The sequence below is a fragment of the Hakea prostrata genome, chromosome 5 (assembly GCF_041222555.1).
Source record: "Hakea prostrata isolate BN-2017 chromosome 5, UWA_Hpros_2, whole genome shotgun sequence".
Lineage (NCBI taxonomy): Eukaryota > Viridiplantae > Streptophyta > Magnoliopsida > Proteales > Proteaceae > Hakea > Hakea prostrata.
In genome coordinates, this window is record NC_142604.1 from 23,316,165 (window position 1) to 23,388,253 (window position 72,089).

The 72,089-nt window shown below is 39.3% G+C and overlaps 2 protein-coding genes across 3 annotated transcripts; both read left to right on the plus strand.

The window, feature by feature from the left end:
- The first annotated feature begins 8,730 nt into the window (after positions 1–8,730).
- On the plus strand, positions 8,731–33,374 carry LOC149015725 (DUF1666 family protein (DUF1666)). Of its 2 annotated transcripts, none has more exons than XM_089155074.1 (5): positions 8,731–9,156; positions 9,433–10,107; positions 11,077–11,481; positions 25,862–26,061; positions 32,570–33,374. In XM_089155074.1, exons 2-5 carry the CDS (start codon positions 9,657–9,659, stop codon positions 32,810–32,812), a joined length of 1,299 nt encoding a protein of 432 aa, XP_089011200.1. In that variant the 5' UTR covers positions 8,731–9,156; positions 9,433–9,656; the 3' UTR covers positions 32,813–33,374. The 2 variants fall into 2 exon arrangements, with proteins under 2 accessions (XP_089011200.1, XP_089011201.1); XM_089155075.1 differs by lacking the exon at positions 8,731–9,156 and adding an exon at positions 9,163–9,309.
- Positions 33,375–60,412: 27,038 nt separating this feature from the next.
- On the plus strand, positions 60,413–63,899 carry LOC149015726 (uncharacterized). Its single transcript, XM_089156242.1, is given in 2 exon segments — positions 60,413–63,327; positions 63,508–63,899. Coding segments are annotated over 2 exon segments (3,099 nt in total). The 5' UTR covers positions 60,413–60,569; the 3' UTR covers positions 63,849–63,899.
- Positions 63,900–72,089: the final 8,190 nt, after the last annotated feature.

Consider the following 72,089-nt stretch of genomic DNA (forward strand, 5'->3'; position numbering starts at 1 on the left):
GTTCATGCTCATCGACTGAAGTCATCTCACAGTCGATCTCTTCAGGAGTTACCATGTAGGCTTCATCCTCTATGTCAAAACGTCGACGAGGAACTTGCCCGCGCCCACTATGGCTCAAGTGCATGTCAGATTGCTCACCGTCTGAGGTAGCTATCACATCTGCACTCCCACTCCCACTAGGATCTTCTGGATGAACCCCAGGTTCATTATCCAGAATCTGAATCCCTGGAGTGACAAGACCACTATCTTGTATCTCAAAGAATTCCGATGATTCTTTGTTAACTCCTGAAAGAGATGGAAAATCATTCTCCAAGAATGTTGAATCCCTAGACTCAAGTTCCGTTCTCCTCTCACTCTCATCTAGTCCAATGAAGACATGGCCCTTTGAGGGTTCAGAATATCTACACAAAGATACACTTTCTTCCTCTGGGTCCAAGCTTTCCATATTGGTGAGAAGTAGAGTGAACATATGCTGCACATCCCCATGCGCTCAAGTAACTCAAATTTGGCTTCCTTCCGGTCCACAACTCATATGGTGTGGAAGGAACTGATTTGGTTGGAACTCTATTGAGGATATAGGCAGCAGTCAGCAAAGCATCTCCCCAATAAGAGATGGGTAGATTTGCCTGCGCCATCATGGATCTCACCATGTCTAGCAAGGTTTTATTCCTCCTCTCAGCAACCTCATTTTGTTGTGGAGTCCCTGGAATAGTAAGTTGTCTAGATATCCCCTTTTCATCACACAACCCTTTAAACATATCGGAGAGATACTCTCTACCTCTATCCATTCTAAGAGTTTTAATCTTCTTATCTAACTGATTCTCAACTAAGCTCATGAATTTCTTAAGGGCCTGTTTGGTTACGCGAATCCAGAGATTTGAAATCTCTGGATTCACAAATGGGAGATTTTTACCTGTTTGGTTGTGTGAATCTCTAGATTAATGAAATCTAGAGATTCACATTTTTACACTAAAAACGTGAATCTGTAGATTTATGGGTATGAGGTGAAATCTAGAGATTTCACCCACACTATCAAAGCGTTAAAGATTTGAACCATAATTCAATAAATATTTTTTTAGGATAAATCTAGAAATTTCAGTCCAAAAATTCAAACTAACCAAACAGTTAATTTTACAAACCATGATTCTAGAGATTTGAAGTCTATAGATTTGAAATCTCTAAATTTTTTAAATCTATAGACTCAAGTAACCAAACAGGCCCTAAAACATTCTAGAGCTTCTGACTTATGAGAAATTAGATAAATGTGACCATAACGTGTATAGTCATCTATGAATGTGATGAAATAAGCCTGTCCTTTTCTAGTATACACATTCATGGGTCCACACACATCTGAATGGATAAGTTCTAAAGGAAGAGAGGCTCTCAAAGCCTTTTTAAATGGTTTTCTAGTTGCTTTTCCTGCTAGACATGACTCAGAGGTTGGCAAATCAGATAGTGAACCTTGGCCTAAGAGACCTTCTCTTGCCAATCTGTTCATCCTATCTAAGCCAATATGTCCTAGTCTAGCATGCCATATATTAGAATCAATACACACAGTATTTTGGCAAACAAAAGCACTACTAGAATTAAATGAATAATCAATTCTATCCAATACAATGAAACCATTATGAAGAAAACCATAACCATAACTGTATCACCTAGATACAAAACCAAAGAATTGTTTTCTAATACAACTCTAAAAAACCATGTCTCATAAACCACTCTTGTTTCTATTCCCACCTCTGTTACTTAGACCATTAAGTTTGAGCTCTCTCCTTCTTGCGCTTGAAGCCTGCACCCTTACTAGTGCTTGCTTCAGCAGCAAGTACTTCAGTGTGAGGGACATCGGCCAACATCCGATCCTCCTCTAGCTCAAGGTGCTTGGCAGCTTGATCAAAAGTCTTGAGCTCATCAACATGAGTCAAAAAGATTTTCATATGCTCCCAAGACTTAGGCAATGACCTGATGACTGCAGAGACTTGCTTCTCATCAGTCTTTTGGCGGCCACATGCGCTCAACTCACTAATCATGTTAGACATGATGGTTATATGCTGCCTCATGGTGTGACCCTGGCGCATCTTATAACCGTCAAATGTGAGTCCGAGCTGGCGGCCTCTTGTCACGCCCTCCTAGCCGGTACCCTATCTGGCATACCCGAAAGTGTGATCCACAGCCCGAAGATCAGGTATCGAGTGATCAACCTCCCACATAAACAATAACATAATCATGAACAATCATAATAAAAGTGCGGAAGATAAACCATAGATCCAATAAAGAAAGAATGAATCATAAATGAATCAGAATAATAGATATAATCAGAGTGTCAAACAGATAAGTAAAGTGAGGCAAAAATCCCACTCTACAACCAGCGGAAAAGTAGCTCTAAAAGAATAAACCAGACAAAATCTAATCCCAGTAGCAAGTACATTGGGTAACTAAATTGTTCTCCACTTTATAGACAACATCCTTATAAGTGTAAATCTCATAAATGGCACAAGGACGCTTCCACTCAATGGTCGGACTAAGCATCGTACGGAGCATAACCACTCGCGGGATCTTCGATGTAATTGTGGTAACCGCAATCACCTTCCCCGAAGATATGCCTCTTCGCCTTGCGCTTCTTCATAGGGACCGTCATAGTACTCAAGACTGCAGGATAGTCTAACAAACATTGTACAATAAAGGAATGAGTTTCAAAGAAACTCGGTAAGGCGATTAAAAGTCCATAATAACATAAATGGCAGGATTCCGGAACAAACATAAATGCAATATGATATGAGACAAACAATGAATGAATGAATCTAACTCTATGTATGCTTTGGTCTCTATTGGCGGACATGCTTTAAGTCATAGCACCGTACTTCTTTAGGAAAGTCCACTCACATCCTCAACCATTTAAGATATCTTGGATTCTCTCACGGATCATTTCACCGGTCTTGAGCAGCCGATTGGTAATGGGTCCTTCATCCCTCAGGACAAACCATGGCAGGGGGTTAAGTCAACACACTCTCTCACAACCATTTGGTATAAGTACTGGCGCATGTCAGGGTAAAACCTAGCCAAATGCAAGTCTTCTACTTAGTTACATCAAGTCGGATCCAGATACGTCCATTCCTCGTCCCCGACGATCCTTTCCGGTATCCTTCACACTAGAGTCCTCATAGTCCCCGACTACGGACTCATCAACCCTATTGGTTATCCACATATGGTAAACGGGAAGCTCTCACGTCCTCTCACGGGTTGGTTACCGGTCTTAAGCGCCCGTGAGCCCAAGTCTAACCATATGCAATCCTACCAATAAATGGCCCCCACAATGTGATTCCTGTCCTCTCACGGGTTGGTTACCGGTCTTGAGCGCCCATGAATCCCCATTGCTACCACGGGTCGTTCGGTCTCAATACCCCTCCGATTAGGGTCTGACATAACAGGACATCCTAGCCAAACACTACTAGACAATCCTAGATATGTCATCCAACAGTTTAGGAAGGTGTCCAGAGGGCATCTCCGGAAACATCCCATAATATTCCCGTAGTAGTCCAAGGACAAAAGTGTCAAAAGGACACCTCTCCTTTCCAAACCATACTTAAGCATACACATGCATCAATTCATATCATCACATATATGGTAACTTCATATATGGAAAGAAATCAATAATTACAATCACTTGTATATAATTGGTAAGTAAATCACACATGAATCAATTTAATATGAATAAGTAATGCCACTGTAATCAAAGTTATGCAACAGTAGTATATCATTGTAAGAATCTAATTTAGGAAACATGTCAATGATATTCAAATATAGAAACTAGATTCATGCTATCTATGTAATTAAGGAAATAACCATCCTTACCTCTTATAACTCGCAAAGGAATCCTAAGAAGTCAAGTAAGATCTTGGCAAACTTGAGAAGAAGGTCCTAAACAAGTATATACAACATATTAGGAAAGATCCCTAACAGAAAAGATGTCAAAACATCCAACACAGACCAATTCTGGAGTTGCTGAACTCATTGGTCGAGTGGATTGGTCGACTGGTCCGGTCGACCAATCGATCGACCAATGCGAGACGATAGCCTAAAAAAAACAGAGTTTTAAGATATGAAATCCGAATTTGGTGGTTCAAAAGGGTACTAATCAAGGGGTAAACTACATCAGTAGTATTCTAACATATAGGGGACTTCAAAACACCAATCAAATCAAGACATCAAGATCCAAATTAGGAAACAAAAAGTTACCATAATTAGATCAACCATGGATCTTGATGAATTCAAAATAGAAATCAAAGACAAGAACAATAGGAGGATGGATCATTGCTTCAGGTAAAGGTATCATGAAAAACATACTTAGATCTTCAATGAAAAAGGCTTAGAAGCATAATCTAAATAAGGAAATAAAACCTACCATATATGTAACTACCATGCTTCATGAAGAACACATATGGTAGAAGAGAACAACTAGAAATTGATAGATTATGGATCATGGAAAGAAAACACAGTAATTAACTACTAACATGATCAATATAGAAGATCCAAAGGGATCAGAATTCAAATCAGAAGTTTAACAAGATTAGATCATGGTTTGATCATGATTCCTTCAAAAGCTTGCAATGATCATGGTTAAGATCATTGTTCTAGCCTCAAATCCTTAGGATGATCATGAGAACATGTTCAGAGATGTTTGCAACAGAGAATGCAGCATCTCTTCTACTGTCTCAACTCAAAAAGGAAAGAAAAACAAAGATGGAGGAGAAGAAGAGAGAGTAGACATACCTTTTGATGCAAAAGGAAGAGTTTCGACGAAGATCCGTCAAGAAAACACCAAGGATGCAAGGGAGATGACTTGCAGAGGTCTTTGGTTCGTTCCAAAGAGTTTGGAGGCAGCAAATACGAAGTGGACTCGAGATTGGACTTAAATAGAGCAAGAAAAACCTAATTGCCAAAGACAAGCACTCATTGGTCGAGTGGATTGGTCGATCGCCCGATCGACCAATCGGTCGACCAATCTTCGACAAAGAAGACCAAAACGAGGGAATTGAAGACCCAGATCAAATCCAATCCTAAAGGGGTTTTGCACACATGTCAAGTGACTTACCTAATAGGTAGAAATGCCTTCAAACCAAGATAGAGAGCACTCCAAGTCCATCAACTAATCCGATCTTCATCAAGATTCAGTTTCCATAAATAGAACTTCATCAACAACTTTCATGGATTCAAAGCCAGACACCAAGTCCTCCACTGGGATGGCCCAAAGCTGACTTCTTACTTTACTTCGGGTCATCGGACCTACAAATAACAAGGTTTCCGGGTCAAGGTTAGGGCTGGGTTTTACACCTCTTGTGGTGGAAGTCCCTTCGTACTGGAACTTCACAGCCTCCCACAAAGACTTTGCAGTCATATGCTTCTCTAACCGAAGCATCAGGTCATCCCTCATGAAGCTTAGGATACTAATCCTAGCTACCCAGTCTTTCCTCTTCCAGGCATTGTAAAGCTCAAGGTTCCTGCGATACTGTGCAGTGGTACCTTTCTCAGGTGGGGACGTGGTCTAGTTTACGGTTTCTAGCATGTTCTATTCTTCTAGGAGATACTGCACCTTTCGGTGCCAAAAGTCATAATACTTCTCATTCAGTTTATCTCCTTTCGCGAAGTTAGCAACAATGCTCTTAATAGCAGCCATTTATTCTAGAGATATTACATACAAGAATGAGTTCAATTAATCTAGCATAAAACACAACTCATGCAACAGCAAATCATACTAGCATAGTCAACCTACGAGATAAGCATTTAAACCAAAAGAGATGCTAACAAACATTCAATCAAATTCTCATGCAAACCCACATAGACTTATACACTAGTTTTATTCTGTGCAAGAAACATGATTGATAGACTCATAAATAAAAAAATAGTTTTATTAAATAAAACATGCAATCATGTTAATGCTATGAGGTGGTTCACACAGAACACTTCTACCTCATTAGCTCCCACTAGGCCCCATTAGGCCCTCAATGCTCAAACATCACATAGATTGTGAGCCATTGATGTCCAATAAATAGAAACACATTCAAAACTGGACAAAAAACTCAAGACGGATCCTGAGACGGATCAATGTCTGACAATCCGTCTGAGACTGATTCTGAGACGGCACATCGTCTGAGAGTCTGTCTGGCTTCTGTGATTAGATGGATTCTGAGACGGCTCACCGTCTCAGAATCCGTGTGGTACACGAACGTCATTTCCCCATTTAACGAAATTTTTTTCTTTCAAAAAACGGAAAATCACCTCTTTTTTTTCTTTCAAAAAATATCAAAAACACATGAAAAAAATCCAGCATTAAATCTTAAACAAAAATTATCATCATGGATTATCAATTCATGCAAATCTTCATTAGGGAAATTCACAAGGATCCTCCCACTCGGATCTGAACCCAAAACATAAGGGTTTCCAAAAACCCTATCAATTCTCCCATGGGTTTCGTATTAAACCCTTGATCCTCCCATTGGATCTATACAATGAAATTAAACAATGGGGAGGAACAAATAATCGTGTGAACCAATGGCTTTGATACCATTGTGGGTAAAACTCCATATATATCAATTCTATTTAATTGACGGGGGAAAGATTCCTTACCTAGATTCGCTTTCCCTTTTGTGAAGTATTCGCAACGGAAGTAAATCTGGATCCACGTTCTCATTCCACCACCAAATCTCTACCGGAATGATTCCACAATCACAAGGAAAGGGAAGTATTTTTACAACCCAAATGCTGTGTGGAAAGAAGATAGAAGAATGATCTAAGGCAAAGGAAGGAAACCTCCACTAGGTTTCCCTTCCTGCGTTTCTTGGAGAGAGGGAGAGAGAGATGGGAGCCGCTCCTTTTCTGGGAAAACTTACGTTATGTTAACTCACTCACTTATGCGGTGGTTACCAAAATATATAACCCTATTTTGTAACCGCCCTAATAGTGAGTTTTCAAATTTGCCCTTGGACATTTAATTTATTAATCATATTAATAAATTTCAACACCGATAATTACAGATTCGGGCGTGCCTGTTGACTGAGTCAGGTTTCTTCCTCAGCAAGCTATCTATAAACCCAGCCCGCTTAGATGCGAGTCGGTCCTTTTCTTCTCGACCTGAGTCGAGGGTTGAACCAAGGGCGGACCCGATTCAACAATGATTTTTCCCGTATCATCTCCAAAAATGAACTTCCATAAAAAAACTTATCTTGGAAGAAAGGCATCTTCAGATGGAACACTTAACTATCACCTAGTTATTACAAGAAGTGGGCAAGAATCTTGAAGAATTGACCATTAAAGATAAAGGCTCCATAAGATAAGATGCCTTTGAGAAAAAAAGGCACACACACAAAGATATGAAAAGTACTTACTTCATTTATTAAAAAAGAACTCTTTACATATAAGAATGATGCACAGGACAAGGAGGCAAAGCTAACATGGAAATCAATTGCCACAAAAGTTTCACTTAGCAAAGGAGTTGGCTCTTTGAGAACATCATAAAAGACAGAGAGGCAACGGGGGAGGAGCTGGACAAAGATACAAAGATTTATGCATTAGTGGAAAAGGCCACTAGAGCATGGTGGAGAGGCTAATCTCTTGTCATTGGCCAAACACATAGGTTGCTTACACCTCTTTCCCTTTAATTAGCTTTATATAATACAGAGTTTTTTACGTGTAGGTCCCCTTAGTGGATCACAAACTAATGTTGAGTCCCCTTAATGCAATATATTACATGTGGGTCCTAAGTAGACTAACACCGTTAGTCGCTGTTAAGTATCCTCAAATTTCAAACGTTGAGGGACCAAAATGCCCATCAAATTATTTAATACATTGTATTATTATATATATTAATCATATAATTAATGCTTAATGACTAATTATATCTTTTTAAAATCATATATTAATACAATGTATGAAATAACTTGAGGGGTATTTTGGCCCTTTTACTTTTGAAATTTGAATATATTTAACAGCGGTTAACGATGTTAGTCTACTTGGGACCCACACATAATATATTACATTACTTTTTTGGATTGATGTTCGTCCATACTAGTTTATATGCATTTCGTCTACATCGTAGAAAAGATGGCTTTAGATATATATAATTTAAATATACAATGAGGTTTTGTCATTGGTTCTAATAGATTTAAATTCTTAATCTCGTATTATGAGACATTGGTCTTTACCTATCAGAACAACAATTGAGCTGTTTGTTATTATGTATTTCTTACATTATTGTTGTAGATTGATTTACTTCTTGAGATTTTGACCTCTTAAAATTCATTTTTTTCTTCTTCTTTTAATATTTTTTTTTTGATAATTAAGCATAAATACAAATTAAAGATATATATATATATATATATATATATATATTTCTCTGTGTGGAAATGCATTTTTTACAAAAAGAGAAAGATATGGGTAAACATGAAAGCCGCGTTCTGCGTTGGAGCATGGATCATGAAGATGTTTTTGCTTTATGAGTTTATGAAGAGAGTCTTTTCGTCCAAAAGGGAGATGTACAAAGCGGGCCTAACGCTTGGCTAAAAGACAAAAAGTAAAAGCATCGAGGGCAATAAGGTCAATCGACGTACGGAAAGGGTGTTCTTGTAATTTACTAACGAGTCCGTCTTCTGTCTTCATTTCAATTTCCTATTTTCCTGTTTCAAGAGTGGTGTCTGACAATATTCCCTCTCGCTGCACACTGTACGCTTCTGTTTTCATTGGGTTTTGTGCGTTTATTTCCCACGAGAATCCAAAGCAAGAAAGAAAACACTGACAGAGAAAAGATTAAAAATTGAGATTAACAAAGCAAAAGCTATGATTTTCGAGGAAAAAATGAGACCTAATCAATGCTTCCTCCTTCTCATTTTGGTGACTTCGAATTTATTGTCGGTCACAGGTGCTCAGCACCATCCTTTCAATATGACTCTTCACATGGAAGCCCTGGATTTTGCGTTTCTAGAGTTGCTCATTGTTCTTGGGTTCTCTGTCTCAACCTGTAACTTCCAAATCTGTACCTTGACTAATTGCTGTTCATCAAAACAGAGATTTTTGTCGTAAATACAACTGAACCTGTTTCAGTCCCCCATGTTGTTCTAGGGTTTTACCCCTGTCCAGCGTTTTAGTGGAACTTGTCTTTCTGAGGTACGTAAGAAGTTCTCTTATTTTTGTCTAGGGCTCTGTTTCTGAAATGGGTTTTGATGGAAATATGGGATTAGCTTTCTGGTGTGTTGGTGCGAAAATGGACGGTTAAATGAGTATTTTTGTTGCAGAACTCCGAAGGAACTAGTGTTTAAAGTACATTTATTTGAATGTGTTATGTCATTTCTCAAATGCTAGATCTGCAGGATATCCTCTGCTTTCTTAGGGTAAGTTTTGGTTTGAAGGAGTTTCTTATCGAACTGTTCTGTCGCATTTCAGGGTTAAGAAGAGGCATTAAGCATAATTGCTGGAACAAGGAAGCTGTTCTGTTTATATAAAGAGGCCTTTGGTGCTGTGTTTTTCTTTTCCTGGTCGAAGCAGTGTTGTGACTTGTGATTCCAGGTGTGCTTCAGAAGGAAGTATCCTATATTTTAACTTAATTGAACACTTTATAGAACTAGGGAGGCGAAAAAACTGAATTATAGACATACCCTGAAGTGTAGATGGATATTTTCAAATTGAAAAAGTTCAGAAAAGCTCATAAACCTATACCAGAGAAAGACCTGGAGGATAAACCGGTGCCATCACCTGAAGAACTTGCTAGGAACGAAAATGGAAGTCATTTGACTAAATCAGATAAGTCTGATCCTGTGTCCGGAACAACTGAGGGTGAGGGTGATGATGATGACGACGATGACGACTTCATAACTAATGAGGTGAAGAGGCGGCTGAAAGAGCTGAGAAGAAACAGCTTCATGGTTTTGATACCTGAAGAATCATGCCCAGAAGAGGAGGAAGAGGAAGAAGAAGAAGAGACGACTTCAAGCGAGTGGAGGGATACAACAGTTGTGGAAAACTGTAACGCTTGGTGGGATATCAGCTCAATGTACGAAAAATACTGTGAGAGGATGGTTTTCTTTGATCGAATGAGTGCTCAACAGTTGCAGGAAGCAGGTGAAGGAGCTATGCTTCTTTCAACTCTGCACTTTTTGTTTTGTTTTATAATCCATTTTTATTTGTCTTTAGTCTGCTAGTAGAGGTTGTCATCCTTCAGAGTTCACACGACACATCGTAATTTTTCATCATTTGAAGTAAAATTCGATACCCAAAGCAAAAAGGTTGGGAAGGGGATCTGAATTTCTTTACACCTGAAGAACCCGCTGTGGCTATGGTTTCCCAATTGAAAAAGTAAAGTGTAGAACTGCTATTAAGATCTGAGCTTTTAGTCAGTTGCTCAAAAGGTTAACATGGCGATTGAGCCCAAACAAAAGCGCCTCTGATTGAACCCCTTTTTTTTTTGAATTGAACCCCTATACCAATTGGTAGGGTCACCACCGAAGGATCATAACCCCTCCTGACTCTGTGGTTTGGCAAATGACTCTGGATGGCCCTCCCAACAAACCCTTCAGCATTCACCTCAGACAATTGCATCTATTGTCTTCTTATTTTTCAAGGGGTGTGTCCACAACTTGATTAGTGTATGTACAAGAATTAGTCATTTATTTGTATGAAAATGTTTACTGGCTATAATACAATAACCAACCCAGCAGCCTAGGATTGTCATACTTTTAAGGCAGCAAGCCGAACTATTGCAGTGTAGAGGGTGAAACAAGCAAGGGAGCACTAGGCAATCTAGGAGTTTAGATATCAAGGTGTCACATAGCAACCACAGCATTGTAGTGAGTTAAAAAAAGGAAGGCAGTGCCAAGGCAGCAAGGCACCCTAGGCAAGAAAGGATTTTTGGAAGTTATGGTGACAGCTTTTAACTATATATATTTTTATGTTTTGGAGATTTTGTTTGCCCATCAAAGTTGTTCGTGGTGGCACCAGTCAAAGCTTCTCTGATTCCCTACTGTTTGACTACGTTATGATAATTAAGCTTCTGAAATTTTACCATAACATTTACATTTTATTATGTCACAGGATGTGCAATTCCTAACAATCCATCTCCAAGATCTGCATCTAAGAAGCTGGCTTCTACCCTTCGTAGCCTCTCTTTTAAGAAGCGGGAAGAGCCTCAAGATGAGATAGAACAGTTGCAGCAGAGGCAAGTCGACCCGTACCAGGAGCTTGAAACAGCATATGTAGCACATGTTTGTTTGACATGGGAGGCGCTTCATTGTCAGTACAATCAGCTAAGGCAGAAAATCCTGACCCAGCCTGAAAGTCCTACCTGTTACAGGCATGCTGCTCAGCAATTTCAGCAATTCCAGGTCTTATTACAAAGATTCAATGAAAATGAGCCCTTTGAGCAGGGTACCCGGGTGAATATTTATACAAGAACAAGAAATTCCATGCCCAAGCTGCTTCAGGCTCCAGCAATTCAAGGTAGATATTTGTTGTCACTTGCATCACTTCCATGTTAATACTTTGGTTACACTCCTTTGCCGTCATGTTCATCTAAGCATCTATAGAACGAAGTTCTTTGTTTTAATTTTTGCTAGAATATGAGAATTCTCAGAATTTTATCGTGTAATTGTATTGTAAAATTTTTATTTCTGTAATGGTGAGTGAAAAATTGAAGGAGCAGGAGAGGAGCCATGACTTGGTTGTAGAGTCTCAGAATGAATTGTGAGGACTCTGGTAAACTATTCCACTAAATATATAAGATGTATTACAAATATAATTTAACTAGGAAACAATGCAGAAACCAGATAGGAGTTGTACTTCCAAGCCTATTCAAGTTAGGACTCTCAGCTGCCTCCCAATTCCCATTGAGAATTAGTGCCAGGCAGGCAGTTGCATCTCTCTCTCTCTCTCCCTCCCCTCTCTCAAACCCTTCTCTGACTCTCAAAAGATTATTGAGTTAATTCACAGCAAAAGATTCCCTTCATGAATAAAATCTGATCCTAAGAGGCGTCATGTTTTCTTGGTGGCTATTAAATGGGGGTGTTAGTTTGTAGACCAGACTATTAAGACTGAACCGACCCGTTATAGCCTGAATCGACCCAAATCAAAGCTTAATGGGCGACTATGGGCTGCTGGTTCAAAAACCAAACAGTTTCGGGCTGGTTTGAGCCAACCTGTTTGTAACCCGTTAGCCCAAACCGAATGGACCAGGACTGAACATACTAAATTCTCAACTTGTTGTAAATCGTTATGCAACTTATATGAAAAAGAGATAAACAAAAGCTTTTATTCCTATGTCTGCCATAGGGTTTATCTACTAAAGCTTGTTATCCATTTTCATATTTGCTAACTAAACTAATTAAAAAAGTAAACATGATTAAAATAAGTGGGTAGCAAAACATGATTGCCTAGTTCCATCTTTGCATTTCATATGTGCTCTTGGTGTTTTTAGATGGCTACTTGGCAATTTAAGGCTAGCCCCAAGTAGATACACTCCTTGCACAAGTAGCCCAACCTTTAATTGAGTGAAATATGCTAGTACAACTTATATGCAAGATGGACTAGGGTTGTATTACCAACTTCTATTGATGCTAATTTTTTTTCTCATAAAAAGTCTTTGTTTAGACCTTAAGCCCAAGAGGTAAGATCAAAGACCCATACAACAAAAACAACAAGAACAACAAGCCTTGTCCCAACTAATGGGGTCGGCTACATAGATTCTTGCCTTCCAATCAGTTCTGTTTGAGGCCATGCTAGATACAAGGCCTAAGCTATACATATCCTTTCTCACCACTTCTCTTAAGGTTATCTTAGGTCTACACCTACCTATTCTAATTCCCTCAATCTGGATTATATCACTTCTCCGTACAGGGGCATTTATATGTCTCCATTGAACATGGTTGTGCCATCTCAAATGACTAATGACTTTCCTGAAGTTGAACACTTATGTGAGCAACTCCCAGACCAATTCTAATATGATCATTCGTAGTTTTGCCATTCATCCATGTTAGCATCCTCATTTTTGCTACACTGAGTTTATTTATATAATTTTTTTTTAATAATAGCCTAACACTCTGCATCGTATATCAAAGCTAGTTGAATGACGGTCCTATAAAATTTTCGTTTAAGCTTTAATGAAATACGTCGATCACACAAGACCTCGGACGCATCTCTCCACTTCATCCAGCCTATTTTAATTCTTTGGGAAACATCATCCTCTATATCACCTCCTTTATTTATGATGATTGAACCTAGGTACCTAAAAAAATCACTCTGAGAAATCTCTTTATTGTCAAGTTTCTCCACCTCATCGTCTACCCAATCATGACTAAAGTTACAAACTAGGTATTATGTCTTCGTTCTACTTAATTTAAAGCCTCTTGATTCCAAAGCTGCTCTCTGTGATTCTAACTTGGTATTAATTGCCACTTGAGTCTCATCTATCAACACAATATCATCAGCAAAAAGCATGCACCAAGGGACCTCGTCTTGAATGTCTTTGGTTAATTCATCAATTACAAGTGCAAATAAAGATGAGCTTAAAGTTGATTCTTGATGTAGTCCAATTGTAATTAGGAATTCATTACTTTGTCTCCCCATTGTTCTTGCACTTGTCATTGAATCATCATACATATCCTTAATTATGTCTACATATTTACTTGCAACACTTCTTTGCTCTAGTACTTGCCAAATTAACGCTCAAGGAATTCTATCATAAGCTTTCTCTAGGTCAATAAATACCATATGAAGGTCTTTCCTACACTCTCTATACCTTTCCATAAGATCAAAGATCCATATGAATTTTAATTTGAAATGAGTTATAACGGCTTAATAACAAGTTGGTAATGGTCTTAAAACCACCCAAAGCCAAACCGTTAGTCAACTTCGAACCCAAATAACACCAAACCGAAACCGAGCCTAAATCGTTATTTGGCAAATGGTCCGTATTTGAGCTTGGTGTTTCTTAGCCCAAATCTGTTAAGCCCAAGCCAAAACTGCCCCAAACCGAACCATTGACAACGATTATTATGAAGTACACATGTTTAAGTAATAGGTGTATGATAAAATGATTATTTATATTAGCTGTCCTTTTTTTTGGGTTTAAATTAGATTATTTTCATATGTACTTTGATTATTTCCGTTCAACTTTGCACCCATCAATACGTATTTGCGATACGATATGATATGAACCAAAACATCTATTAAAATCACCCGACCGATACATTATTGATACACGATATTTTAAACCTTGCCTATAATTGCATTTGACATCCAACAATAACAATCTATTTGTAGAACCTTTCACTTCAAGGCTATTTTGGAGAATCTTCTAGAGGAGTTGAGTTAAAAGTGTCTTCATAAGAAATATTGAATTTCAAGTTATCTAGCCATAGCATAAAGAATCTAGTGGAGATCCTCTCCACCTAGCTTGCTCCTCCACCCATATAGCCACACACACATGAGTGTGGGACCCACACTCATGTGAGTGTGGTTGTATGTGTGGAGGTGCAAGCTAGCTGGAGAAGATCTAAACTTAAAAGAATTAGGTCATTTTCATTTTGACGATTGAGTTATAATTTTAGTGAACAAAGGTTAGATGACAACATTGGGTATTGTTCTCGGGTTTGTGAAGTTACATCCGTTTTGATCTGTCATTTTGATATATTTTCGAGCAGAATCTAGAAATGACTATTTCTGTAAGTCTTATAAAAAAAAAGAAAAAAAGAAAAAAAAAGATTATTTCTATAAGAATGATAGATAAATGAGTTTTCTTTCTAACTCATTTAAGATTACTCAATTTCAATTTCATATAAAGAAGTTATGCTATTTTGACTGCATAGAGGTCATTTTGTCAAAATAGAATTTCAGCAAAGTATAATGTCTTAACTATATTACATGAGCATGAATTATGCTCGTCAGAAATAGTATAATGCACCATTGTGAATCAAATTAAACCCCTCTAATTGAACCATGAACATAGCGTTTCATTTTTTGAAATTATTCCTATACTTATGTAGCCTCTTTACATGAAGTATAAGCTTAAACAGTTAAAAATCTCATTCAATTTTTTAATTTTTTAATTTTTTTTTTATCATCATCCATCAATGTTTCCAACTCAAGATTTCTTCAATATTATCAATTGCAAATTAACATTTCAGTCATATAATCTTAACCAAGTTAAACACCAAGCTTGATATACTTGGAAATAAAGCTTCAGATTGCTTAATCCATTTTTCAAGCATTTGATTCCATCTTCGAACTTCAAAATCCTAAATTCTTTCATTCTTCTCTTCACTTTCCATTATTCTCTTGTTTTGCAAATTAGAGCTTTCAAAATGAACTCAAGTCTTATACTTAGCTTTTTAAGATTGCAGTGACAAAATTTATAATTTTTCACTTTCTTACTATTTTTCCAATTTTATTCCTATAGGATTCTTCCTCTATTATACTTCTAAACCAATGAGATTTTATGCAATTCTTACCAAACTCTTTTCCTTCCTCATTTACCCGTAGTTTTCATCATATATTATAATACAACCTTAAATCACTTGGGTTGAACCAAAAGTGAGCCAAAATCATGGCACTTTTGTAAATATATTGTTACTCACCCAACTCTCAATTATATTCTTATAAGATTCCTCCTCCATTTTCTCTTTTAACAAATAAATTTTAAGCAACCTTTACCTGAACTCGTTTTCGTATCGAATTGCTCCACAAGAATTGAAAGAGCAACTAAGAGTTGTTGGACAAAGGGTTTTTATTTGGTCTTATTTTTCACCATAGGGAGCTTCAGTTTTATTTGTAAAAAAGAAAGATGAGTCTATGAGATTGTGAATAGACTACAAAGAACTAAGTCAAGTCATTATAAAGAATAATTACCCAGTGCCTAGGATAATTTTCTTCTTTATCAGTTACAAGGGGCTAAAAATCTTTTTAAACATTGACTTAAGATTTGGGTATCATCAGTTGAGAGTGAAAGATGAAGATGTGCCAAAGACTGCCTTTAGAACTAGATATGAATATTATGAATTCTTGGTCATGCCATTTGGATTAATTAATGCTCGTGCATCATTTATGGATCTAATAAACAGAGTGGTTTATGATGTTCTTAAGCAATATGTAATAGTCTTCACAAATTGGAAATATGATAAGTAACTGTATATTTACAAAATTGCCATCATTTTGGTTCAATCCAAGTGATTTGAGACTTTATAGTTATATGTAATGAGAACTAAGAGCATGATGGTAATGAAAAGAGTTTGGTAAGGATTGCATGAGATTCCATTAGTCTAAAGGTGTGGTGGAGGAAAAATTTTATAGAGATAAAATTGAAAAGATTGTAAAGAAATGAAAAACATATCTTGTCATTTGCAATCTTGAAAGGTTAAGTATGAAACTTAAGCTCATTTTGAGAGCTTTAGTTTGTAAGAAAAGAGATGAATAGGAGGAGGAGAAGAGAAGAATGGAAGATTGAAGAGGGAACCTTGGGGGTTTGATGCTTTAAAAAAGGATTCGAGTGCTTAGAAGGTGGATTATGTGATTTGAAGCTTTATGTCCAAGTAAGTACATGAGCTTTTCTATTTAACTTGGTTAATATGTAGTTGATAGTTGTGAGGAATTTGTTAGTTTGGAATATAGATTGATGATGATGACATAACATAAAAGAGAGGTTAAATGGATTAAGCTTATAATTTGAGTAAGAATGACCTCATGCATGAGATTTTATATTTATGATTCAATTTGAGGGTTTTAATTTGATTCTTGATGGTCCATTTTATTATTTATGGGCAGTTTAGTTTGTACTCATATAATCTAATCAAGTTGATACTTTGTTGAAACTCCATTTTGGCAGAATGACCTTCATGTGTTCAAAATAGCATAATTTTTTATGTGATATCGAAATTGAGTAATTTAAAGGGAGTTAGAAAAAAGATTTGTTTATCTATCATTTATACAGAACTAGTCATTTTATGATTCTGCTAAAAAATAGGTCATAATGATGGTCCAAAATGAATGAAATGCATGAACCCGAGAGCAGAATTCAAAATAGTATTTTAACCAATATACACTAAAATTAGGATAACTTAATATTTAAGAATGCAAATCGCCTGATTCTTTTTGCTATGGTTAGGTAACTTAAAATTCTACATTTCTTATGTAGATACTTTTAACTTTGATCATCTGGAAGATAGTCCAAAATAGCCTTGAAGTGAGAGGTTCTGCAAAAACACTATTATTCTTGGAGGTTGAATGTAATTATAGGTGAGAAAGCATCGCTAATTGATGGTTATCACCTCAATTGGATTATTATAGTATAACCTATTTCATGAGTGATGGTAATTATAGCTTCATGTTCTATGGTATATAAATGATAATTTGAACAAAAAAAAAAAAGAGAAAGAATATAAATGGTTATGTATATGTTATGATGTGTTGACGATTGCCTATTGCTGTATGTGGATTGATTGTATGAACATTATTTGCAATGATATGGTATTCATAATTTATATAGCATTGATATGTGATTTTTATGAATGTTACTTGAGTTTGCAAAAGAAAGAAAGGAAAATAGTATTAAAGACTGGTGCTGACGAGCACAACAGCCAGTATATGACCTAGTACTTGACGAGTGCTTAAGAAGAGGGGCATTAAGGCTAATGGACTAAAAAAGTGGATGACTAATAATATGGAATGCCAAAATAAAAACTTGTAAGGTGTATCAGGTCTTGTGCCAATGGACTGAAGCTACTTTTGTGGTGAAGATTGAAGCCACTACGGTTGTCTAAAGACTCTAAACTGAATTAACTTCGGTGGTATAGATTGAAGCCACGTTGATGGTATAGACCAAAGGTATACCTAATGGAATGTCAAGGCTAAAGAATGAAATGTAATAAAAAATGGTTGAAATTAATGAAGATGATAATAAAGAGGAAAGACATGATACATTGAAAGATAAGTGACTGATTGTGGGCATATAGTCTATATATGATGCTATTATGATTATAAGTAAACATTCAAATGTTTAACTTTCTTTTATATATTAGTAGCATAATTAAAAATGCCATTTCGTACAGGGCATTCGTTCATTCCTATATTAATATGTTTTTTCAGATGGACTAAAATGGATAAAAGCAAGGGTATTGTCATTGTCGAGGAGACAAAGAAGTGAAGTTTTAGTTCGTCTTTTGATGCTTTCTTCTAGTGTTACTGATGAACTTTGATAGATAAATGCTAGGAAAGAAAGTCACAGAACAATTGTACGGGGAAGTAAATTTTTGAAAAGACAATAAGTTGAAAGGAAAATAAGGTATCTAAAGAACTGAAGGAAGTAGTGAAATTGAAGACACCCATCCCTTTAACATTGGTATGGGAACCATTAGCAAGTGTAACGATGGAGGATGTTGGGCAAAAAGAGGAGAAAAGACACTTGTGGACCTGGTCATATGATCAGATGCTCCTGAGTCAATGATCCAAGGGCGAGATGTGGACGAAAAGCAAGTTGTAGCATTACTTGTTGAATGAGGGTTGCGGTGGTGGATTGTGGTCGAGTGGCTTAGAAATGAGTGAAGCAAATATAATTTTCCTCAATCATCTTTACAGTCTTAGACTCAAGTTGAACTTTAGTGGTTATATAGGTGGGCTCAGAAGTGGTGTTTGCAGTGCATGGGGGCTTTCCATAAAGTTTCCAATAGAAGCGTTGGATATGTTCTGCATGACCACCATGATATAAGTCTTGGCTTGTCCTATACGATCAGAAGAGTTTTGAGGACCTGAACTTTTTCCAAGCATTATTTCCACGGTTTTGTCCTATAAAGTTGCCAAAGCTGAACTATCTTCAGTGTTATTAGGACTCTCTCTTACAATACAAAGAACTCTCAAAAGGTGTCAGCCAGAGTGGGACATGGTCACTGTCAATAATCAATGCTCTAACTACATCAAACTCCTTAAGACCTCCCGGGAAACTCATTATAGCTACTATTTCTCTTTGATTTTGCATGGTTTTTACATCAGAGGAGATAGGTGGGATAGAATTTAATTGCTCATACATCCTGATGTAAGATAGCCTCAGGAATTAGGGTGTTCAACAAGGTGTCAAGATCACTAGTTAGTTAGGACACTAAGAGGGGTATAAAAGATGGAAATTGCACAACGCACACACTATTAGCAAGATATCTATGACAAAATGTTAACCAACTATCAATAATATAAATGAAGTTTAAACATCATGAAGACTTAAAGGAAATAAAATTGAGATGCCAAGCGTGAAGGATCCACTCAAATGGGTAAGGGGATTAGGGGGCATTATATTCAAAATAACAAAAAGCTACAACAACAATTCATAAGGACTGATCTTTCATTTAATTAGTGAATAAATATAACATCCAATGCCAAGACTTATCCCAAAACTGACCAACAACTAGTAGGGCATCAATTAGGATTAGCAAAAGTTAAAGAAGTGTAGCCAGTAGTCCCACTAAAAATAAAGATCAACAAGGTGCGACCGTAATGGAGAAGAGGAAGAGAAAGACAACAAAGGTAATGATCGTGTTGGTAACCGAACAAAAATAAAATCTTATGCTAACCTAGCCAGTGTTGAGTATGGGGTTGGTCTACAGAGAACTAGAAGGTTAGATTACCAAGATTAGGGGTGTAAATGGATAGCTGAATTCCGCTTCTGAATTCGCAACCGCATGTGTTTAGGGTTATTCGAGTCCGTCTGATTACTAATAGGATGCGGATATGGTATGCCCCTTTCTTATTGGTTATTATCCGTCCGATAAAATTATCCGATTAAGATACTTATTTGAATTTGTTTTCTTATTTTTATAGACCTTTTACTTGAGATATGTGACTATTTTTCTAGATTCTCTACTAAAATAAATACCAAAGTTACTAATTTCTTAAATTTCAAACCTAACCTTCACGAATAAAATGATAAATATGTCAACAGGGTAGTCGAAAACTTGTATTCAAACTTGTATTCATACCCATTTATAAGAATCTATTTGAGAAAATAATTATCCGATTATCATCCAAATCCGACTGAATCCGTCTGAAAACCGATAGGATATTATCCAAATCCGTCCTAATATAATAGGATGCGGATATGGTATTACCACTTTGCGATCCGAATCTGATCCGTTTACACCCCCACCAAGATTGAATGTGAAACCAAGCAAAAACTATTTATAGTAAATCTGATTTTTAATTTTAATTTGAGGAAAACAAGAAAATTAAACTAGCAATTTTTACTAAGGCATCTTTTTTTTTGCTGAATCTGAAGTGGGGTAGGTAAAAAAGGGTGGGAAAAATTTTGAAAAAGTAAACTTTAACATAAAATCCCAAAGTGTGGCTTGCTTGGGTTATTGGGGTAGGAAAGTTGGCAAACAAGCTTTCTTAATTTAAGGAAGCTTGTTTGCTGACGTGGCATGTTAACTTTCCCACCACATCCATTTTCAAAGTCCCATTAAATAGGTGGGGTGTTGTGGAGAAGTGTGAAAAAAACAAAAGTGGGACCCACATTTGAAAATTTTTCACAATTTTTTAATTTTTAATTTTCTTGTTCCCCCATCCCATTACATATGGGTCTTACATGTTTATTTTTTCCACCCATTTTTTCCCACCCCACCTTTGCAAACAAATGGTGCCTAAAGCTTTAACTGTGAATGAGGAATACCTTTGGGTTTCGAATCCCCACTGCCTTCACTAACTGATTATAGTTTCACACCACAAAATAAAATAAAGTATGGTCTTTCCTAGATATGTCCCATCTTCGCAAGACTATCATCCTTTGCCAAAGCTTGGCACACTTAGATCACCTACCTTATAGAATATCATTGGTTGAACTCATACACAATTAGGGACACTAGTTGATGAAGAGAAATATATGTATCAAAGAGCATGCATCCTCATTGAAATTTGATGATTAAAATAATCCACATCAACTAGAAGGTATTAAACCATTCAAATTAATGAAAGACAGTGTTTCATCTACATCCCAAAGAATATGAAACTTAGCTATCGATAGTATTGGAGGTCTCATCATAGATTATATTCTCCATTACAGCAAGATATTCAAAGGTAAAACAACAAATAATAATGAACCGAAGCTGTGCAGGAACTGCCAATGATCATTGGACAGCAACTCTGTCAAAGGCTCCAATTACTGGCCGAATGCTTTGCTGAACTGCTGGGCAGAAAAGGGGACTGGTTCGTGGGCCATTTCCTTTTGCGATGAGAGACGATAGGGGATGATGGGTAGCAACTGTGTGGGTCATGGCTCTAACAAGGAGTGAAGCCATATCAATTCGGCAACTGTGTGGGTCATGGCTCTATATTCTGACTTAGTGCTAGCATGGTTGTCAAGGCAATGTTAGGCGATAGAGGGCAACAAAAATTAAGGTGACACCAAGCAAAGTGATAAGGCGTCACCTAGGCGGCAAGGCAACACCAAATCTCCTTGACCCAAAAATGGGCCATGGCGACAAGGCGCTAGATCGGGCAACAGTGGACTGCTTCTTACTCCTCACGTCACAAGATTCCCACCAAGAAATGTACAGTAACCTTTAGTAGATCGGCGATCCGTTGAAGATCCTGCCCAATTTGCATTGGAAAAGGCAACCAAATCCATAAGTACTCTCATTGCTGCATCCTAATGGGCATTCCTAGAATATTGCATAAACTGACTTAACACACCAACATAATAAGAAGTATTAGGACGAGTAATGGTAAGATAAATAAGCTTCCCAATAAGACTATTGTAACAATGGACATCATCACATGGGAATGTCAGTAGGCTTAGATGCAAGGATGCCCGTTTCTGTCAAAAGATCAAACGCATTTTCTTTGTGACAAACTAACTCCTCATTTACTGCGAACTACGTCGATTCCCAGGAAATACTGTAAATTACCCGAGTCTTTGGTCTGGAAGTACTTCTGTAAGATTGACTGTATTGATAGCCCCAATATCAAAAGAATAATGTCATCAATGTAAATTGCCATAATGACAATGCCACCATCCTATTGTCCAACAAAAATAGAGCGATCAAAATAACATTGGACAAATCCTAAAAAAAGATTCACGGGAGGCAAAGTACTTGTTGAATCTCGGATTTCTCAAACCAAGTCCATGGAGATCTATGCTGCGGTGGGCGTCCAGATTGGCCAATCCTAGATGGCTTTATAAACCCTACAAATATGAGTATTGTCCTCCCCCTAAGCAACATACCTTGGAGGTAGTTCCATATAAACCTCTTCATTGAAGTCACCATACAAGAAGGTGTTCTTTATGTGAAGCTGAAAGAGAAGCTAATCATAATTAATAGATAAAGAAATCAACCATGGTTATTAAAGCGGCAAAGCGACTGGGGCTATGTCTTGGCGATTAGGCGGCAATAAAGCGACCAAAGCGGTTTAGTCAATATTTTTAATATAACTACTTTTAAATTACTTTTTAATACAAATACTTTTTATAATAAACTAAAATACTAAACAAACATTCAACAATCACATTCATAAAAATAAAAAAATTCAAGAATCACAGTTATGAATAACAATATTATTCATATATAGTTTAGTGAAATTATTTCACAAATTATTTTTAACATGACTTTTTTGTTAAATATACATGAATAATATTCGAATTGGAATTAGAATTGATGTATCCATTTTTTCCTTTTTTCCAAGTCATTGTTTATTTAAGGTTTCATTGATTATCAATGTTGAATATGGCTCATGCTTCACATTTTGTTGCCGACAGACACTTTGGGCCTCGGAATTCATTTGCAAATTGGGCTTCAATTCCGAAATGGCTCACATATTTAAATTTATATACGGCATTGTAGAATAAATGATGATAATAATAATAATAATAATAATATGCACAAATTACAAAATGTAAAAAAAATGCTGCTTTAGCATCTGGCGCAAAAGGCAGGAAAGCGGTAGTGCCTAAGCAAAAAAGCGGCAAGAAATCAGTCCGTTAGTTAAGCGGTCACAATTTAAGCGGTTCAAAAACCGCTTTGCCGCCTAGGCGGATGCTTTGATAACCATGAAATCAACATATAAACATAATTAAGTCTAGCCACAAAAGAAAAAGTCTCAAAGTAATCCACATTGTATGTTTGTGTATAGTCTTTAACTACCAAGCAAGCCTTGAGCTGTTCAACTGTACCATCAAAATGATACTTAACAATATACACTTACCGACAACGGATCACATTTTTTTCAGGAGGCAAGTCTACCAAAGACCATGTATGACGAGACTGTAAAGCATCCATTTCCACATCCATGGCAGCTTTCCAGCTAGGGTTCCTAGGGGCTTCCTAAGGGCCTCATTATAGTGGGTTGGAACACGAATAAAAGATAGAGAAAGGGCAAGACAACCAAAGTTGGGAGGTAGATGAGAAACATATTCATAATTAGGAACAAGATAAACAATGTTAGAACCTAAAGTGCAAGTATGAGTACCTTTTCTTTAGGTCATCTGAAGTAGGAGTAGGATCTCTACTAGAAGAATCCAGGATGAAGAGGGAACTTTTGGAGGAGTAGCCTCAACCTCCACTAAAGGAGAGTTGCTACTATCAACAGGAGGAATTGTACTATCCACAATACACTCCACCATCTTATGTCGTTGCTTATAAACATGTAGAGGGACACTGTCATTTAAAGGAACTAAAGAAGGAATGGGAGGAGCACCATTTAAAACATGGTTTTCATCAGATAGAGATGGACTAGTATAATATGGGGTGTCCTCAAAAAATGTCACATCAACACATAAATTGTTTTTGATGAATAGGATCATACTACTGAAAACCTTTCAGAGTACGAGAGTACCCAAAAAAATAAACTTGACATATTGGGGAGAAAGTTTATCTGTAGTGTGTGGTATGTGAACAAAACAAACACAATCAAATTTTTTGGGTGGAACTAAAACGGTTCTCCATTTGGGGAAAACAATTGAAAACAGAGTTTTTTTTAGAAAGTAAAGTCATAGGCATTCAGCTATTTAAATGACCAGCAGTTGAAAGCGCATCACACTAGTAACTCTTGGGGACATTCATCTGAGGAAGAGGAAGAAGATGAAGGAAGAACCACAATTCTTGAACAGAAACTTCTAGTCTTCTAACTCCTAAAATCTGTCTAAAATAGAAACTACAGAATAGGAAAGTTCTGAAAATTGTAACTAATAGAAAAATAGAAAGTATGCTCTCTAAAACTCTCAAACCTTGTGTACCAAGGATCCTAAGAAACCACTACCAAAGCAAGCTTGTGCACCAAGGCAGCAGCCTTGGTGCTTCTGCGCACTCTTCAACGGTTTTTTATTATCACCTTCACTAGATGAGGTTTCTCCAATATTCAAACAGAGTTATTTGAGTATCACAGAAAATAGCAGACTACGATCACAACCTACCCACAGACAAGGATAAAATATCTTCCTTTACTCCATAAATAAAATTAGGAATAACTCTCCATTCACAATTAGAATCAAGGGGAATCAGAACACCAAAGTAGAAACAAGTCGACTCCAGAATACTAATTGCAGACTCAAAATATGCCCAAAATCATTCTCAAACATATACAAATCTCCAGGGAAAATATTGCTAATTTTGAAGCAGCCAATCAACAGATTGTGAACACAACTTCTTGATCTCAAACTAGCACACACAAAATCTCCAAACAAAATACCTTCAAAACAACCAGAACAAGGGCCAAAGGCTTTTGGAGAAAAGGACCAGAAGTTATAATTTTAACCCCAAAAGAGGATGTTTGGTTAACTAATACCTCATTGAACCATCAATCAATCCAGAAAAACACAGCTTTAGGTGATGGCACCCTCCCCCCCCCCCCCCGCACGCGCGCGGTGCCGCAAATGGGGACATTGGTGACTCTGCGAAAGACAATAATATAGGCCAGACCAGCTGAGACGATTCTACTCATGCCTTCTTGTTGCTTGCTCACATCCAAAAGAGCCCGCCCCTCCTCCTATCCCTTGCTACTGTTCAAGTGGAGCAGAATTTCCTATGCCCTAGGGGCTTGAGGTCAAACAACTACTGCGAAAGGTACAAGGGCGAGATGGATAAGCTAGGATCAGGGAAGGTTGGAGGCTTAACCATCAACAAAAATGCTCGAGAGAAGGGCTGGACTCTAGAATAGTGTTTAAGCCGTGCGTGTTTGCCTTGCAGATATTAAATCTTCTTCCCACCAGCTCCAATCAGTCTTCAATTAATCTCCAGGTATCACAGAATTATTTGAATGAAAGAGGGCTTTGATTTGAGAGGAAAGAAGAGATTTATTACTGCCTAAGCTCTGAAACCATGTAAATCAAAGTGAAACAACGAAAGAGAAGAAGGATAGAAGCCATGACTTGGTTGTCGAGTCTAAGAATGAATTCTGAGAACTCCAGTCAACTATTCCACTATATCTAGGAAACAATGTTGAAACCAAATAGGAGTTGTACTGCCAAGCTTATTCACTTCAGACTCCCAGCTGCCTCCCAAATCCTATCGAATTCTTGATAGTTTGATTTCTTCTAAATATGCTGTTTTTAACAGTTTCTGCTACTATTTGATGATTTATTTTGTCAGTGTAGTAAATTTGCATAAATTCTGCATTTTATTATTGAAAAAAAATGCTGTATGCAATTTTACAAATATATAATAAGATTTACATTTTCCCTATGACTTTTCACATCATTCCTGTATTAAACATATCACTTAGCTATAATATATATATTTTTAATTCCAATGAGTGTAAGCAATATCATATAACTCAAGCCAATTTTCTTCTTGTATATACTCCTCTTTATAACTGTCACCCAAGTCTGTCGTATACTTATTATCTTGATAAAATCTTCTAGGCACAGAGCAGAACAGAGGGGAAGAAGATGGTTTGCCGGTCCTTGCCTCTGACCTAATTAGAATAATTGAGGAATCAATCTTTACCTTCCGTATTTTCTTGAAGATGGACAAGAAAAAACCTGGTACCGTTCTGAATCTGTTTGGTGGCCAAAGCCAGATTGCAAGCCCACTTCATCAGATATTATCTTTTCTCGAGAAAGTAAGTTTCAATTGCATAACTTACCTTCATCGTATCTTTCTGGGTTATCATTTCAATCACCAAGCCATTTCATTTATCTTCCCCTATGGGAGTGGTAGTTGTCAACTTCAGATGGTTGCAATGATGATTTGGTTATGAATTTTCCATGCAATGATGTCATCCTTGCCGTTTTGCTATATTTTATCTGTAGACTGTTGGGATACAATTCATTGTTCTTTTTTCTGCTTCGTGATGCCTATCATGCTTATAAAAACCTTGTCTTTTTTTTAATTTACCTTACTGAAAAAAATTACTTTCATCTGATTTGTGAAGTGCAACTGGATTAGGAGTGTTAGGAAGACATTTGGGGGTTCCTTTGGAAGAAAAGCAAGAAAAAAGGGAAGCTCTGCTTCCAGGTACCAACAAACTACAAATTAGTGGCCACAGTTTGGTTATCGAGTTTCTGCACTTTAATTATAATTGTTATTACATTTCCCCCCTCCCCCTCACTTTGCTCATTCCTTGAGCAACTAAGCAAGATTCAGGCTTTTTTGCTTGCCAAGCAAGTGAGGAAAGTTACATAAATGGTAGTTCTAGATGTTTCCACCCTCCAGAAAGAAAGCAGTTTGTGTAATCATGCTGAGCATAGATTTTAGTCCTTGTTTTAGCCTGCATAGATAACGGCAAACAGAAATGCAAGTCGCAAAACTTTCTTTTAACTTTTGCACTTCCCATGTCTTTGGTTTGAGAAAATTTGTGCACGTCAATATATGTGCTTTCCAAAAGGTGAATCTCATTTTCTCCTCAATCTTCTCTTCAGTGAGAAGATTGAGCAGCTGATTGCTATCACATTTTTTTTGATCCAATCGAACAGTTTGTCTACATTGGTTGATGAACAAATTAAAATTTAACAAAATGCAGGGGAACGTAGATTGAACTGTGGATATATTTGGGCTGTCTATGTTAATACAATTCAAAATCACTGTCTCTGAGGCAGAGAAGATATAGTCTTTGTCTGTTACTCTGGAATGCCTCTGCAAAAATGTATTGCATTGAAAAATTGGGAGAAAAAATTACTTCTGCCATTAGAAAAGAACAAAAACATGCATGGAATCCAAATTAACAAAGGTGGTGATGGTTTCAGCACTGGTAGAAGAGGAGTTGGTGGTGGAAGCATCGTGCAAATCTTGGTCGAAACCACTCCACAAACCAATGGTTTCAATCAAGATATCTTGCATTTGGGCTGGATTGAGACAAGACAAGGATATACACAACAAGATACCAGGTTCCGAGTCCTCCACGTTGGCACTATCTCAAAGTAACAATTTTGGTCGAAACATGGTTGGACTAGGTTCCAAGTCTCTCGAGTAAATAATTCATCTCGTAGGAACTTGCGTGTTTTGCAAGTTCGGCTCATCATTTTGATTTCTATGTTTCGACATGGCAGAGGTTATTTTGGGGTAGAAATGCTAGCGTCATTTATTTTGATGGACTACATTTATGCCTCAGATCGCCCATCTACTAATTATTCTACTCTAATCACTGAGGTTAACATTGTCTCAGCTGAAATTCACATTTTATTACTTTCTCTGGAAATTTATGGAGAGTTCTTTGAAAATGGTATCTGTTAGACTCTATGACCTGATCTGTAACTCTACCAGTCCAAATTTTTTATTTGTACCCATTATTAGTTTTAATTTTTGTTTTATTTTATTAAATATTATTTTTTTAAACATATATTTGGAAAAAAAATTATATATGAAAGCACGAACATGAATAAAATGTACATCATTTTGTACATTGGCTGATGCACGGTGTTGTGATGTTGATTTTTTTTTTGGGGGGGGGGGCTGTTTTCGTTTATTTATTTATGTTTTTCTGAATTTTGACAATTGTTGAAAATAAGTTAAGGGAAAAAAGAAAACTGAAATATCCTTTAGGTTTTGGAAAAGGTAGAAAAACTAGGGGCAGATGTTCTATACTTGTTTTCGTATGTACTTGATTACATATGTTGTATTCTTAAATTGATTTATGTTAACAAAAGCACTAATGATCAAATAAATTGAAATATTAAAACCAGAACCAGAAATTGCTGTCTTAGCTAAGAAAAATGTAGAGAATAGTTTCGTCTTTTAGAACTTGTTCTCATTTGTACAATTGTACTTGGATTAACATTTTCGTGTTCTTTGATTAGTATATGCTACTTTATCAAGTACTAATTTTGAAAATAACTTTAAAAAGGAAAAATATTACATAGTTCGTGGGTGTTGTTTGTTGCAACATTCTGGTATTTGCTAGTTTGCTGCTATGCTAGTGTTGCACAGTAGGGAATATTCTATTGATGCGTGGGAGACCCCTTCAACTAATGAAAAGAAGTGGAATTACTGTAATAAACAAGCTGGAACCAACTTTGAAGAGGCATCCAACAGTTGGAGATAGGATTGTGATTGGCTGCCTTCAAGTGCCAAGTCGGGTAAAGTTTGCTATGGCAAAACATCTGAAGAGTGGAGTACAAGCAAGGAAGGAGAAAAGGGAAGTTAGGGAGGCGTTGCGTAATGCATGTTTGGATTAGTTCTTAAGGTAGTTGGATTATAATGATGAAGAGCCAGATGATTAGGGTGCACAAATAAGAAAAACTGAAGTCATAGATAGAGAAGAACAATGGGTTGGAACCCACAGAGATGAACTAGAACTAGTGCCAGATCAACACTGAAAGAGATGGTTGGGACATAGACAGATTTTCCAATCAGTAGGGTCAGTTTGAGGGATCCCAAGCCAAAATAGGTTGATTATGAGATCAACAATGGGTTGATGGTGAGAGGGGGTTACAAATGGCCAAGGGAGCTGGTTTATCCATGCAACTTTGAGATGAACTAGAAACGGAGACAGATCAACTTAAGAAGAGGAGATGGTTGGACACAACGAGCCAGATATTCCCACTTAGGAGGAGTCAGTGTGAGGGATCTCGAACCAAAGTCCATCCCATGGTGGCGAGCCTGACAGCCCAAGCTCCATGAGCTCCACCTTTATCCTTATTTATATAACCTAATGTAGGGATACTTTGAATTAATCTTGCACCTTTACCATAATCACAATTATAAACTGTATAGTTTAAAGTAGGCATGGATTAACATGCAACTATGCAAGAGTAGGTGCGATTGCTTTTTGCAAGTGGGTATTCTATCGCACATCCTAGCCAATGTAATCAAAGGGCCATACCATTAGCATATGTTAGATGAGATAGGGTCTGCTGGTGCAGGAGTGAAGTGGTCAACATTTTATGAGATGTTTAATGTTTAGCTGCTTTACCAAGGAGGAGGTGGAATAGGTCGATGGATTTAAGCTGATGTGAGAGTACTGTGGAGTGACAATGATGGACTAAGTTCTGTCTTCATTAGGACTTTAAGCGTAAGGCTAGAAATAGCCCCTCCCGTCGATGGAATAGAACGAACTTTATCATTTATGGAATTATCAGTTTTGCTGCCTGTTCCTTTATTGTCTTCACTATTCTTAGTTAGAATGGTGTTCCTAGCTCCTGCTAAGTAAACTTTAAAGTGTTGTTCAATGATTCTTTGTGAAATCAAGCAAAATTCTAATTCAGATGTGGTTTTCAACCTACACCAATCCTGTCCATCTCTTCCCCAGTCCAAGACAGCTCCTCCATCCATATAAGTGGCAGCCTGCACTTCCCGTTACCCGTTTCTCTTCCTCTAATTTCTGTTTATTCCCTTTGCCCTATTTTGCTCCTTCTCTCCTAAGACCCTGAACCCTAAAATTCAGTATACAGATATTGGAATAACAACAAACTGTAATCATGTAAGCATCTCCCTGTCACTTACAGCGAATCCAAGTTTGCCTTCTATCCACCCAGCCTAACCGTAGGAACTTCAAGCATTGACTCAAAACCCTAATTGCAAGTCCTATATTTTTAGAATTTTAATATTTTGAAATTCAACTAAACTTGGTCAGCATCTCCTAGGTACTAAACCATTGATTTGATCCAAGTTGCAGCCATAAACTGAGAACCCCAAGTCCCCCAAATCCTAATTAAGGGAGTTCCCGCTGAAATCCTGAGTGGCAACGTTTTCCTTTTTGACTGATACTGAACCACACTTGCACCATTGGATTCCCTGGCTCTTTAAAGCCTATCTAACGCAAAGCCCCACCAAATGACCTCTCTATACCCTAACCAAAGCATACACTGAGCAGCCCTAAAATGAGCCTAAGCTGGTTCTTGCCTGGGTCTTGGTTGCTAACCTCAATCCATTGAGGCCACAGCACTGTGTCTTAATAGTTCTAGATTAGTAGTGAGAGGTTGATACTTGATAAACCTTTAGTTCCTCCCTCATTTCCTTGGGGGAATTAAAATATTCACTAACAGATTTTCTGTGTACGTAAAAATGAAATCTTACATTACTTTTAGTACAACTGGAAGCTTCATAGAGAAAGGGTTTTGTTTTCACACATTCATTTAGATGATCTTTTTGATAAGATCACGGTGCAAATTCAGATATATGATATTTAAGCTTGTTCTTAGCATTAATGTTGACCCCAATATCTTGATGATCCAATGGTCAATTACAAAATAACTTCAATATGAACTGCAGAAAATAAACCACAACGCAGATCCTGCTTGCTTCATTATGGCTAAAAAATAGCTGGGTATGTGAGGATACATTCAGCTATGCATAGATCTCAATCTTGAGGCCCATCTTGCCAACACAAAAAGTAACTTGGCTTGAGATCTTGGCAAGATCTTGCTGAGTGGCTAGAACATTTTTCCTGAACTCCAGGGGTATTAAATGTTACTTGGGGCTGAAACTTGTCCAGCCTATTTCAACCCTTTTGAGCACACTGCTAACCTCAGGTTTAGTAAATTTAAAAATTGTGTAAATGTGAGTTCCATTTCGGGCCCCAAGTTGGAAACAGCTTTGCTGCCCTAAGATGCCTTGTGAAACTACACATTCAAGCATGTATGATGCATTATAAAGTTCAAATGATAACTTAATCATCAAAGTTCCAATTACAACTCGAGATTTGAGATTGGAGACCCTATGTGCTAACCACTAACCACTATGGCTGAAGCTTGTTGTCCAGCTTATTTGCTGAGCACACTGCTAACCTCAGGTTTATTTAAATTTGAAAGTAGCGTAAATGTGAGTTCCACTTTGGGCCTTAAGTTGGAAACAGCTTCTCTGCCTTAAGATGGCCTATTGTACACAACTACACATTGTTGCATCAATACATCAAATAGTCATATTTATATATGCTAAAATTTCAAGCATGTATGATCCATTACAAGGTTCAAATGATAATCCAATTATCAAAGTTACAATTCCAACTCGAGAATTATGATTGGAGACCCTATGTTAGGCACTATGGCTAACTCAGAACTCACTGGTCACTAGCCACTATGGAGCATAGTGGTTACCTTCTTGTAGATTTGCTTAGAGAATGGGTGGAATGAGGTATAGAGGGTGTAGGAGTGGTAGTGATCATCTCCAGTAGCTGCTTCAATAAGAATCAAACTAAAAATCTGATGAAGATAGGTGAACTATATTGGGAGCAAGCAAAATCCCTCCCCCAGGCAAAACCTACATGCTTTTGGCGAGAGTTGGGTTCCTTTTATTGAATGGTTTGCAATGTTAAATCGAGATATCACTCATTTGAGATCTTGGTCGAGTTTCTTGAATATTTCGACTTGCACATGGTTACATCTCGGCTTTTGAAGAAAGCAAGCGCTGAGATCTTGCAAGTTCTCAAACTATGTGTGTCATGTCTATGAGCAGCTATTTTCTCCAATACAAGCTTTAAATTGAGATATAAAAAGAAATCATCATAACTGGGGTGATTAAACATCAATACCAGAGAGCCTTAAGGTGGATGATTGCAGAAAATAGGTAGGTGATTTTAGGAGTATCAAATAAAAGGATTTTCCATCCATATTCTTCAACTGAACAGCAGGAAAGTAGCCTTCAATAGCTGCCACTGAGATTGATTGCAGCAGCCAAACTTGCGCCAAAACTTGGGGGTACCCCAGCTTTTAATTAATGCACTGCTGGATGACCAATTCCAAACTTGGGGGTACCCCAGCTTTTGATTAATGCACTGCTTGATTACCAATTCCACCCCTTAACCTTTAATGAAATCATAGGTCTTCCAAGGGACACCAAAAGTCCGCAACTCTAGTGAATTCATGTGTCAGCTTCTCAGGAAAGAGAAAACGTGAAGATCCCTCAAAACAGAAAATAAACATGCACAAATCTGGTATAGATGAAGAGGAAAAATTTTGTAGACGAAGGGTGCAGTTGAGGCACTGTGTGGTATAGATTGTTCTCCTTTAGCAATTAGAATAAACTCTCGAGTACCTGCCATGGACTGTTTATTTGGGCTACGGAGGATGCAGCTCCTATTGCCAGCTTTATTTCGAGGCAGGTTTCCCATTTTGCATTCATAGTTCCGAGAAAATCATGCTGTTTCTGAGAATTCGTACTATTTTTCTAATTGACACCCAATATCTGAATTTCAGAAGGAGATGAAACTGAAGGAACTTCACAAAAAGAAAGGTGAAAAAAAGAAATCCTGGCCTTCAACATTGGAAGGAGTAGAACTGCTATTCGCTCTCGTCGATGTTAAAGTCATTGCAAGGGTTCTGAGGATGGTGAGAATCACTAAAGATCAGTTGATCTGGTGCGAAGAGAAGATGAACAAGCTTGATATAGTAGAAGGCAAGTTGCGGAGAGATGGTTCTCCTCTTCTGTTCCCTTGCTGATGGTAGTAGAGCCATCACCTTCCATGTATAAAGAAGAGTTCCTGGTTCAAGAAACAGACATGTTGGGATATTTCATCTATGCAGATGGCGTGTGAGCACAAAAGGTACTTGTTGATGGGCATTTTGTTCCAGTTACAAACTGATTATAGTGACTGCTTAATTTATGGGGTATGTTGTTTCTCATCCCTTGGCCAAGCCCTATGTTGCTAACTTTTCCCTTAAGTTGCTTTGGTCTTTCACTCAACCTATTTTCCTTTTTGAGTAACCGATACAGATGAAAATAGGGAATACCATAGGGGAAACCCTCACAATCCGATCAGAAAACAAACAGATCAACTTCGAAATTTAACAAAAAATAGGATGAAGTGTTTTGCAGTATTTCCTTACTTTAAGGTTCTGAGACATTTTTTTACCTGGACTCTGCAAACTTACTGGAGTTGATTCTACAACTTATATTTCTTGCCGTGTTTAAATGTGGTATTATAATTTCAAGTGGAAGTTGCTGTATTTGTAGGAGCAGAGCAGAGCTCTTGTTAGGGTGTGCTGATTAATGCAATAATTGTTCATCCAAAGAAACTCAAATGAATTATCCATAGTTATGCTTAGAATCTGTTTACCGACAAAATAATTTCTGCTTAGAATTTTTTTTTGGGGGTGGGGGGTGGGGCGGGGCTGAGTAGGGGTGTAAATGGATAATAGAAATTTGCATCTGCATTCGTTTAGGGTATCTGAATCCGACTGATTAATAATAGGATGCAGATATGGGATACCCTTTTTTGACTGATTATTATCTGTTGGATAAAAGTATTTGATTAAGTTAAACATTTGGATTTTTTTTTCTTCTTATCTTATATATTTTTTACTGGAGGTATGTGAATATTTTTCTAGATTTTTTACTAAAATAAATACCAAATTATTAAAATTTTAATTTCAAACTTAACCCTCATAAATAAAGTGGTAAAGATGTTAACATGTAGTCGGAAACTTGTATTTATACTCATTTAAAAGAATCTACTTAGGAAAATAACTTTCTGATTATCATTTGAATCCGTATGTGGATATGGTATTATTACTATCCGATCTGAATCCGATCCGTTAACATCCCTTAGGCGGGAGTGGGGGAGATGATTTGTTTCTTTTTTTTCCCTTTCCCTTTTTAGGTTGGTGGGTTTTCTTTTAACCAGATTGTTTGGGTTGAAATTGGTTTTGAGTTTGGTTCGATTCAAAGTGGTGCGTGCAGAGAACCCTAATATATTTATTAAGAAAAATTCGGGGACAGTAGCACTCTTCTTTTATAATATGATATATGTTCTTGCTAATCTCTCTTTATTTATTTATTTATTTTGGGTGGGGGTGTTGAAATATGGGAAGACAATGTCCAAAGTATCAGTCGATACACATCACTAAATCACGAGACTGCAATACGATATGGCTGATACGGCTCTGGGTTTCCTTTTTTCTTCATATCGTCTCTCTCAATGTATAGGCTGATACATGCTGGTATCAGTTGATATGCATCAAAATATAGCGACACCATTGATGCGTATTGATCCAGCTAAAAGAGGGGGAGGGGATATGGTCACGCCAAGATAGAGAAGAGGCTGCGATCATCATTACTGTTCATTGGTCATGGCACACCATCTTACAGTTCTTACTACAACTGAGCAACTCATTTGAGCAAAAGCGAGAAATAGTGGTTCAATTGGTGAAACACTAATGCTTTCACGTAGGATGTCAGAATTTAAATTCTCTTGAGACCAGAGGTGAAGCCCTCCTCTAAATAGAATCTGGAGAATTTTCCAAGGGATTGAATATGGAAGCGATCCTTGAGTCAAGAATGGCATGGGCAATAAAAAAGTTCAGGCATGAAGTTAGATAAAATGTGGTATTATAATTTCAAGTGGAAGTTGCTGTATTTGTAGGAGCCGAGCAGAGCTCTTGTTAGGGTGTGCTGAATAATGCAATAATTGTTCATCCAAAGAAACTCAAATGAATTATCCATAGTTATGCTTAGAATCTGTTTACCGACAAAATAATGAATTTCTCAGCTCAAAGAATTCCTAGTTTTTCTGTTTCCGACAATTCTGCGAATTTGTTGGGGGGTGGGGTGGGGGCAGAGTAGGGGTGTAAATGGATAATAGAAATTTGCATCTGCATTCGTTTAGGGTATTTGAATCCGACTGATTAATAATAGGATGTAGATATGGGATACCCTTTTCTGACCGATTATTATCTGTTTGATAAAAGTATTTGATTAAGTTAACCATTTGGATTTTTCTTCTTATCTTATATATTTTTTACTGGAGGTATGTGAATATTTTTCTAGATTTTTTACTAAAATAAATACCAAATTAATACGAGGTGTAAAAGTGTAATCATGAGAATGAAAGAATGAGTAAAAATCACTTTCTCAATGCAGCGGAAAAGTAGTAAAATCAAGTTAAGTTACAATCCATGTTTAAAGAGTAACTCCAAGAAAGTTAATTACATATCCAAAGTGTTCAACAATAATCTAGGGAAATGGGGCACTAGACAAGGGTTTCTTCTATCCTAATGATCGTCTCCCTCACAATAGTGGGGCTAACCCTGGTACGTAGAGTAATCCTCTTCGGCGCCGTAACTCTGATCTTCACCGTAGCTACCAACCGGAGGGTAGTATGAGGAATCAAAGTCCGTCTCATAGAGTTTGTCATCAGAGTCTTCAATACCTGCAGGATAATCTAACAACATTTGCACAAAAGGAATGAGTTCAAAGAACTCAGCAAGGCAGTTATTCCATAATTTAAAATCATACATATACAAATCATAACATAATGCAATGTGATATGAGACATATGATGCAAATATGATTCTAACTCTATGAATGCTAGTCTCTATGGTAGACATGCTTTAAGCCATAGCACCATATTTCTTTGGGTCGTCAATCACTCTCCCTCAACCAATTCTGTATCTTGGGACTGCCGTGATAATTGGGTAAAGTCCTCTCAAACCATGGTAGGGGATTCGGTCACCACTCTCTCACATCACCAATTGTTATAAGTATTGGCGCATGTCATGGTAAAGCCTAGCCCAATGCAAGTCATCTACTCAGTCGTATCAACTCAGATCCAAATACGTCCATTCCTCACCTCAAGCGATCCTTTCCGGTATCCTTCACACTAGAGTCAGCGTAATCCCGGATTACGAACTCATTAACCCTATTGGTCATCCACAAATAGTAAACGGGAAGCTCTCAAGTCCTCTCACGGGTTGGTTACCGGTCTTGAGCGCCCGTGAGCCCAAGTCTAGCTATTTGCAACCCTATCAATAAATGACCCCTTTCGGGTTATCCGTAGCATGGTTTATGTCCTCCCCCAGGTTGGTTACTGGTCTTGAGCGCCCATCAAACCATACACTACCACGGGTCGTTCGGTCTCAATGCCCTTCCGATTCGGGTCTGACACGACAAGGACAATCCTAGCCACACAACTAGACAATCCTATGTATGTCATTCAATAACCCGAGAAAGTGTCGATAGGCACCTTCGGAGAACATCCCATACTATTTCCTCCGATGCCCAAGGACAGAAGCGTCAATAGGACACTTCCCAATCCCAAGTTATACCTAGGCAATCACATACTCAAGTCCATCATATCTCATACATTTGATACATTATCATGATACAAGTTAAATCATAATATCGAATTGATCCATCATGAATATAAATAACAAGAATAATAAACCATTCTAACAAGAGTATAAGAAATCACAATACTACTGTCCTAAAACATGTATAGCAGTCCTATAATAATCAAAAGCAATTAAGAGACTATGTTCATTAAGTTTAAGCACCAAACATAAGTTCATGGCCTAAGTGTTTATGGAGATAACCATCCTTACCTTAGGTTGAGTTGATGATGAATCAAGAATTACCAAGGAATGATCCAAAAGTAGTGTTAAGACCCTAAATAAACATAAATAAGAAGTTAGAGAAGAAATCGGGAAGATCGGATGTCGAACGGGTCAAAACTGGCTGAGGTTGCCGTCAGCAACAAGTTTGGTCGATGGTCCTTGGTCGATGGCATCGACCAAAGAGGATCGACCAAAATGTCTTCGGGACAGAATAGTGGGTTTTGGGGATTTTGGTACGAAATTGGTCTTCCGGGGCTCGGATTGATCCGAAACTTGGAGGGATGCTTAATAACAGTATGAGGACACTATAAATCAAGGAATTAACATAATCTAATGGTCTAAATAGAAAGCCTCAAATTGAGCTACTAAGTTCAAGAGACAAGCATCATAGCATGGATTGAAATTGATTACATTGACATTGAAAGGGCATGCATTAACTAAGGAAACTTATATGAATGTGATTAGGATCATATGCTAGTGATAAACATGTACATAGCATACTATATACCTCAGTTTTGTACAAGAAGGCATGATGTTAAGAAGAAAATCAAAGAATGTATATGCAAGGCTTGAAATGGGGGCATAGCATCAATAGACAAGTGAGAGGATCATAGGTTAAGCAAGAGTGGACACTTGGAGTGATGGTTGCAAGGTTGCAGCACCATCTCCAAGGTCTCAACAGCAAGTGAGGGATAGAAAAGAATAGAATAGAGAGTGGAAGTGATGAATCATACCTTGTAGTTGTAGATGGAGACAAGGAACAATGATTAACAATGAGTTTTAGTGGAATCTTCTTCACAAATGCCTAGGAGTTGTTTTGGGATGCTCTCCCCACGTTCTCAGGAGTGATAATGATTGCAATAGGGCTCAAAACACGAGGCTAGTATAAATAGAATAGGGAATATTCCAAGAATCATTAACTTGTCTGTCTGGGAAACTTTGGTTGATGGTCCTTAGTTGATGGCATCGACCAAAGAGGATCGACCAAAATGTGATTCAACAGAAAAATCAGGTTTGTTCAGCAACCTCGGATAGGGATTTGGAGGGCTATACAAGGTCAAATTGAATGGGGTTTTCTTCTACAATTCAATCAAGAAGTCTAGTTTTGGGGAATACCTTCGGATTGTGCACGGGAGTCCATTAGGTACTTCAACTAAATCACTCTTCTCCGATGCGCAGACTTTCATTAAACATCGACAATGTACTCAAGTAAGGGGTATCATCGTCAATGTCCATGGGCTTGGTCTCCGACTCATAATTATCAATCAAAAGGGTCCATAAGTCTCTTCTACCATCGCTTCGGGTCTTCGGACCTAAAAACAATAGTGGATCCGGGTTAGGGTTAGGGTTAGGATAGGGCTGGATTTTACAATTATACTAGAAACCTAGAAGTCGACGACAATCACTCTAGCGACCAACATTGGGAAGAAAATGGGCTTCACAAATGAGAAAGACCCATTAAAGTCTCTGGGCTTCTTGAGTAAGACCTAAGAAATTAGGCATCAAAAAGAAAAAAGCCCTAAGCTCCATAGGCACAAAAAGCCCTAAGCTCCTTAGGCACAAAAAGCCATAAAGCTCCTTAGGCACAAAAAGACCTAGAAATTCACTAGGCAACAAAAACCGACCTACTCAGGTCGGGAAGGAAAGACCTAAAGCTCCTTAGGCACAAAAAGACCTAAAGTTCCTTAGGCACTAAAAGCCCTAAACCTATTAGGCACCAACAAGATCAAAATTTTTATCAGATATACAAACAACCAAGCTTTTATGTTCGGAAAGGTAGAGGTAACGATCGACCAAAGAACCTTGGATATTAAATAAACTATTCCATTCCAAACAAGCAGAGATTACAAAAAGAGAATGGCATAAAGCAAATCCAAGCCAAAAAAGGTCATCCATACAAAAAAGGACCCTAACAGAACTTGGTCTCAAAAACAAAAAAGCTCCAAAATTTTGCAAACAGGGTTTACAATAAAGTAAGCTAAGATTTGCTCTCCGGTTTCTTCAGAACTGACTCACTCTTCGAAGTAGAGTTTCTCGAGCTACCAGCCTCGGGCAAAGGATCCCAGTTAGAATCTAGAAATTCAACTACTTCAACCGGTTGAGGCTTGGGAAACCTTGCCGATCAGCACACCAGGCAGGATGGGAAATCTTAAGGTCGTTATAGATTCTAGGGTCGATCAAGTCTTGAAATCTTTCCAAGTCCAAATCCTTAAAAGCTGCAATGATCCCTTGATAAGCATGACGTCGAGCATAGATATATCTTGGCGCAGCTACCTTGGCCATGAACTTCCTAGAGCTGGATGTCTTAACCCACCTCTTTATCACCTCAATACGAAGCTCGTTGGGGATATCTTCAAAGACGCAAGGAGCTTTCTCCTCAACCGCCTTCATCAACTTTGCAACCTGGTGATCCGAGCTCTCTAACTTGGCTCGGAGGCTGGAGATCTCAGCATCCTTACCGACCAAGGAACCTGGGGATTCTTCCAAGCTAGTTTGAAGAGAGGATTTCTCAAGCTCCATAGCTTCATTTCTCCCCTTTAAAGCAGCAACCTCGTTGAGAAGCTCGACTTCCCGAGCAATCAAAGAATCCTTGTTCGATATCAAGGATGACACTTCAGTCTCTAACTCCTTAACACGTTGCTCGGATTTCTGTAGGGCAAAGTAATCCTCCCGAGTAGAATGAATGCTTTGACCTACAGATTGAACCAAAGCACAAGCCATCCTATAACCAAAAGAAAGGATGGTTAAAATACAAAAATAAAAGGGATGAAGCGTAAAAAATTAGGTGATCATCACATACCAAATAGTAATCGCATGGGCCTTAAGACGACCAAACCCCTGGAGATAAGCCATATCAGCAGGAAGAAGCACTCCAGAACATCTTCATCCAACGACCAGAGAACTTCCAATATCTTACCCTTTGAAAAGATTCAAATCTAAGGGATAAGGTAAAAAAGGATAAAACGGTTGATATTCGCGACTTTCAAAATTTAGAGATAATGATGAAATGCCATTAATACGTGGCCACACATCAATAAAGTTGGACCTCCAAAAGTCGTGCGCCGTCGTTTCCATTTACCGTGCAGCATCTTGTCAGGTGACGTCAACCTCAAATCAAATCTAGGTTGTCTCAAGTAACGCTGGTCGGCAGATCAAGCGTGACAAGTCATCAAATCTCTCAACTCCGAACAACATAAAGCTCGGACTTTAGAGACTGGGGGGCTTATGATAAAGGAAAAATAAAGCTAGCCAAGACCAATTCGGTTGAACCCGAGACCGGACCAATCGGCCAGATAACCGGTTAGGTGGACCAATCCGAATAGGCCGTGGACCAGCAAGGTAAATTCCAAGAGGGCTGAAGCCAAGGAAACTTCTAAGAATTTAACTACTCGGACCGTGAAGGATTCAATTATGGCGATTCATATCGCGAAGGCCGAGTCCCAAGATAAGGTCGGTGGAAATATAAAAAGGTATGAGAATTCACAAGAGAAAGGTACGCTTGAATAGAATTCTCACTTTTTGTATTTTTATTGTTCTTTTCTTTCTTCTCTTCCTTTTTGATTCCTAACTAGATCGTCGGAGGTGAATAATCGACCTCCATGGGTCGGGCCCATTCGAACGGTGGGGAACAAAATTGTGTAGCAACATATGCATTGTTGATACACGATCCTTTAAATCTTGTGCAGGGATTCTTCATACTTAAATTTTTTTGAAATAACACAATGGAGGTACCAAAAAAAAAGAAGTCTATTTATATATCTACGTAGATACATGTGAATTTCATGGTGTTACGGGCAATCCACAATGAACCAGTTTAGGTTGAGCTGAATTGAATTGAATCGACCAACCATTGGTCAAACCATGAACTAGCCCAGGAACTGCACTTAGTAACGTACACCTTTTGAGTCGCTACCAACATCCGCAAAATTAGGAATAAAGATTCTAATAAAGGGTAGTTTGAGAATACAAGAGTTTAGATTGGACTCTACAGTTACAATATGAGTTAAACTCTCTCTCTCAACGGATAAGACTCCTACAAATTGAAGATTAGTCATGGAGTTTATGTCTAACTCTATCCCTATACAACCAAGGACCAAGGTAACCTTTGTATTATTCCATTGTTCATTACTTTCTTGTACTTGAGCTATCTTCTTCCCTTTGTGACTTGATTCCTAACTAGTTCTTCAGTACCTTTCGCGGTTGAGGGATTTTGCAACAACAATTGGTGCGGTTTGTGGAAAACTAATCAAAAAAAACAGATTAGGAAGGTTAGTGGGGAGGTTTTGAGGGAAGGGGGAGGGAGAAAAAAAAAAAGGAAGGACGTGGGGTGAAAATGGGAAACTTAAGTGGAAACTTGGGAAATTTCGAGGAAATCGAGGACTTTTCCGTACAAGTTTCGACAGGTTTTAGAGAGTATTTTGGGGTGGGATCCTGTATTTAAGCTAATTAGAGTATAAAGAATATATTTGTTGTATTTTGCTAAAAAAATCAAGGTAGGTATGTCATTCAATGTACATAACATCCATGTAGAGTTGTCCAAAAAGTACATTATAAACTTAACTACTTAAGCACGTAACATTCAATATATAATTTCTAACTTCAAAATAGTTGACAAAAAAAAGGAAAATACAACTTAGTGTGAAGAGGAGTGCCAAGAGTGGATTCATCCTGTGAGCTGAGTAGTACTATGCCTATAACATCCTCTCCTCCAACCAACGAACATAGACATCCCATGACATTTTATGCCTAGGGTTATCAAGTTAATCGACAACTGTAACTTTATGAGTCTGATCATCAATATGCTTAAGATAACCAACCTGAGAGAATACACACTTTGGATAGGGAAGTCCTGATGGAGGGGGTATTTGGGGAAACATGAAATAAACAAAAAAATAAAAAATTTGGGAAAGCTACAAAATTTACGAGAAAAAGTCCCAAGTTTCCACAAAATTTCCCAGGTTTCCATGAAATTTCCTAGGTTTCCACGAAATTTCCCAAGTTTTCACGAAATTTCCCAAGTTTTCACGAAATTTCTCAAGTTCCACGAAATTTCTTGAGTTTTTCCCACAAAATTTGGAAAATATTTTCCTCATGAACTAGCTGGTCCAATTGGGTTGAACCAAGTTTCGAGGTTTCGACAAGTTTCGACGAAATTTCGACAGTTTCGATCAAAACGGAGGACTTTTTTTCGGTCCTCATGAGTTTCATTTCGCATTTTCCAAAATGGGAAATTTCGGTGGAAATTTCGCAAGTTTCGATGGAATTTTGTTCTATGCTTCGAGGAATAGAAAAAAATCCTCGTAATGATGCCCTAACAAATCCATCCAATCAGTTTGTAATGATTGGTCAATTTAACGAGTTGCAGAGACAAATCTTAGACATGAATGAACTAATTAGGGCAAGCATCTGTCAGCAAGTCACTACGCCAGGAACCGGCCAATAGATTAATCTTATTAACCTTGATGAAAACAGAGATGGTTGAACATCAAAGCGAAAGGAGGTACAAGCACCTCCACTCGACCACTCATCACTGCCATCTCAGAGAAACTGAGAAAAAGGAAAAGAGAAGGTCGGTGAGAAATCTCGACCATCACGCGAGGTAGCATCCAAGGACCCTCCTCTAGGCAACGATTAAAAAGATCGAGAAAGTAGTTCTCACCCAACCGACAACCTACAATGAGGGATAACAATGAAGTTCCAGCCAAAGACACTAATTACAAAAAAAAGCGGTTCGAGGAACTTTGATGAGAAAATGAAAAAGCTAAAAGATTCGGGCAAGGATACCATATATTCTATTATGAAAGAAGACCCTTTTGTCCGATCTATTTTAGAAGCCGAGATGCCTAATAATTTCAAGTGCTCGACCTTCACTATGTTTGATGGAACAAAGTGCCCAAGACACCACATCTTGCACTATAAGTCGGTTATGTCCTCATACAGGCATAGTGAAGTAGCCATGTGTAGAATCTTTCCCGCTTTGCTGACCGAAGACACATTTAATGGTTTTTGGGACTCAAGAATGGGTCAATCTAGAATTTTGACCAGTTTGGTCGAGTTTTTTTTGTCACGCTTTCAAAGTGGAGTAAGTACAAAGAAAAGAGAAGACACTTTGTTCTCAATCAAACAAGGTCGTATGGAGTCAGTCCGGAGCTATCTTCGGAGGTTTAACAACTTAACCATTCAGATTGAGAATTTAGATGAGAAGATAGCCTTTCATGCACTTTATCAAAGACTCGGCCATGAAGGACTGCTCGACCGTCTCTTGTTAGATATTCCCAAAATGTACACAAATTTGCTCTAATGATGCCATAAGCAGACCAAGATATCAGAAACCATTGAGTTTAGGAAGAAACAGCCGACCACAGAAACACAAGCAAATAATGATAAATTCCAACAAAACGTGAATTCAACCATAAATCCAAGCAAAGGTGGTTGGTCAAAACCCACAAAATAGCCTGAGGAAACATAAATTCCACTGAATACAAGTAGGTCAAAAATCCTGATGCAAGTCAAGGGCCAAGGCCTACTTAAATGGCCAAGCAAGCTTCAATCCCAACCAGAGGATTGTGATAAGAGTCAGTACTGTGAATTCCCTAAAGATCATGGTCATTGGATTAACAATTGCAAGTAGTTAAAGGTAGAGATTGATAGATTAATCTCTTAGGGGTAGTTGAAGAAGTATGTTCGAATAAAGCAATAAGCTCCTCAACTAGTAGTTGGAGACAGGAAAAGGCATAGAAGCCCTAGCAAAGGTCGACCAATGAATAGACATGACAACCTAAGAAAACGATCCCTAATATATATAGTGCTTAGTGGTCCGACAGAGGAATCGATCTGGCAAGCAAAAAGAAAAACTCGATACATAGGCATTGCCGAACTTGAAAGGTCGAAAGTGAGGGTATCAGAGCCGATCACCTTCTCCTTCAAAGATATGTAGGACAATGACTCCCCATGATGATGCTCTGGTGATTAAAGTTATTCTAGCCGGAACTGAAGTCCATAGGGTCCTAGTTGATATTGGTTCATCGGCAGACATATTATCCCCGGATGCTTTCAGAAAGATGAAACTAAGCAAAAAGATGCTTATCCCACGCAGAGCTCAACTATATGGATTCACAGGATCGTCTACTCAGGCAAAGGGAACAATCAGGTTAGACCTTTGAGTTGGTGAGCACCCATGCAACAAGGTCATTCGATCAAATTTTATGGTTGTTCGGGACTTGTCAACTTACAATGTCATCTTAGGTTGACCAACCCTTTGTGCTCTAGAAGCAGTAGTGTCCACGTTGCACATGAAGATGAAATTCCCAACCAAGAATGATATTGGTGAGTGTAGTGCCAACTAGAAGTTTGGTCGACAAAGTTATGTCAACTATATGAAGAAAAGAACAAAAACTAGTTCGACCATGGCCGTTGAAGTTAGGGATGATCGGGATGAAGAGACAATATAGAGAGCTGAACCAATCGAGAAGCTAAAAATAATTTGTCTGAATCCCAAAGAACTAATTAGGGAACAATGATGGTGTTGAGCAAGAAGCAGATTTCAAAGCTAGATTGACCCAGTTTCTGGAAGAAAACTTGGACGTCTTTGCTTGGTCGGCAAATGATATGCCCGGCATAGATAAACGAGTAGCCGAACACAGATTATGTATTGATCCTCAAACGATTCTAGTTGTCCAAAAAAGAAGAAACTTCTCTGTTGAGAAACATGAGACGATCTTAATGGAGTTCAAAAATTGAAATAGTCAGGGTTCATAAGATCCATCGACCATTCGACCTGGTTAGCTAATGTGGAAATGGTCAAAAAAGCAAGTGACAAATGGCGAATGTGCACGGATTACACCGATCTTAATAAAGCATGTCCCAAAGATTGCTACTCGCTTCCAAAGATCGACATACTTATAGATGCAACTGCCAGACATGAGATGCTTAGTTTCATGGACGCCTAGTCCGGGTGAAACTAAATCCTGATGCACCCAGATGACAAAAAGCATACAACTTTCATGACCGACAGAGACAATTATTACTATAAGGTAATGCCGTTTGGTTTGAAAAATGTGGGAGCAACTTATTAGAGAGCAGCGGACAAGATTTTTGCTGACCAGAGTGGTAGAAATATGGAAGTCTATGTGGATGACATATTGGTGAAAAGCACCTTGAAGACTGACCACCTAATCAATCTGGCCGAAGTGTTCGACGTGCTCCGGACATACATAATGAAACTTAATCAAGAGAAGTGCGCCTTTGGAGTATCATCTAGAAAATTCATAGGTTTTATGGTGTCCCAAAGGGGAATTAAGGCAAACCTTGAGAAGATCAAACGCAATCCAAGATATGAAGCCACCAAGAAATATCAAAGAAATTCATTGTTTAACTGGTTGAGTTGCAACATTGAACGGATTCATTGCTTGGTCAAGGCTCTGAAAAATGTATCTCGTTAGATGACAAAGATATGGAATGAAGAATGCCAAAAGGTTTTCGATGAATTGAAGGAAAAGTTGTCACATCCTCCCTTGCTTGATCATCTAACCCCTAAGAAGGAGCTACTTTTGTACTTGGCCACACCATGCATTGCAATTAGTGACGTGCTCATCTAGGAGGAAGGTACCGTTCAAAATCCAATTTACTATATAAGCCATGTATTGATTGATGTTGAAACTAGGTACCCATAAGTGGCCAAACATGTGTTAGCTTTCGTAGCAGTTGCATGGAAACTTTGACCATACTTTCAGTCACACCTATTGTCGTGTTGACCAACTTCCCTTTAAAGAAGATGCTTCACCAACCAGACTTGGCAGGTCAACTTGTTACTTAGGCTATCTAGCTCAGCGAGCATCAGATTGAGTTCCGACCTAGGCCGACCATTAAAGGTCAAGTCCTGGAGGACTTTATTGTTGAGACCCAACATTTGATGGACAAAAAGGCAGAGCATGAACCGATTTCCAAACAAGTAAGGAGATGGGTTCTATTTGTTGATGGATCTAGTAATGCACAAGGAAGCAGAGCAGGATTACTTCTACAAAGCCTAGGAGGAATTGAAATAAAGTATGCACTCCATTTCAAATTTAGAGCATCCAATAATGAAGCAGAGCATGAGGCGTTATTGGCCGGCCTCAAGTTAGCTACAACTCTAGGGATTCAGAATTTGGAAATCAAGAGCGACTCATAGTTGATCGTGCATCAACTAAACGGGGTATATGAAGCATAAGAAAAGAGGGTGGACAAATATCTCAGCCTGGTCAACCAATATAGACAACACTTCATAGACTTACTAGTTAGGCAAGTACCTAGAGTAGAGAACAACTAGGTAGATGCACTCTCGCCTAGCCACAACAGAACTGGACATAGCAAAACTAGTAGTTTACTTAGAGGCACTAATAAGTCCAAGCATCTACATGGTTGATCACATGCAGATACAAGTCTAGCAAGGCTAGATGGAATTTATCATCCACTACTTAGAGCATGATCAACTTCTAGAAGATCAAAATGAAGCTCGAGCAATTCAACAAAGAGTTGCTCGATATACTCTCAAAGAAGGATGGCTATACAAGAAATCATTAAGCCGGCCACTGCTTTGATGTTTAGGATCTCCATAGCTATTAAAGTCTTGAGGGAAATACATGAGGGGACTTATGGAGTGCATATGGGTGCTCGGGCACTTGCAGATAAAGTATTGAGGTAAGGGTAGTTTTGGCCAACTATATAGGAAGATGCAAAGAGTTATGTTCGAAAATGTGACAAATGCCAAACCCATTCCAATGTACCTTAGACCCCTACAGTGCCATTAACATCAGTCTTATCACCCATTCCTTTTGCAAGATGGGGGATAGACTTAGTAGGGAAGTTGCCAAAAGCTTCAGGGGGTAATGAATATCTAGTGGTTGAAATCGACTACTTCACAAAATGGGTAGAAGCAGAACCTTTGGCTTCAATCAATACCGACTCGATGAAGAGGTTTATCACTCATAGTATAATATACATATATGGAGTGCCAAAGATAATCATATCCAATCATGGGAAACAATTCGAGAATGCAGCTTTTGAAAGATTTTGTAAGGACCAAGGGATCAAGCACCGTTTGTCTTCAGTAGCCTATCCTTAGAGTAATGAACAAGTCAAAGTTACAAACCGAACCATGCTTGATGGACTAAAAAAGAGGCTCAACCAACTAAAAGGAAGATGGGTTGATGATCTCCCAAGTGTTCTCTGGTCATATAGAACAATGACAGAGACGACCATAGGGGAATCCCCATTCAGACTAGCATATGGAGTAGAGGCTCGGGTACCAGTCGAAGTGCAGGTTGGTTCTCTCAGAGAAGAAGAATTTGATGAAGAAGCAAGCATTGAAGGTATGAAAGCCAATGTAGATTTAATTGATGAAGTCAGAGACAAGGCACAATATCGTATAGAAGAGTACTAGCAATGAATTGCCACATATTACAGCTCCAAAGTAAAGAAGAGACAATATCTACCTGGAGACTTAGTCCTTAAAAACCCCCCAAAAAAACCAAAAAAAAAAAAAAAAAAAGAGAAAAAAGAAAAAAAAAATGCCGAAGAAGCGCCCCTCAAGAAGCCTCAGATCTAACCAATCAAGGGAAGCCAGCTCCAAACTGGGAAGGTCCATACATAGTGATACAACAAGTTGCTCCGAGAGCATTCCACCCGTGTGACCAGAAACGAACATATTCCTTGATCATGGAGCTCAAGTAATCTCGATATTAGTAGTGTGATCCAAATTTTACCTCTTCTTTAAGCAATTTTTTCTTCTGTTTCAATGATTAGAAACAAATATTATTAACACTTTCGCTTCTTAGGCAAATCATGATCTCACTTTCTTACGTTGATGAGCAATAAAAGAAATTTCGAGCATACGCTTTCGAGCATAAATTCATTTCTTGAGCATGCCTTCCTAACAATGAAAACATGATAACTTGCAATGTTCGACCACATAATCTTTCTATGTCGCTTCTTAAAATTTTCGTTAAATAAGAAAATTGGATTTTCTTAAATCAACCTTGTTCAAGTCACCAAGCTCGGAGGGTAGATGTATAATCTCCATATCATATTTTGTATTTGACCCTGGAGGACTTGAACAAAGTTACTTGATCTCGAATAAAAGCAATTGCAAATAGGGACAAAGTGTACAGAACAAATAATTTCCATAAAGAAATTTCATAACACAAAAAATGTTTTCAAAAGGGAGGTCGATCAAAGCTAAACAGACAACTAAAACCGAGCAGAATAAGTTGAAAAAATTAAAAGAATTAGGCTGGAGCATTCTTGGAAGCATTTTCTTCCTCCTTGCCCAAACTCTCCTCGCCACTTCCTGAGTTGGTTTGGTCTTCTACTTCACCGACTTTTGTTTCCTCTGGGGCCAGCTCCCAGTTTGAATCTAAAAATCGTTCACATCGACAGGAGCCCCTCTAGGGAAAGGATTTTTGCCAACAGCCCATGATGGTCGAGCAATCTTCATCTCATCATAAAGACCTAGGTGGACAAAATCCTCGAAACTTGTAACATCTAGATTAGGGTATTTCGATAGAACATCTTTATACCTATACCGCCGACCATAATTGAAATCTAGACCTGGCAACCTCAGCCATGAAGTCTCGACACTTTTTTGTTCAGACCCAACAATAGATCACTTCATGCCTAAGTTCATTACTCAAATCATCAAAAGCAACAGGAGAAGACAGAGTAAGGTGAGATTGGAGCTCCTTTACCTCTACTCAAATAGTGGCTCTGTCTTTGGTGACAACCTCGAGACGGCTCGTAACATCAGATAACAACTTGTTCTTCTCTACCAATTGCTCTTCTAGAGATTTGATAAGCTCAGATGAAGCTTTCTCCTAAGCCTCTAACTCGGCCACTTGGGTAAGAAGAGAAGCCTCTTTCTTGACTAGGCTCTCAGTTCGAGATTTAAGGCTAGACACCTTGACCTCTTTTTCTTAAGGTTGTCATGGAAAGTATGCATCGACAAATGATCATGACAAGTTGTTTCCAAACAAGACCCAGGAGCTTGGGTGAGGTTGCAAAGCATCCTGGAAGAAACAAATCACAAAAATAAGACAAACAATGAATAAAAGACGAAGTGTGAGTGTTCGAAAAGACACTTGGTCGCCACGTAGTAATGACGAGGGGGGGGGGGGTTAAACCCTCCATAAATTTCTTGTTGGTAGGGAGCAGAATGTTGGAGAGGCCATTCTTTGGCAATTGGTGTCCCACCCTAATTGTTGCAAAGAACACTGGATTCTATTGTCAATGACCACTTTGGGAGCAATAGAGGAGGATGAGCAACGGACGAGCTACCAGGTGCCAAACTAGCAGGTACTTCCCGAGCAAGGACATTCTGCTCCTGGTGAATTGAAGGGGCTTTAGGCAATGAGTCCTTTGCCCTGGGATGCTTCTCCTGTCAAGAAGGAGGTTTGACTATAGGTTTGACCGACCTGGGCCTCTTCGGTGCCCATGTGAGAGTACCAGAGGATGTTCTAGCTTTCCCCCTTTGAACTCCTCGCCTTCTTTGGTGAGGCCAAATGTTTCTCGACCTCTTTAATCTTGGCTGTCCCAACTTTACCACAGATTGAAGCACTTAGAAGTACTACACAAAAAATGAAATTATAGATCAAATTTCGACCAAAGGAACAAAAGTTAAGAAGCTACAAGATAAACACTGACTCACTAGGTAAAACCACCCCATAAACTTAGGATCTTTGGGTGCTCGGGGTAGTAGCCATTCGCTGCTCGAATTTTTTTTTCCTCGAATGGAATCTTGAGGATCTACTCTTTTGCCTGTTCTACTGGAGGAGAAAGGATGGGAAGATCACTAGATCTCTTGGGAGGACCCCGACTCCACGAGGTTGGGAAAGATGGTGTTCGAGGGGGTCGAACATAGAACTTGGGACGCCAACCCTTGGTTCAAGGGAAGGGCCATTCCCAACAAAGTTACTGTCGCAACTAGATTGGATTGATGACCTTTTGGATAAGTATAACCATCTTGATTGCTCCATCTTCTTCGCCATAAAGAAGTGTAGGAAGAGAGCAAGGGAAGGTTGGACATTAACTTCTTTCTATTGGTAGAACCCCCAAAAACATATCAAATTCCTCCAACTATTAGGGGCCAACATCCCCAGACACATCTCAAAATGACAAAGTATACCTGCAAAAATTTGGTGGACGGGTAGCATGAACTCACTCTTAAGAGAATCTTCATATAGGACAAACTCATCTGGTCGTCATTTGTCAGCTCGGTTAGATTCTTTGGGTGCTTGGAGGATAAATTTTGGAGGAATATTATACTTAGCTTGGATAATCTCTAACTTCTCCGTAGTTATCTCTGATACCCTAAACTCTGGACCAGATTTGTTGGGGTCAAACTCGATATGATAGGGTGAAAGGTCTTTATGTCACATCCACCCAGCCGGTACCCTATCTGGCATACCCGAGTGTGTGATCCACAGCCCCAAAGATCAGTATCGAGGAAACCAACCTCCCACATATACAATAATATAATCAAGAACATGACTAAATCAATGTTATTTATAAAACTGAGAGATCAAGACAATATTCAAAAGAATAACAATATAATCAGAGTGCGGAAAATGATACCAATAGAATAATCAAATGTAGAATGTCGTAGAAAATCACTCCACAATTACAGCGGAAAAGTAGCTCGAAAGTATAAAGAAAGTTTACAACCGATTCCCAAAATAAATAGAATAGAAAAGAAGTAATAAAAAACTAAACTAGTGTCTCTTCAAGCCTATAGAGAACACTTCTAAAGGTAAAAGTCTCAGAATCTAGATAACATGTAAGTGATCCATAGCCCAAAGATCAGTATCGAGGAAATCAACCTCCCACATTTACAATAATATAATCAAGAATAAGACTAAATCAATGGTTAACTATATTAACTGAAGATCAAGATAAGATTCAAAGAGAAATCTATTATAATCAGAGTACGGAAAAATGATACCAATAGAATAAATCAAATGTAGAGTGTAGCGGAAAATCACTCTACAGTAACAGTGGAAATGTAGATTAAAACTTAAAAAAAAAAAGATTACAGCCGATTCCCAAAATAAAAGGGAAAGAAAAGAAGTAACCAAAATCTAAACTAATGTTTCTTCAAATCTATAAATAATGTATCCATAAGTAAAAGTTTCAATGTCCCATCGCCGACACACTAGTACTAAAGTCAAACTAATCCTGATAAGCTCCAGCATCGTACTGGTAGTCTTCACAGTCGTAGTCACCGTAGCCAGTACTTTGGGTATCGTTGGAGTCATCTGCTTGGGCTTCATAATATTGGCCCTCATAGTCATCTGTAGCTATAGATAGATCTAACAAAGTTGTTACAAAAAGGAATGAGTTCAAAAGAACTCAGCAAGGCAGTTCATTCCACAATAACTCAATATAGCATAATAGCAAAACATAAAGGATGCAACATGATGTGAAACAGACATGGTTCTAACTCTATGTATGCTGGTCTCTATTGGCAGACATGCTTTAAGTCATAGCACCATACTCCTTTGGGTAGGTCTCAAATCACTCTCCCTCAATCATATTAGTATCTTGGGTTCTCCGGTGGTAATTGGGTCCTGCATCCCTCTCGGACATTCCATGGCTGGGGTTTTGGTCACCGCTCTCTCACATTACCATTGGTCTGAGTATTGGCGCATGTCAAAGTTAAATTAGCCCAATGCAAGTGTTCTACTTAGTTATATCAAGTCAGAGTTAGATACTTCCATTCCTCGCCTCTCATGATCCTTTCCCAGTATCCTTCTCACTAAAGTCAGCGTATCCTATGGCTACAACCAACTCGGACTATAGACTCATCAACCCTATTGGTCATCCACAAATAGTAAACAGGAAGCTCTCATGTCCTCTCATGGTTTGGTTACCGGTCTTAAGCGCCTATGAGCCCAAGTCTATTATAGAGATGTGTTTACAATATGGAACTATGATGGAAGGATAGCATACCAAGACATCATTGAAGCAACTGAGCGATTTGATCTTAAGTATTGCATTGGTGCAGGAAGGTATGGAAATGTTTACAAAGCAGAGTTGTCATTAGGTCAGTTAGTAGCTGTCAAGAAGTTCACCTCTTCTTCTCCTTCTTTGGATGATGAGATTTCTAATCTAGAAACTTTTGAAAATGAAATTCTTGTGATGACCCAAGTGCGACATTGAAACATTGTAAAATTGCATGGCTTTTGCTCGCACGTACGTCATTCATTTTTGGTTTACGAATATGTGGAGAGAGGATGCTTGTCTAAGATCCTAAGTGCGGACGTAGAAGCCATAGAATTGGATTGGAGTAAGAGGGTTAATATCGTTAAAGGTGTAGCCCAAGCTCTAGCTTACTTGCACCATGATTGCTCGCCCCCAATCATCCATTGGGATATATCAAGCAACAATATTTTGTTGGATTCAGATTTTGAGCCTCAAGTCTCAAACTTTGGTTTTAGCAGATTTCTTAAACGTGATTCATCCCACTGGACAAGTCTTGCACGAACATATGGATATTTTGCACCAGGTTCTCTCTCTTTCTTAATGTCTTGATTCATTTCAAACGACAAAAAAATTTTAAAGTTGACTAGTATTGTTGTCATCACTACTGTGGCCTTCATTTTTTTGTTGTATTTAGAGAACTTCCCTCCACCTAATATTTTCTTTTTGTTTTAATTTATTGATTTCATTTGCTTCATTTGATTTGCAAAACTAGCTTACACAATGAGGATAACTGAAAAATGTGAGGTGTACAGTTTTGGAGTATTGACATTTGAAGTGATACTGGGAAAGCATCGAGGAGAACTCATCTCCACTTTGCCATCCTCATTCTCTTCAGCACTGCCATCTGCTGAACAAGGCATATTATTGAAGGATACGGTCGACCAACGTCTCTCACCTCCTATAAATCAAGTAGCTGAGATACTGGCTTCGATTATGAAGTTAACATCTTCTTGTTTGAATGAAAATCCACAATTTCGGCCAACAATGCAACCTGTATCTTGAGAGCTTTCATCTTATAGTGCTTCCCAATGAGACGCCATACATTGAATCTAGAGATGTGAATGTAGTCTAATACATTGATAATTCGTGTGTTGTTTATCCTTTTCCTTCCTCTAATGAAAATGTAACCAAGAAGGTGGTTTTTTGGTCTTGCATCCTCCAAATAATCTATCCTTCAGCCTATGTGGTGTGGTTTTTAATTTTGAGTATGTAATTTTCAATTTGTGCGTAAGAGAATATGTAGTGTATACAACAAGACAATAATAGATCATCGAAAGGTACATGTAAGCCCTATTTGCTAAAAATCTTGGGTGATTCAAACTAATTTTCCAGTGGACTCGATCAAGTGATCATTCTTCTACCCAACTTAATATCCATGGGTAAGGTTCGCTGTGGGCCACAATGCAGGGCCTTAGCTATCAGAGTGAATAGGGTCATTGGGATTTTCTTATGGCTGCTACATTGGCCGTTGAACAGGTGTTGCAAAAATGAACCTGAGCCGGTGCAACTGACAAGTGTTATAAAAACTCACCTCACAATGGGCTGAAGCCTTAAAATCCATCAAGTAATAATATATATTAGAAGCTTGGGAGATTAACCTGGTTGCTAACTCCTAGTGAGGAAGGCTCTGGATGTAATTTTTTCGTTTCTCTACAACTCTGACTGATTCTCAGTTCGATCAGTTTTGTACTTTCAGCATATCCTCTGTATTAATTCTAAGTTAAGAACTTCTTCTGTTGCAGCAAAATGGGCGATCCATCGTCACTCTCTATAGGTGATCGATCACGTTACCTGATCGCCATCTCCAGTTAATGCTTCAAGTCTTCAGAAGTAACCTTATGAACATATGCCATATTCTCCTATGGTCGATCGGGGAGCTATCATTTTACAATGCTTCCCAAAGCGGCACCAAACATTGAAACTGGAAATGTGATTTTAGTTTAAGACATCAGGATTTTTATGTTTTCTAAGGTCATTTAATTACTTAAGCCCTCCAACCCCCCACAACCTTCCATCATGCATGTCAAAGTGACTTTGGTTGCTGCCGGCAGGCGGCTGTGGTTGATGGTCATGGACCTGCATAAGTGCAATTGGGTTGATTTATGTTAGAGAAATTCCCCATATACCCTCTTAGTATTGTAAAAAACCTTTTGTATCCTCTTAGTTGTATCTTATATATTCTTAATAAAACACCGATAACACGAGAGATCATTCTCACAGGTATCCGCGCTAGGCGGTTCTTTGGTTTCCAGCCCGAAACAGCGATCTTGTAGTAGGTCTGCAGCGACTTTGGTTTGCAGCGACTCCGACTGTAGTTGCTTCTTGCAGCGATCTTATAGTTTGGTTCTTGCAGCGATCTTCTTGCAGCGATGAGCGACGGCTCGAGCGCTCTGCAGCGACTCTGCGGACTTCTTCCAACACGAAAGCTGCAGAATGCCAAGAGCTCGGTCTCGAAAGGAAATTGCGAAGAGAAAGCAGAAAGAGAAATTGTGAGCTTTCGGTTCTTGCGAAATTGTTCCTTCGACGGAGCGATCTTGCTTTGCTTCTTCCTTCTTGCACATACCGTCGCAACACGTCTGGAGGCGCACAACGAAGAGGCGATCACAAGAAGAGGCGACACCACGAAAGAGGCGATCATCAAACGAGCTTGATTCGTGTTTTCTTCTCTTGGCTTATCATGGCGCGACCATCGACCGATCTGCACCGAATCTCCATCGCATTTCGTTAATAGTGTTCATCATTTCTCTCATCAAACTTTCAGCCACGAATTACCTTGTTTGGCGGTCACAATCATGCCTCGCTAAAGTCCTTCAATCTCATGGGGTTTATTGATGGACGCGGCCGCCCCGACTCGCAATCGGTGAATGATGCTTCCAACCGGCTTCTTGGCGCAGCGCAAGATCAAGCTTTATTGAGTTGGATTCTTTCCTCTCGCCGAGATGGTGCACTCGCAGGTCGTTAATATTCCAACATCATTGGTTTGGAAGGCACTGCGAGACTTATGCTCAGCCTCTCAAGCTCGTGCAGCAGGCGGATGCGCCAAGTGCGGAAAGGTCGATAATGTTGCGCTATCTTCTTCGGTAAAACAGATTGGATGCATTAGCTCTGCAAATCACCCGTGGATGAAGACTTGGTTCTCTATGCTCTTGGTGGTCTTGGTCCCGAGTTTGGGCCTTGTAATTTCAATTTCAACTCGTGCTACACGGTACCTTCTCCGATCTCCATGGCCGCTATTGTGTGAAGAAATTGATCCACCGCCTTCAAGATTTGACTAATGTCTCGCAGGGCAACACTTGATATTTCTTCTTCTCGGACAGCATCTTGGGGGTACTGTTACAATCGGCCTTTCTCGGAATTTTGGTGGTGAATCGCGTCCTATTTTGGCTCTCAAAATCGTTGAATTTTGGCCGTGGTGGTTGCGCCCATTCACGGGACGGGACCTTCTCTATGCAATATGTGATCGCCGGACATATTGCCAAGAATGCTACCCGCAATCCCCGATTCATATACTCCTCAAGCTCATATGCTCTTGGGACTTCACCGGTCCCGGTGGATTCCGGACTCGGTGCCTCTCATCACATCTCTCCGATCTTCATCGGTTATCGCCCAACAGTTTATCAAGGTTCGAGGTAGTTCGTATTGGAGATGGAACAGGTTTGCCCATTCAACATATTGGTACGCGTTTAAATTCCTCTCCCTCTCGGTTGTTCTCAAGAATGTGCTACATGTCCCGCATGCTCTCATAATTTGCTCTCTATTAGCAAATTGAGCGACAATCAAGTTTGTTGAATTCTTGTGATCATTTTCTTGTCAAGGATCGTCGGGCCACACCCTACTATCCGGCAAGCTAAAGATGGTGTCTATACTTTCTCGGAAGTCCAACATGCAATCTCGGGGCTCTCTTAGCGAAAGGGCTACTCATGATCTTTGGCACGTTCGGCGGGCATGCGGCTCTGTGATTCAGCGACTATTTCTCGGTTTCTCCTTCCTACCGTTGGTAATAAATCTCATCGTATGTTCTTCTTGTCAATTGGCAAAATCTTGTTGTTTGCCATTTTCTCGATGTTCCACTAGTACTATCGCTCCGCTTCAATTAGTGTACTCGATCTTTGGGGACCTTCTCGGGTTTCCTCAAGAGAAGGTCATAGATATTACATTGCTTTTGTAGATGACTATACCCGATATACTTGGATGTATTCTCTTGCTAATAAATCGATGCATTGACGCTTTTAAAATTTTTAAGCTTTCCGTTGAAAATCAGCTTTCTCATTCTATTAAATTCCTTCAAACCGATTGGGGGGTGAATTTCGCAGCTTTAAAAATTTTCTTTTAGCCTCTCGGTATTGGTCACGAGACTTTCTGTCCTCACACTTCATCACAAAATGGAAGGGTTGAACGTAAACATCGACAAATAGTAGAGGTTGGTTTATCATTATTAGCTCATGCCGGTATGCCTCTTCAATTTTGGACTGATGCTTTCTCTTCTGGGTTTATCTAATCAATCGCTACCCTCTCTGCTATTGGTTTTATATCTCCTTTCTTTCGTCTTCATCAACGTCCTCCCGATTATCTTTTTTAAAGGCTTTTGGTTGTCGTTGTTTTCCTATGCTTCGTCCATACAATTCTCATAAACTTGAAGATCGTTCCGCCCCTTGTATTTTTGTAGGTTATAGCTCTCAACATCATGGTTATCGTTGTTATAACCCTATGTCTCAAACGTCATTGTTTCTCGGCATGTTATTTTTGATGAATTACTTTTCCTTTTCATCAAGATTTTTTGTCTTCCATGCCTCCTACGTCATCTTCTTCTTCTTCCTTTCCTGCTGCTCCTTTTATTTTTCCATCCTCTTCCTCATCTTTTCCCTTTCTGGATCACACTCTCATATGCCTGCTTCCAACTAGCCTCGAGTCACGGAAGCATCTCCATGGCCTCATAGATCTGCAAGTACACAGCCATCGGTTCTCGCTATCGAGAAACTCACACATCAAATGGGCCTCTTGTTTCTTGGAAATTGATGCAATTCAACCTTTATTTGGACATTCTAATTGTAATGTACTTAGAACTGGATTTGATAATTCTACAAGTCATGTAATAAGGCCCCCTATGGCCCAAACTGTTGCTGATGTTACTATGGCCCATAGAACTGGATTTGATAAATCTCCAAGTCATGTAATAAGGCCCACTATGGCCCAAACGTGCGATGTTTCAAAGGCCCATTGACCAACGTTACTATGGCTCCTCTTGTGAGATGCTACTCGGGCCTCCTTGGATTTTGTTCGCACCCTCTGGATCCTCTTCTCAATGTCACCCTATGGTGACCCGCTCTCGAGATGGCACTTGAATTCCAAAGGTGCCTTTTAATATGTTTGCTACCAAACATCCTTTCCCTTAGCTTTAATGGCGCGGGCCTTCTACTTTGGAGCCCACCGTTATTCACAAGCAGTCAAGTATCAAGAGTGGCGCAATGCTATGGATGCTGAGTTTAACGCTCTACTTGCTAATCATACCTGGGTTTTGACTCCTCCACCGCCTGATGGTCATGTTGTGGGTTGCAAATGGTTATTTCGAATTAAAAGAAAATCTGATGGGTCTGTTGAACGTTATAAGGCCCGCTTAGTGGCAAAAGGATTTACTCAAGAATATGGGCTTGACTATGGTGAGACCTTTAGCCCGGTAGTAAAACCTACCACTATTCGGATTCTCCTCTCTCTTGCCGTATCTCATGGATGGCATATTCGCCAATTGGATGTTAATAATGCTTTCTTACATGGGACCTTAGATGAGGATGTATATATGATGCAACCGCCAGATATGTTGATCAACGCTATTCCTCTTTTGTGTGTAAACTTCAACGTTCTCTCTATGGGTTGAAACAAGCTCCCCGTGCTTGGTTTCAAAGACTTAGCACTCACCTTTTACAACCGGGTTTTCATGGATCCAAAACAGATTCTCGTTGTTTATGCGTCGTGATCACTTTGGCCCTCTCTACATCTTGGTTTATGTTGATGATATTCTTTTACTTGGCCCGTCTACCACAAGCATTGATTCGCATGACTTCTCTGTCTGCTGAATTTGCCTTAAAGGATCTTGGTCCGCTCGATTTTTCTTGGAGTTGAGCTTATTCCTTTGACTAATGGGCTTCTTCTTTCACAACAAAGATACATTAGCAATCTTCTTCTCAAGGCTGGGATGACTGATGCTAAGCCTCTTTCGACACCAATGGCAACCAATCCACCTCTCACCAAGACCGGTGGTAAACCCTTTGGAGATCCTTTGTTATATCGTAGTCTTGTTGGCGCTCTTCAATATATTACTCTCACTCGTCCGGATCTCTCCTTTAGCATCAACAAGTTGTGTCAATTTTTAGCTTCACCAACTGATGAGCATTGGGTGGCCCTAAAGCGTCTTTTACGATATCTTAAAGGTACCATTTTATATGGTTTACATTTAACTCCATCTCCCACATGCACCCCGGAGGCTTACTCGATGCCGATTGGGCTGGTTGCCGAGATGATCGCAAGTCCACTGGTGGGTATCTAGTATATCTTGGAGATAATTTGATTTCTTGGCAGTCCCGTAAGCAATGCACGTTGCACGCTCTAGCACCGAGAGTGAATATCGTGCTATTGCAATGGCAGCCACCGAACTACACGGGTTCAATCCCTTCTACGTGAGATCGGCGTAGACCTCTCCTCCTCTCCCACTTTATGGTGTGATAATATCGGGGCCACTTATCTTTCTGCCAACCCAATCTTTCATGCTCGTACAAAGCATATCGAGATTGACTTTCATTTTGTTCGTGATCGGGTTGCCAAAGGGGAGTTACTTGTTCGTTTTCTCTCCACTACAGATCAACTTGCTGATATTCTTACAAAGAGTTTAGGAACCTCTCGTTTTCAGTTTTTGCGCTCCAAACTCAAGCTCCTATGTGGACCCTTGACTTTGCGGGAGGGTGTTAGAGAAATTCCCCATATACCCTCTTAGTATTGTAAAAAACCTTTTGTATCCTCTTAGTTGTATCTTATATATTCTTAATAAAACATCTCTGATAAACACAGAGAGATTCATTCTCACAATTTATAAGTTTTCTCCACAACTGCTCTACAGGAATTCAAGCAACCTTTCGCAATCACTTGGAAACGGCAAAATCAGGTAGACTTATACAAGTCATTCATTCAGGGATAGATTAGTGTTTCATTCGGGTCATCTCTCTAATTTCAAACTTTAGGTGCCAGTCGGCTTCTTCCATGATGGATGGGCCAAGCCACTTAAATAGATAAGGGGAGACTTGACAAGTAAATCCCCTAGACCACGCTGCATTGATTGACCACTTGTATGTTACTTTCATGGTCCCTCACCATTGACCCACTTTCTTGGTAGTTTTTCTAAACCTCTCTCATCGGACCATCCATCCATCCATCCATTAATCACGTATAGCCTGAAGAAGGACGGGTGGTCTTTTAAATTGGGTTCAACTTCAGCAATATGCTGTCAACGGTCAATATCGAAATCTCAATCGAGACGGACAGTTTAGATCAAAATCTCGATCAAGATTTCAAATAATTGACCAATGAAGAAAATAAACTCCCTTTGCTAAAAATCACTCCTAGCTGATTAAAACGAATTTTTCGAATGGATTCGGTCCATTGACCATTCTTTTGCCCAACTCAAAATACACGGGTAAAACTCATTGTGGACTACAATTAAGGGCCCTCCTTCACATCCGAGTTCCAGGAAAGGGTCAGTGAGATGGACATATTATAGAGCTTTAACTTTCAACTAAAAACATAATGGCCTTGGAATTACAACAAGCCACGCTTTGACTACATAAAAGGTAGCTACCATGCAAAATAACTATTTATTTTGAATCGTTAGATCGAGATCTGTACAGGTATTTTTTTTTTTTGGTAAGGATCGTACAGGTATTTGGCAATTGCAAATTTCATCAACTTTGATGGAATCCTTACCTCATGAAAAGTCGATTAGGTAACAAATCAATTAACGAACCATCCATCACGGGATGCGTAAGTACTGCAAGGGTGGATTTAGATACCTCCACGTACGACTAACCTGGTTTTTCCATACCTCTCCCATCCGTCCAACCATCCATCTAGTGGTATGGCACATCCACAAGGCCAAGCGCAACATTATCTTATAAATAGCACCCAAAAGCCAAGAGATAGAAGCCACAACAAGTCCCCACGCCTGCAATAATTAAATAAGCTCCATATGTTTTCGCAAACCAAAATCATGGTTGCACTTGCACCTTCACCGCTACGACCCTTTCCCTTGGGAATAGGAAAGCAATTACTCAGCCTTTTCCACTTGTTGGTCCTAATTATCTTGCCCATTTCCATTGTTGCTGTTTCTTCTTCCTCCTCGTCCAGAGTTTCGGCCCCTACTCCATCTTCATCCCCTTCCCTTTCCAATTACCACTCATTCCATGAACTAGAAGCAATGAAGGCTCTCCTTGAATGGAAGGCCAGTCTCACTCATGGGAACAATTCCCAACCACTACTCCCTTCATGGACTTTGACAACAAATGGAAGCAGCAAAAATCCATGCAAGTGGGAGGGAATTACTTGCAATAAGGTAGCTGGAATCATCATCAAAATAAACGTCTCCAACATGGATTTGCACGGTACGCTCCATCATTTTAATTTCTCATCCTTCCGTAGTCTCCTCCATCTAGTTCTCAATGATAATTCAATTTTTGGTTCTATTCCTCTTACCATCGCCAACCTTTCTCAACTCACCTACCTTGATCTTACTAAAAATAACCTCAATGGCTCAATCCCTACTGCTTTATGTACTCTTAAAAACTTGAAAATTCTATATCTCTATCAAAATCAAATGGTTGGGCCAATTCCTATGGATATGGGAAACCTGACGAACCTCCAAGAGCTTGACCTTCGATTTAACAGTCTAGGAGGTTCCATCCCTTCCACTCTGGGCAACTTGAAAAATCTCACTCATTTGTGGTTGTCCGATAATCTTTTAGTTGGATCCATTCCACCTGAACTTGGGAGGTTGGATTCTCTTATTCAGCTTGATTTGTGCACACTCCATTTGACAGGTTCCATCCCTTCCACTCTGGGCAACTTGAAAAATCTCACTCATTTGTGGTTGTTCAAAAATCTTTTATCTGGATCCATTCCACTTGAACTTGGGAAGTTGGGTTCTCTTGCTCATCTTGATTTTTCTGTAAATAATTTGACAGGTTCCATCCCTTCCACTTTGGGCAACTTGAAAAATCTCACTCATTTATGGTTGTTCAAAAATCTTTTATCTGGATCCATTCCACCTGAACTTGGGAGGTTGGGTTCTCTTGCTCATCTTGATTTGTCTAGAAATAATTTGACAGGTTCCATCCCTTCCACTCTGGGCAACTTGAAAAATCTCGTTTATTTGTGGCTATTCAATAATCAGTTATATGGATCCATTCCACCTGAACTTGGGAGGCTAGGTTCTCTCATTCAGCTAGATTTGAATACAAATAATTTGGCAGGTTCAATACCTACTTCATTTGGAAATTTGAGCAAGATAAACTCCATGTACCTCTATTCAAATGGACTCTCTGGTTACATTCCTATGGAAATCGGGAACTTGACCAATCTCTATGACCTACAGTTGTCCTTGAACTTTCTAACCGGTACCATCCCTCTAGAAATTGGAAAGTTGACATCTGTTGGTCGGCTTTATTTAGATAGAAATAATCTTACCGGCCCAATTCCTGCTTCTTTTGGAAAGATGAGTGCTCTTACTTCACTTTTATTGTGGAACAATAGTCTCACTGGCTCACTTCCTGCTTCTATTGGAAATTTAACCAGTATAACTGGTATCTTTCTTTTAAACAACCAATTCACTGGTCAAGTACCTCAAGAAATCAACAATCTTACTCAATTGCAACACTTACAGCTTGGAAATAATTATTTTGATGGATATCTGCCACACAACATATGCAATAGAGCATCACTCCTAACATTTTCAATCCCTAATAACCATCTCACCGGCCCAATTCCCAAAAGCATGAGAAATTGCACAAGCCTAACGAGACTTCGGCTTGACAATAACCATCTCAAGGGAAACATTTCAGAGGTATTTGGAGTTTTCCCGAATTTAACTTACATTGATTTGAGCCACAATCAATTGTCTGGTGAGGTTTCAAGAGATTGGGGAAAGTGTATACAATTGACAAACTTAAAGATCTCAGGAAACAAGATTTCTGGTCAAATACCACCTGAGCTCGGAGACTCACCTCAACTTCAAGGACTTGAGCTCTCTTCAAATCACCTTGTAGGCCAGATTCCAAGAGAAATTGGGAGGTTAAAGTCTTTCTTGATACTAAGATTGAACGATAACCAACTCGATGGTACTGTACCTGAGGATGTGGGATTGTTCTCCGACCTTCAACTTCTTGACTTCTCAATGAACAATTTAAGGGGATCAGTTCCGAAGCAACTGGGGAAATGCAAGAATCTTCTATATTTGAATTTAAGCAAGAATAGATTCAACGGAAGCATTCCGATTGAAATTGGTAATTTAGTTTTCCTACAGATGTTGTTGGACCTTAGCAATAATTTGTTCATAGGAGAGATTCCTTTGCAATTTGGAAGCTTGGACAAGCTAACAAACTTGAATCTCTCCCACAACAAGTTGTCTGGTTCTATTCCATCTACTTTCTCTTCAATGCTCAGTTTGACTACAATTGATGTATCTTACAATGAGTTAGAGGGTCCTCTCCCTGACAACCATGCTATTCGTAATGCTTCAAGTGAGGCTTTCATTTACAACAAAGGTTTGTGCGGCAATGTCACTGGTTTGCAGCCTTGCTATTCTTCATTGACCGAAAAGCAAACCTTGAAAGAAAGCGACAAAACTTTGCTTCTTATCATCTCTTTATTAGCAGTATTGTTATTTCTTCTATTTGCATCTCTTGGGGCATTTTTACTCCTTAGTCGATGAATGAGATGCACAAATGTGGAGGATCCCATCACAAGCCAACAACGTAGAGATGTGTTTACCATATGGAACTATGATGGAAGGATAGCATACCAAGACATCATTGAAGCAACTGAGCAATTTGACCTTAAACATTGCATTGGTGTAGGAAGGTATGGAAGTGTTTATAAAGCAGAGTTGTCATCAGGTCAATTGGTAGCTGTCAAGAAGTTCACCTCTTCTTCTACTTCATTGGATGATGAGCTTTCTAATCCAAAAACTTTCGAAAATGAAATTCTTGTGATGACGCAAGTGCGACATCGAAACATTGTAAAATTGTATGGCTTTTGCTCGCATGTACGTCACTCATTTTTGGTTTACGAATATGTGGAGAGAGGAAGCTTGTCTAAGATCCTAAGCACAGACGTTGAAGCGATAGAATTGGATTGGAGTAAGAGGGTTAATATCGTCAAAGGTGTAGCCCAAGCTCTAGCTTACTTGCACCATGATTGCTCACCCCCAATTATCCATCGGGATATATCAAGCAACAATATTTTGTTGGATTCAGATTTTGAGCCTCATGTCTCAGACTTTGGTTTTAGCAGATTTCTCAAAACTGATTCATCCAATTGGACAAGTCTTGCAGGAACATATGGATATTTTGCACCAGGTTTTGTCTCTTTCTCAATGTCTTGATTCATTTCAAAGGATAAAATTTTAAAGTTGACTAGTATTGTTGTCATCACAGTTGTTGTCTTCGTTTTTCTGTTGTATTTAGAGAATTTTCCTCCATCTAATATTTTCATTTTGTTTTAATTTATTGATTTCATATGTTTCATTTGATTTGCAGAACTAGCTTACACAATGAGGGTAACTGAAAAATGTGAGGTCTACAGTTTTGGTGTGTTGACATTTGAAGTAATGATAGGAAAGCATCCAGGAGAACTCATCTCCATTTTGCCATCGTCATTCTCTTCAACATTGCCATCTGCTGAACAAGGCATATTATTGAAGGATACGGTCGACCAACGTCTCTCACCTCCTTTAAATCAAGTAGCTGAGAAATTGGCTTCAATTATGGAGTTAGCATATTCTTGTTTGAATAAAAATCCACAATCTCGGCCAACAATGCAACATGTGTCTCGAGAGCTATCATCTTGCAATGCTTCCCAAGGAGACACCATACATTGAATCTAGAGATGTGAATGTAGTTGAAGAGACGAAAAAGTTGTGTGTTGTTTAAAGTTGTTTATCCTTTTCCTTCCTCTCATGAAAATGTTTCCAAGAAGGTTGTTTTTTTGTCTTGCATCTTATAAATAATCTATCCTTGATGGTGAGTCTAGGATATTCACATGTTCTTGTTATGTTTTCCCATGTTTTAATGTATTATGCAACCTATGTGGTGTGGATTTTAATTTTAAGTACTTAATTCTCAATTTATGTGTATCTGCAAATGTGTATAATAAGATAATAATAGATCAATGAAAAAAGCTACATGTAAACTCCCTTTCCTAAAAAACACTGCTAATTAATTCAATGAATTTTCCAATGGATTCGGTCCATTTACCATTCTCGACCCAATTCAAAAATAAATATTTATTTTCGGGAGATCTGTAGGTATTTGAAAATGGCAAATTACATTGAAATTGATGGAATCTTATTGAAGTCAAATACACAGCTAGCAAATCAATTAACGATCCATCCATCACGACATGTATGGGTGCAAGGGTGGATTAAGATTTCTCCTTGACTAGTAGAGCATTCAACCTTTGTACTATTCTCTCTTTTTTTTTTTTTTTTTTTGGTAGAAATATGTCTATATATTAACGCGTGACCCACGCAAAACATCACGATTACACAAATCCAAGTAAACAGGATCCAAACTAGGCCAAAGAGTCAGACACACAATGGACACAACCTTACCAGCAAGGAAGTCAGCTACAACATTGTACTATTCTCTCTATTCCATACGAATGCTCGAGCGGGCCATGTGTCATATTTCCAATCACTTGGAAATGACAAAATCAACTCGGACTTATACAAGTCTTTCACGGCTACATTAGTGTTTCAGTCCTCTATCATCTCAAATTCCGGACATTGGGTGTTGGTCAGCTTCTTCTATGATAGGCTATGTCACTTAGTCCCCAAGACCATGGTGGATTGACCCCTTGTATATAGCGTCGTGCTTTAGTGCTATGCAATTAATGTGCAGTTCGGCGCAACTTAATCTCGACCGTTTGTTTTGCAAAAGTGGGTTTCAATCTATTGCAGAACGGACAATCAACATTGAAATCTCAATTTCAATCTCCACCGTAGGCTGCAGGTATCGCACAATAATTATACTACATCCAAACTAGACCCTTGCACTTAATTGTTGATTGTTCCTTTCAATAAAAAATTCTTTGCTCTTGCATATCCCTACCAGTTTTCCAAATTAATGCTGCCGATACATATAATTCAAAAGAATATGTGAGTGACTTATACATGTACAACATCTCTTTCTTTTATCAAGGGTTCTACTTCTACCAATTGATATGTTTCCGCAAATACTTGAAATTCCATTTCTTGATCTATGCCGCCATGTGCTTTGGCAATGTTGATCAATTCCATGATGAGTATTATTTTACCCACCTCAACTCCTCTGAATAATTTGATTTTTCCTTCACGACGATAGGGAGCTAAAAGATCCACTACCTTAATTTCTATTGGACCTGGAGTTGGTCAAGGTATTGCCACAATAGGTCAAGCTGTAGAAGGTATCACGAGACAACCAGAGACAAAGGATAAAATACGAGGTACTGTATTGCTTAGTCTGGCTTTTATGGAAGTTTTAACAATTTATGGACTGGTCGTGGCATTAGCACTTTTATTTGCGAATCTTTTTGTTTAATCCGGATCTCTGTTATCTTCTCTTTGAAAAGCCAAGGAGGTAGTTCTCTGCCATTTCCCTAAGCCCAAGCTTGCTTGCTTGTTGATGGCTGTCCCACCCCGGGTCGGGTTGTACTACAGGTGATTCTTCATTGAATAGGAATCAATGTATATCAATCCTGTAAGCAAACAATTTTCAGGTAGCAGCCAGCCTGACATGGGTTGAGCTTTATCTATCTGACTTTGATTTGAACATGCATGTCAACTCTGTGCTTGTTCCAGTGGTAAAGATTTCAGTGGGTGGAATTACTCGGTTGAGAATTTCAACCCATGAGGTCAACAATAACCCCTTGGAAATTAATAGGGCTTTTTCACTACATCGTCTGATACGAGTCCACAACAAGACAGGTCTGAAGCAGAAAGGGCTGAAGAAGAACCCAGGCCAAGGCGCTCGGTTCGTAGAGGAAATCGCCCGAAATATCTAGAAAGTTATATTTGAAATGGGGACTTGTGCATTCATTATCTTTTATTGTTTTTTAGTGAAAGGTGTTAAAGTTGTAACCGTTGTATGGGGACCACTATAAAGTGGGTGTCAGAGATTATCAATGCAAGAAAGTTATCACAATTTATCTCCTCACTTCTTCCTTTGTCTTTCCCTCATCTTCTGCTTGTCTCTTTTTCTTAATCTCGATCTTTCCTCTGTTCGTCTTCTATTTCATTCTCATAAATCGTATCATTGGTCCGACCTGCCGGATCCTCCCCATGGCTGATGGAACTCGAGGAAAGCAAGAAAAAGAGCTACTCAGGCAACTGAGCGCTGCGACCAGTGACCATGCGACAAAAATTGGATCGATGCAAGAAACCCTGACTGATCAACGCGAGGCTCTTGCAGAGCAACGAACTCTGTTGGCTGAAATTATATCAAAGTTAACAGCGATGGATAACAGAGGTGCGCAAGGAACACTAGTATCGGAGAATCGAAGCATTCTGGGTTCCCCTCCACGATCAACCAGCACTTCATCTTCTAACTCGATCCAGACTAGAGCGGCTCGAGTTGATTTTCCCAAGTTCGATGGCACAAATCCTACGGGATGGATCTTCAAAGCAGAGAAGTTCTTTGAATTTCATGCAACTTCTGATGATCAATGATTCACATTAGCTTCAATCCATATGGAAGGTCTCACGTTACAATGGTTTCAGTGGATAACCAAATCCAATTTCTTCACAAACTGGAGTGCCTTCACACGAGCTCTCGAAATGAGGTTTGGCCCAACGGGTTATGATGATCCGAGAGAAGCCTTGGCGAAGCTAACTCAGACCACAATTGTGGAGCATTACCAGGCACAGTTCGAGGGACTAGCAAATCGCGTAGAAGGCTTGCCAACAGAGTTTCTGGTGAGCTTCTTTATTTCTGGACTCCGATTTGACATTCGCCATGAGGTAAAATCCTTTCGACCAGTCGAGTTGATGGATGCTATGATGTTGGCCCGAATTCAGGAACAGAAATTAGGAGAGGTCAAGCGACCATTTACACGTCCAATCCCATTGATGTCTAGACCGCCCAGCCATATACCTGTAACTGCAGGAGTCGGAACTCCTAAATCACCCCTTGCAATAACATCACCGACCAATATCCCGATTAAGCGGCTAACAATTGCCGAAATGCAACAACGCCGGGAGAAGGGATTATGTTATAATTGCGATGAAAGGTTCTCTCCAAGTCACCGCTGTAAAACCAAACAGTTGTTTCTCTTAGAATATGAGGAATATGAGAGTGAGCCTCAGTTAGTTACTGCGGAACCTTCGGAGCCAAGTCCATTGCTAGCAGATGAAACTACAAAACTTTCTTATCATTCCCTCACGGGCATTTCATCCCCAACAACCATTCGATTCACCGGAAGGATAGCTAGACAACCTGCGCAAATATTGCTTGATGGAGGAAGCACCCATAATTTCATTCAGAGGCATATGTTATCACATTTGCACACCCCGGTGGAACCTGTAATGAATATTCAGGTCATGGTGGGCGATGGAAATAGGCTGCAATGTGAAGGGCTGGTACGTAATTTAACTGCACATATTCAACAATTTTCTATGACTATTGATGCATATATCCTACCTTTATGTGGTGCGGATCTGGTCTTGGGAGTCCAATGGATGGCTACCCTAGGCCCGATTGTGTTTGATTATGCCAAATGCACAGTCCAATTCCATCATGGGCCTCGTTCAGTAACACTAGTGGGAGATGGGTCAAATGGGCCTGAACCTATTAAGTATCAAGGGCTTCATAAGGTATTGACCAATGAATCTGGGTGGGCCTTATTTAGATTGGAATTAATGAGCACAGAACAAACAAACACTACCCACATTCCATCTGATCTCACCTCACTACTGGACAACTTCAAAACCATTTTTATGGAACCCATGGGCCTACCACCAGAGCGAGCCCAGGATCATTCGATCCATTTATTACCAGGAGCTGGGCCAGTGAATGTCAGACCATACCGATATCCATATTTTCAGAAAAATGAGATTGAAGCCCAGGTAAATCAAATGTTATCTACTGGGATTATTCAGCCTAGTACCAGCCCCTTCTCTTCTCCAGTACTTTTGGTGAAGAAAAGAGATGGCACATGGCGTTTCTGCATGGATTACCGGGCCCTTAACGCTGTCACTATTAAGGATCGGTTTCCCATACCAACTATAGATGAGCTATTTGATGAATTATATGGTGCACAAATATTTTCCAAAATGGACCTACGCTCGGGATATCATCAAATTCGTGTCCACAGAGAAGATGTTGCCAAGACAGCCTTTCGTACACATGAAGGACACTATGAATTTTTGGTCATGCCCTTTGGGCTCACCAACGCACCATCCACATTCCAGTCCATGATGAACTCCATCTTCAGGCCTTATCTTCGACGGTTTGTTCTTGTGTTTTTTGATGATTTGTTAATTTATAGCCCATCGTGGCAAGCCCATATACAACATTTGAGATTGGTATTTGAGATGTTGCAGGAACATCAATTATATGCAAAATTTTCTAAATGTGCATTTGGGCAGCAGAGCATAGAATACTTGGGCCATGTGGTTTCATCTCATGGGCTTGCAGTGGATCAAACAAAGGTAACAACAGTTCTAGCTTGGCCCATACCAACTACATTAAAGGCATTAAGGCGATTCCTGGGCCTTACTGGATACTACCGACGTTTTATCAAGAACAATGCACACATAGCTGCTCCTCTCACCTCATTGCTCAAACATGGGGCTTTTGCATGGACTAAGGAAGCTCAAGAAGCCTTCCAACAGTTGCAGCACACTCTTACTAAAGCCCCGGTTCTGGCTCTTCCCAATTTTGTTGAGCCATTTACACTTGAAACAGATGCGTCAGGTCTTGGAGTTGGGGCAGTCTTAGCACAAAGAGGACATCCAATTGCTTACTTCAGTAAAAAAATGGCTCCTACAATGCAACTCAGCTCCACCTATGTGCGAGAGATGTATGCCATTACTCAAGCGGTGGGCCGTTGGCGTCAATACCTATTGGGTTGCAAGTTTATCATACTAACTGATCATCGCAGTCTTCGCGAACTCACAACTCAAATTATTCAAACACCCGATCAGGCAAAGTGGTTGTCGAAGTTGGTGGGTTACGTTTTTGAGATCCATTATAAACCTGGCAAGGAAAATATGGCTGCCGATGCCCTCTCTAGAGCCCATGGGCCTCAGTTAGATGATACAGCCCAGTCAGACCAACACGACACATTCATGGGGTCGCTCAAATTGGACCTTACTGAGTCAATAGAGATGCTACAAATGGGTTTGACACACCCAGTTGGAATTTTTTATCGGAGTTGCGCGAGTCAACGACGACATCGCCTGAGCTCCAACCTATCATTGCGGCTATTCAGTCCGGTGACACCACCACCCCCGGCTATAGATTTCGTGACGGAATCCTCTACCATCACCACCAGTTGGTTATTCCCAAGCCCCTTCAACCCCGATTTCTCTATGAGTACCACAACACATTACAGGGAGGACACTCGGGTTGGCTGCGCACTTACAAGCGCATTTCTGCAAACGTATTTTGGAAAGGATTACGCAGAGATGTTCAACGCTTTGTTGCGTCTTGCTCTACTTGCCAGCAGGTTAAGCCACTACAATCCAAGCCCGCCGGTCTTCTCCAACCATTACCGGTGCCCACACAAATATGGGAAGACCTCTTGATGGATTTTATTACAGGTCTCCCTCTCAGCTTCCGGCAAGTCCACAATCATGGTCGTCGTTGATCGCCTCAGCAAGTATGCCCATTTTACAGCATTAGCACCCAATTTCACTGCATCCCGGGTGGCTACAGCTTTCCTCCATGACATTGTTCACCTCCATGGTATTCCAAAAACAATCGTCAGTGACCGGGACCCCATTTTTCTCAGTCTATTTTGGCACGAGCTCCTCCAACGATAGGGCACTCAGCTAGCCATGAGCACTGCTTATCATCCCCAAACAGACAGACAAACAGAAGTATTAAATCGCTGCCTGGAAACTTACCTGCATAGCTTTTCAGATGATATACCCTCAAGGTGGGTCAGCATCCTACTTTGGGCCGAATTTTGGTATAATACAACATTTCACTCCTCTTCGGGCAACACCCCTTTTCAGATTGTCTACGGCAGACCCCCACCGATGCTGATCCGGTGCATCCCAGGCTCTACTTCAGCCGACGCCGTCGACCATGAATTAATTTGTCGCGATGAAGCCCTCTCCGCTTTGCGACAACATCTGCTCCGTGCACAGGTACGCATGAAAAATCAGGCTGACCAGCGGCGTACTGACCGCGAGTTCACAGTCGGCGATTGGGTATGGCTAAAAGTCCGGCCTTACCGTCAAACAACCCTTGCTGCTCGCCCCAACCAGAAACTCGCCAAATGGTATTTTGGCCCCTTTCAAATATTGGAAAGAATTGGAACGGTTGCCTACAGACTCCTTCTTCCTCCTGAGGCCCAAATACATGATGTCTTTTGTCACATCCACCCAGCCGGTATCCTATCTGGTATACCCGGGATGTGATCCACAGCCCGAAGATACAGATCGAGGGGCCATGCCTCCCACATACACGATAACATAATCATGAAGAACATAATCAATGTATAAAACAAGCAATAAATAGATCAATTGAATAAGAGAATATAGTAAATCAGAGTGTAGAAATATTAAATGTCAACTTCATATAGAGATAGTCTCAAAGAGAAGAAGTGATTAGAAGTCACTCCTCCAGCAATAGCGGAAATGTAGTTAATAAAGTTAAGTTACAATCTGTGCCGAGAACAAATCCATAATAGTTAGGGTGAAGATATCCAAATGATTACAGTTATCCAGGGAAATGGGGCCTACATATAGGTTTCTTCTATCCTAATGATTTCTTCTTCAAAAGTGTGGATGAAGTAAACCCAACATGGCTGCTCCCTCACTAATGTGGGGCTAACCCTGGTTCGCACTATAATCCTCCTCGGTATAGCAATCCTGACTCTCCGCGTAGCCATCACCCGAAGTGTAGTATGCGGGATCATAGCTCGAGTCATAGGACGTGCCATCAAGGTCTTCTGTACCTTCAGTATAATCTAACAAATTGCACAAAAAGGAATGAGTTCAAAAGAACTCAGCAAGGCAGGTCGTTTCATAATACACAGTTCATTCAACACAAGTCACAATATGATGCAATATGATATGAGACAATGATGAAATATGATTCTAATCTTAAATACGCTAGTCTCTAAGGTAGACATGCTTTAAGCCATAGCACCATACTTCTTTGGGTCGTCAGTCACTCCCCCTCAATCATAAGATATCTTGGGTCTGCCGTGGTAATTGGGTAAGGTCCTCATCAAGCCATGGTTGGGGATTTAGTCACCACTCTCTCACATCACCATTGGTATAAGTATTGGCGCATGTCGCATCGAAGCCTAGCCCAATGCAAGTCATCTACTTAGTCGTATCATGTCAGATCCGGATACTTTCCCTATGGAACCGACCAACTTGGTTCCGTATCCTTCACACTAGAGTCAGCGTATCCTATGGCACCGACCAACTCGGACTACGGACTCATCAACCCTATTGGTCATCCACAAATGGTAAATGGGAGGCTCTCACGTCCTCTCACGGGTTGGTTACCGGTCTTGAGCGCCCGTGAGCCCAGGTCTATCCATTTGCAACCCTACCAACAAATGGCCCCTTTCGGGTATCCGCAGTATAGTTCAAGTCCTCTCACGGAGTGGATACCGGTCTTGAGCACCCTTCAACCATACTCTACCACGGGTCGTTCGGTCTCAATACCCTTCCGATTCGGGTCTGATACGACAAGGGAAAATATCCTAGCCATACACCTAGACAATCCTATATATGTGTGAAATCCAGCCCAAAACCTAAATTAGACACCCTATTTGTTTTGGATGAAGAAGAACTTGTTTGATGTTTGACCTTGAAGTTGGACCTTGAGTATGGTGTTGATATGTTTAGAAGGTCCTAGGAAGTCAAGTCAGACCTCTCCCTTAGTGTAGATTCGAAAAC

Bases quoted from the DNA above. Each gene is read 5' to 3' on its own strand.
- LOC149015725 (XM_089155074.1), top strand. From the start codon at position 9,657: ATGGATATTTTCAAATTGAAAAAGTTCAGAAAAGCTCATAAACCTATA. The intron at 11,482-25,861 runs GTAGATATTTGT...AAAATCTTCTAG, and splicing joins TCAGGCTCCAGCAATTCAAG to GCACAGAGCAGAACAGAGGG. The intron at 26,062-32,569 runs GTAAGTTTCAAT...TCTGAATTTCAG, and splicing joins TATTATCTTTTCTCGAGAAA to AAGGAGATGAAACTGAAGGA.